The sequence below is a fragment of the Myodes glareolus genome, chromosome 17 (assembly GCF_982192425.1).
Source record: "Myodes glareolus chromosome 17, mMyoGla1.1, whole genome shotgun sequence".
In the NCBI taxonomy this organism is placed as follows: domain Eukaryota; kingdom Metazoa; phylum Chordata; class Mammalia; order Rodentia; family Cricetidae; genus Myodes; species Myodes glareolus.
This window is the reverse complement of record NC_142042.1, coordinates 63,370,215-63,442,131: the sequence shown is the minus strand read 5'-3', so window position 1 is coordinate 63,442,131 and position 71,917 is coordinate 63,370,215. Positions and strand designations below refer to the sequence as shown.

Genomic DNA, 71,917 nt, shown 5'->3' with positions numbered 1-71,917 from the left:
TCTGGTTGACCTGCCTCTACTTCCTGCCTGTCCAATCAGCGTTTTATTAAAATACATGATTGACAGAATACAGACAATTCTCCCGCACCATTTCCCTCTTTAAAAAAAAAATCAAAGGAAAATACCCATAGTCCATTTGTTGGGTTTGTGGGCATAGTATTTCAGGCTACTTCCTGCTGGTTGGGGGCACTGATGATCTTATGGGGACCTAAAGAAAATTTAGAGTTATAATCAAGTCCTGACTGGAGTATCCTGTGAGTCTTGATCATCTCAGGCAGCAGTCTTGAATCTGTTCTGGATGTAGAACTCTGTCATCTTGGCCATCTGTTCCTATCAGAGATTTCTCAGGTGGTCTTCCTTTTTCAAACCTGATTTTTCTTAACTTAGAATGAATCCACAGCCTCTCATTTTCTGTGGAAACAAAAGCAAAATCTCTTCTCCAAAGTGACATACCTTTTGACTTCAGTTTTGAAGCCAAGGTATTTTCAAAATACCTATCTTAGGTTAGTTCAGCAGCATTTATAAACAAAAGTCCATTAGCAGCTGTTCCTCCTTCCTCAGCATCAAACAATTCAAAGAGAACATAATAGCGTACAGTATCAAGATTCTCTGTGTATTTTCCATCTTTATGTGGCTTTATTTTAACCTCTATTTCTTATATTTTTACTTTTACTTTTAGAGACAAGTTCTCTGTTTATCTTTGTCCTGGAATAACTCTGTAGACTAGGCTGTCCTTGAACTCACAAAGATTCATCTCTCTCTGCCTCCCCAGTGCTGGGATTAAAGGTGTATGCTACCACACCTTGAATTCACAGAGATCTGTCTCTCTCTGCCTCCCAGGCATTGGTATTAAAGGCGTGTGCTACCACACCTTGAAGTCACAGAGGTCAATCTACCTCTGCCCCTTGAAGTCACAGAGGTCAATGTACCTCCACTTCCCAAGTGTTGGGATTAAAGGTGTGTACCACCACACCCAACTACTTTCTTTCTTTTTTCACTTTAAGAACTTTTAACTTTTATCCTGCATATATTTCTAACATATTGTAAACCATTTAGAGGTTTTCTTCCTCTCTGAATCTATCTTTACTGTATATCTCTCTTTTTCTGACTACATGAGTCTTTAAGGAAAGGATTAAAGTTGTGGCTTTGATGGCTAGATCCAGCCCATTCCTTAGCTTTCCAGCCTCATGGCAGTGGTACTGCTGGAGCCATTTTTATTGCTTTAGATCAGGTCATGGTGGGCCAAGAGCTGGGGCAGGCAAGCCACAGTCCCTCTGAACTTCCTCAGATTGCTGTGGTCCCAGAGCCATGGAGTCACACCCCCTCACATCTTGTGACTGGTGTTTCCTGCCACTGTGTACAAACAAAGCTCCATTGGAGGAAGGTGTTTTGTCAGGTCGCAGGAGCATCACCATCCCCCAGCTGTACTGTGCTCAGGTTATCAGGAGCATTCCCATGCAGTCTCTGTTCCTGGTGGATAAGGCCCCTCCCCAGCCGGATGGCCCCGGGAAGGTCACCTGCCACCCTCAGAAAGCAAGGATGCAAGGGGAGTGTTCTCTTTGGGGAATGAGACATCACATGTGAAATCCACAGTTGAGTGGGAGCTACACTGGAGGCCTGGGACTGAGCTGTGGCAGGCTGGGCTGGGTTCCCAGGCAGCCAGCATCCCCTAGTAGCAGTCCCTGCTAGAACCTTGGGTCCACACTCTAGTTCTGAGCCACATGGATGGGAGGTTACCGCTGTCCCCAGAGCTCAATCTTTGGCAAGACAGAGCTGCTGTCCGACAGTCCCAGCTCAGCTGAGGTTCTGCTCTGCTGGATAGAAGGCACAGGAGTGAAAGGGGCTGTGGGGGCAACTGGCGAGGCTTCCTGAGAGAAGCCTGTGCAGCAGAGTGGGAGGGCGCGCTGGGTGGAGCAGAGCAGAGCAGGCCTAGATGGGCTCCTTTCCTGTCACCTGGACAGACCCAATCCCAGGGTCCTTGAGGAGTGTGAGGTGAGGCTGGGGAAGGCTGCCAGTAAGGGACTTTCATGTGACCTTGGGACCCACGACTCACTGGTTCCAGAGCCAGGAAAGGCAGGTGGGCACATGCAGTGGGTTGGCAGCCTTGGCAGGGCAGGGCGGTACCCACCAGAGATAGTTTGGGTTGGATATGGAGGCGGAGGACTGTGGCAGGTAGAGCTGGCAGCTGGGGCAGGGTGGACACTGGGAGTGGCAGGGTGATTGGAGGAATGTGAGCAGACCGTGGGAGGGGTGAGCTCTGGGCTAGGGAGACCCAAGGGTGTTGGCCAGAGAGCCTCCAAGGTGGGCTCTCTGTCCTTCAGCCCATTAGCGATCCAGTCAAGGTGGGGGAGGGCCTCTATCTAACCAAGGGTTCAGTTAGCAAGACACCTGAGATTTAAGGAGGTCCCTGGACCCCTGGCAGTGGGACCAGGATCTTTCTCTGGGGCATGAGCTGGCTTTTTGGAGTCGGTTCCATATGGTGGGATGCCTTGCTCAGCCTTGATGCAGGAGAAGTGTCTTGGTCCTGCCTCAACTAAATGTGCCAGGCTTTGTTGACTCCCCATGGGAGGCCTTACCCTTTCTGTCTGAGGAGTAGATGGGGAGTAGGGTGAGGGTAGGGGAAAGAGAGAGGGGGGGAGGGGGAAATGTAGTTGATATATAAAATGAATTAAAAATTAAAAAAAAAGAGGTCCCTAGAACTCAGAACATTTTCTGCTGCCTCCTTCAGGCAGTTTGTAGCTTCCCCTCACACACTGACTCTACTGGTGCCCACCTTTAGTCCCAGCACTCGGGAAGTAGAGGCAGGTGGATCTCTGTGAGTTCGAGGCCAGCCTGGTCTACATAGCAAGTTCCAAGACAGCTGGAACTAAATTGAGAGACCCTATCTCAAAAAACAAAAACAAACAAAAATAAAAAACACAAAACAAAACAAAAAAACAAATGAAAACCAAAAGCCCCACAACAACAACAACAACAACAAATCACCTAAAAACAAAAACAGACTCTAAAAAGATGTAGCTGGAGCTCGGTTTGTAGAGTGCCTGCCTATCACACACAAAGCCCTGGGTTAATCCCTGGGTTCAAGGCCAGCCTAGGCTGTAGACCCTGTCTAAAAAAAATAAAAAATAAAAATAAACCAGACAAGCATGGCTTGGTGGTTGGCCTCAGACTGGAAAGCTTTCTTAGTCTTGGTGGGCTCATCATCTGTTTTATTGGGGTTCTCTTTGTTTGTTTTTGGTGGTATTGAGGATTTAAACAAAACCCTCTACCACTGAGCTATATTCCCAGGTACCTCTCTTCTCTCTCACCCATTTGGTGTCACTCTGGTTAACTTGGAACTGGCTATGTAGCCCAGACTGTCACAGAATTTATAAGGCTCCTCCTCCCTCTGCCATCCGAGTCCTGGAGTCAGTAGTTGTGAGCTACCATAACCGCTTGTACTTTTTTAAAAGTTGTTTAAGATTTATTTATTTATTATGTATACAGTGTTCTGCCTGCGTATATGCCTGTACACCAGAAGAGGGTACCAGATCTCATTATGGATGGTTGTGAGTCACCATGTGGGTGCTGAGAATTGAACTCGGGACCTCTGGAAGAGCATCCAATGCTCTAAACCTCCGAGGCATCTCTCCAATCCACCGCTTGTACTTCTTGAGATAAGGTCTCACTACGCTTCCTAAGCTGGCCTTGCACCCACTCTGGAGCTCTTGCAGCTCTTGAGCTCCTCTGGTTTCAGCCCCCTGGGTAACTGAGATTACAGGCTGGTGTCACCAGTGCTAAGAGGTTCTGTAACTAGCTACTGCCGCAGGTCCGCTTGGTACACAGGGCTTCTGGAGCAGCCCCTCAGGATGAAGGATGCCTGTCCCCTGCTGCGGGCCTTTGCCTCAGCAGAGTTGGGAAGGGTGTGAGTTTGGGTCTGAGCTGCCAGGAGGCTGCTCTTGTGGCCTGTCCCACCCATGGAGACTGCCTCCCTGGACTGCACTCAGATTCTGCCTTAGAGCCAGAGCCAACCGGGTGACACAGCCTTCCCTCTGGCTCATCCTTAGTTAGTTTCTTATACAACCAGAGACCACCTTCCTAGGACTGATACTGCACACAGTGGTCTGGACTCTCCTGTATCAGTTATTAAGACAATCATTCACAGAAATGTATAGCCTGACCTAACTTACTTGAGATTCTGTGTTCTTTTCTTTTGTGCTATTGTTTATTTTGGCACCCTGACCACAGTTTCCCCTCAACACCTCCTCCCTGTTCATCTGCCTACTTCTCCAATCCATTGATCCACCTGTCTATTTTTATAATAATGCAATACAATTTTTATTACTATAGGGCTATAGTAGATCTTGAAATTAGGGGTGGTGTTACCTCATATACTTCCTTTATTATACAGGATTGTTTTAACTTTCTTGGGTTTCTTTGTTTTTCCCAAAGGAGTTGAACATTGTTTTTGAAGCTTTGTAAAGAATTGTGTTAGAATTTTGATGGGAATTACATTGAATCTATAGATTGCTTTTAGTAAGATAGCCATTTTTACAATGTTAACACTATCGATCCATGAGCATAGGAGATCTTTCCATATTCTGATATCTTTCCCAAAGACTTGAGGTTATTGTCATGAAGGTCGTTCATATGCTTGGTGTCTTATGGGTTATATTGCTGTGAAGAGAAACCATAATTATCATTACTCTTATAAAGGAACATATTTATTTGAGGTGACTCACTTAGAGTTTCAGAGGTTCCACTATTGATATCATGGAGGAGAGCATGGCAGTGTGCAGACAGATAAAGGGCTTGAGAATTAACTGAGATTCCTACATCAACCATATAACAGGAAATGATGTCTGTCACAAAGCAAATCTTGAGCAAAAGAAACATCAAGGCCTACTCCCAGAGTAGCACACCTACTTCAATAACATCACAACTCCTAATAGTGCCACTCCCTTTGGAAGACATTATCTTTCAAACACCCATTTTGGGTTAGAGTTATACTAAGATCAATTTTATTGTTTTTGGAAACTGTGAAGGATGTTTTACCTCTGATTTTTTTCCTCAACTCATTACCATTTATATATAGGAAGACTACTGATTTTTTAAATTAATTTTACAACCAGTCAACTCATGGAGGGTGTTTATCAGTGTTAGGAATTCCCTGGTCCAATTTTTGGGCTCAGTTATATAGACAATCATATAACCTGCAAATTGTAATACTTTGAGTTCATCCATTCCAAGTTTTATCCCTTTGATCTCCCTCAGTTGTCTTATTTAGTTATCTTAAAAGTTCATGGACTCTAATACATCTTGTAAGAGTGGACAGACTTGTCTCTTCTCTGATTTTAGTTTAATTGTTTTGAATTTTTCTATATTTAATGTGATGTTCACTACTGGTTTGCTATATGCTGCCTTTATTATATTTAGATATGACCCTTGTAGCCCTCTTTTCTTAAAAGCATTTCTCATGAAAGAATGGTGGATTTTTTTCAAAGACTTTTTCAGCATCACATGAGAGATGATTACATAGAGTTTTTTCTTTTAGTTTGTTTATATGGTGGGTTACATTGATAGAATTTATTTGTTGAACAATTCCAACTTCTCTTGGATGAACCCACTAGATCATGGTGGAGGATTATTTTTGATGTGTCCTTGTATATGATTTGGAAGTTTTATTGAATATTTTGCACCCATGTTCCTGAAGGAAACTGGTCTGCAAGTCTCTAACCTTTTTGAGGTTCTGTATAGTTTGTGCATCAGGGTGACTGTGGCCTCTTAAAAAGAATTTGGAAATGTTCCTTCTGTTTCTATTCTGTGTAGAAATTTGAGAAGTATTGGTATTAACTCTTTGAAAGTCTGATAAAATTTTATGCTAAAATCATCTTGCCCTGGGCTTCCTTGTTTGGGAGAATTTTAATGACTGCTTCTATTTCCTTTGAGTTATAGGCCTATTTAAATTGTTCATCTGATCTTGATTCACCTTTGGTAAGTGGTACCTATTGAAAACATTGTCCATTTCTTTTATATTTTCTAATTTCATGGTAAACAATTTTTTGATGTATGACCTAATGATTCTTTGGATTTCTTCATTGTCTGTTGTTATGTACCCTTTGCATAATGGTTTGTCTCTCTTGTTGATTTAACTAACTCCTGGTTTCATTGAATCTATGTATTGTTCTCTCATTGGTATTTTATTTATTTAACCTTCAGTTTGATTATTTCATGCTTTCATATACTCCTCCTGAGTGTGTTTGCTTCTTTTTGTTCTAGAGCCTTCAGGTGTGCTGTTAAGTCACTATTATGAGATCTCCCTATGTTCTTTATGAAGCCTCTTATTCCTAGCACCACTTTTATTGGGCCACATAACTTTGGATATGACCTGTATTCTTTTATATTGAAATCTAGGAAGTCCTTAATTTCCTTCTTTATTTCTTCCTTAACTAAGTCATAATTCCATAGAGATTTGTTCAGTTTCCATTAATTTGTGGGGTTTCTGCTGTTTCTGTTGTTGTTGGTATGATAATCCAACAACATGGTGGTATGATAAGACCCAGGGGATTCTTTCAATTTTCTTGTATCAGAAAAGACTTGCATTGGTGACCAAATATATAGTCAATTTTGGATAATGTTGCATGAGTTACTTAGAAAAGGTATATTCTTTTGTGTTTGGGTGAAATGTTCTGCAGAGAGCAGTTAGGTCCATTTCAGTCATAATATCTGTTGGTTCTTTATTTCTCTGTTTATTTTCTGTCTGGACAATATGCCCATTGATAAAATTGAGGTGTTGCTATCTTCCACTATTAATGCAAGGGGTTTAATGATTAATTTGAGCTCTAGTAATATGGCTTTTATAAATGTGGATGCTCTTGTACTGGCACATAGACGTTCAGAATTGAATTATCATGTTACTAGGCTTGTTTTTTGAAAAATATATGAAATTTCTATCTCCATCTCTTTTAATGAATTTTTGTTTGAAGTCATTTTGTCATATTAGGACACCTTCACCAACTTGCTTCTTATGTGGATTAATTGCAAAAATTATTTTCCAACTCTTTACTCTGATCTGGACATGAGTCACTGTTGAGGTTAGGAACTAGTGTTTAGAAAATTAGCTTTGCATTTTGTGCAGCACGAGGACTCTCTTCTTACTGCTGTGGCCTGCAACTCTTCTGATAGACGTCAACTAAGCCTAAGCATCAAAAATTAGCCAGAAACAGGGACAATGCCAAAGAGCAGTGCAGTTGATCTGGGATAGAATACTTAGTGGGAGAGTCCTTTGAAATAGAACCTAGGGAGTATTGTATTTCAATTGGCAGCGAGATAACTCACCAGGTTTTCTAACTAGTGTGACCTGTGCCTCAAGACTGTTTTCACATAAGGTGATTTGGAACAATCTCAAGATGCCAGCTATTGCTAACTAGGACAATGTTTCAAACTGTTAAGTCCTCCTCCTCCATAGGGAGATTCCAGAAGATGTTCCTCATTCTCCAAGTGACTACCCCTCTTTAATTGCCATGGTAATCACATGTGCTGGTCCAACCTGAGCCGGAATAGTCCTCAAAGACATACCCTGAGTGTCACTTTTCTCATCTCCCTGGGATGAGAATACCAGGGATGCTATGATGTCCACAAGAGATATAGTCTAGAGTTAAGGAAACAGCATCATCATAACATGTTTCATCCTGACTTATGACAGTCCTATAAGGTACATCCATCACCTGCCTCTTCTGACTCCTTTGGAATCAGAGCAAAAGCTAATTATCAGCTGAAACAAGACAAGAAATGGAAACACCTTTGGTAAAGGAAAATAAGCATGGGTTAAAGTTCTAAGTATTTCTTCTAGGTCATAGAGACCATGATAGCAGATGGAAGGGGTAATGCATGAGTTAGTGACAGAAAGAAAAATCTACTTTACGTTAAGTAAAGTTTTCTACTTGGGATGTTCCTCCATCCTGGGAGAAACTCCCCCCCCCACTTCATATCCCAATACCAGTCCAAGGTGTGCTAAGAGAAAGCAGAGAAGAAAGAAGCATAGCTGAAATTTCATAAGAGGATTGGTATTCATTTGTGTCCATGACACAGGCTGGGAAGTAATTTCTGTATCTATCCATCAAACTAAGGTCGATGCTGTCATTTCAGTGATCTGCTACCCAAGACCTGTAATTTTCTTCACTTGGGTCCTATGGACACTAATGACTGAGTTCTAGTCAAGGGAGATATAGGATTTACAAATGTTAGTAATAAAGTTTTGGATAAATAACTCCTGTCAGGATATCTGGGGCTCTCCACTGTTAAGCCAACGGTATTATGCAGTGGGTAAGAAGCAACTTTGTGGAAGAGCTTGAGGTTTGACCCTGGATACATGTGATTATATGAGATGGATATTATCCCATCACCTGAATAATATTGAACATACTGAATAAAGACACATGTGATGTCTGCAAAGAAATGGAAAAATCCTCATGTATAGCAGGCTCTAATATCTGGTTGTTGGTTTTTTTTCACCTCAGTTGGACAGATCCCAACCAGAACTGGGGTTTAGATTAGTAGAAGAGTACTCATGTTGCATACACAAGCCCTAATAAATCACGGGCGTAACAAACAAATATTGCCAGTGGACTAGCATGTGTGAACTAAGCCTGAGTCTGAGATGTTCCCTGACTTCATCACCCTTAGCTTTTATGGAAGGAGAAGTCCCCCCTCCACCCATTCTAACTCAATGCTTGACTTTGCTGCCTGTGCTTGTGCTAGAGCAGGGTTCCCTTACCAGCCTAGTTATCTGTGGGGGTTCTTTATCAATACCCAAGGGTGGATGAGTGGAGCTCTATATTTCTGTATGTAAGTAGTTATAGCCATGAGGGAACAGAAATTATTCACAGTTAACATTCAAGTTGAATGGTGTGGGAGAATTGTCTGTATTCTGTCAATCATATTTTAATAAAACGCTGATTTGTCAGGCAGGCAGTATAGGCGGGAAAACCAGACAGGAAGTAGAGGTGATGCAATGAGAACAGGAGAATTCTGGGAAGCAGGGAGGTTCCTCTGCCATTCCTGGGCAGACCACCGAAGAGGTAGCCTGTAAGCTAACAGCTGGAAAAGGTACCAAGCCAAATGGCTAACACAGATCAGAATAATGGGTTAAGATAAGTCATAAGAACTAATAAGTAGCCTGACCTAATGGGCCAATCAGCTTTATAACTAATAGAGATCTCTGTGTGATTGATTTTCCTTTGGGGCTTGCCGCCGGGGTACTGGGCTGGACAGATACCCCAAGAAGCCGGCCCTCATACTACAGTTGAATGGGTCACTTTGGGTGTAAGTCACTCGTTTCTAGATTATACACTCACAGGATCCCGTGTCAGTTGTCCCACTGAATAAGAGAAAGCCCAGTTGCCAGTTTCAGCCTAGAATCTTCTGAGAGTCTCTGACCATTTATCCTCCACAGGTAGGTTGTATTCTGACACTAACATATAGGCTTCCAGGCTACTGTTGTCAGCTTCAATGAGATTAGAATTGTTTCTTCCGATAGTGGCCTTGTGTAGTAACAGTGCTGCAAAGATAACAGACAGAGATGACTTGCTGTGGGACCTTTTGACCCTTGCAAAGGCCTCATTCAATCATTGTTTGTCTTTCTAATATTTGACTTCGATCCCATATTACACAGTGCCAGTCCAAATTGTCTTCTCAGAGAAAAAGTTATCTTTTAAATAAGTGTTCACAAACTTTAAACAATATATTCCATTTTTTTTAATTTTGGCAGTGGTTTCTCGCATTACTGTGAGAAAGTCAATGTCAATGACCAGTTTTCATTAAAACCATAAGCCATGTCCTAAAGTCAATGATAAAATAAGTTATTGACATGGGAACTCCCTGGGCTTTGTCCATTCTTTGACTGAGAAGCATCTAGGTAGTTTCCAGGTTCTGGCAATTATAAATAATGCATTGTTGAGCAAGTGTCCTTGTGGTATACATGAGCATCCTTTGAATATGTGCCCAACAGTGATATCTCTGGGTCTTGAAGTAGATTGATTCCAATTTTTTTGAGAAACTGCCAAACTGATTTGCAAATTGGTGTATAACTTTTCACTCCCACCAGCAATGGAGGAATGTTCCCCTTACTCCATATCCTCTCCAGCATAAGCAGTCATGAATGTTTTTAATCTTTACTATTCTGGCAAGTGTAAGATGGTATCTCAGAGTCATTTTGATTTGCATCTCCCTGATGGCTAAGGATGTTGAGCAATTCCTTAAATATCTTTCAGCCATTTGAGATTCTTCTGTTGAGAATTTTTAAATTGGATTATTTTTGTATTTTGATGTCTAGTTTCTTAATTTCTTTATATATTTTGAAGGTCAGTCCTCTGTCTGATGTGGGTTAATAAAGATCTTATCCCATCTTGTATGCAGCAGTTTTGTCTTATTGACCATATACTGTGCCTAACATAACCTTCTCTATTTCAGGATGTCCCATTTATTAATTGTTGCTCTCCAGTGTCTGTGCTCCTTGTGTTATATTTAGGAAGTAGTCACTGTCACAATTCATTCAAGGTTACTTCCCACTTTCTCTTGGGCTCCTTCGTGGAGTCCTGATGGGCATCCAGAACGTGACTCTGCCAGCTTGGAGTGCCAGGAGGCAGCGGGGTCCCAGCGTCCTGGAGGCACAGGGTTCATAACATTTGCATGAGATCGGAAGCAGCATTGGGGCCTGCAGGGCACCCAGCAGGTTGGCTTCGAGGTCTCCTGTTCTAGATGCTCTGCAGTGACATGGTGGGCATCCCAGGTGTGGCTGCCATGGTGACTCCTGACTCACCAAGGAGATGCTGTTTGATCTTTTTAACGACTCTGGCACAATCGGTTAGTGCGTTATGCTGTTAACCAAGAGATTGGTCATTCATGCCCACCCAGTGACCACAATCTTTAGGCTTTTAACAAACAGCTTTCTAAATTTGCAGTCATTTGTGTGCTGACTTGTCAAATGGAAACACTCCTACTTACTTCTCTGAAATACCAGAAGTCCACTAAAAAAAATGAGAAAAAAAAACCCTATGGATTTAAGGTACTTAAGGCCTTACCTTTCTGCCACATGCTATTTATGGCCTGTCATGTGGCAGGGTAAACAATAAAGGCAATTTTTATTTTGGAGGGTAGGGTGGGAAGGGGAACACCTGTGGACAACCCCCACCTGCTGTCTCTGGTTTATTTGGGGAGGGCAAGAGTGGGAATCCCTTCTTCTTCTATTTTTTCTTTTGGATTTTTGAGACAGGGTTTCTCTGTGGCTTTGAAGCATACATTGAAACTAGGTCTAGTAGACCAGGCTGCTCTCGAATTCACAGAGATTTGCCTGCCTCTGCCTCTCAAGTGCTGGGATTAAAGGTGTGCACCACCTCTGCCTAGCGGCAATCCTTTAATAATAAAAGAAAATTATGGAAAACAAGTCACCAAAGTACAGGAACGGACCAGATTTTAATAAAACGGGTAAACTTTACACCATCAGCTAAAGATACAGATATGACACAAGCTACAACAACGTAATTTGCAATCAAAAATCCTAGAACCGATTTATTTTAAAAACCATGTGGTGTGGAAACACCAAAATAAATCACAGAAATGGGCAGGCCCAGCCGTGTTTAGTAAGGAGTTTAAGGACTGGCAGCTTTGAACACTGTAGGTGGGTGGCATCTAGAGAAGTCTCTGGACCACTGGTTTGTTCTTGAGCTCTTCAGAAGGACCCCAGAGCAGCTCATCCCCTCCCCAGGTGCCCCAGCTACCTAGGACTGGAGGGAGATGGAGGCCTATCAGGTGCTGGAGGGAAATACTGCTCCTGCAAGACTGGCATCAACCCACCAACTTCACACTTAGGGACTGCCCTCACCACCCAAACAAGGCACAGACGCGTGAAGCATGGAGAAATGCTTCTGCAGGATAGGCCAGTTGAAGGAAGACTCAGAAACCGGTCCTCACTGGGCTTGGGTGAGCAACCACTTTAGAGCGCATTGCTTGGCAGGTTATTGTGACCAACACAACAACACAACTCTTTGTTGTGACCAGTGCAACCAGGGTTCAAATCTAAGTCACGACAATTATCATCCTTCCCATCTGGTCTGAAATGCTGCTTTCTTGCCCCCATGCATTGCACGCTTAGCTAAGTCTTGACACAGACTCCAGTCTCCCTAGTTCAAGTCCCGCGGACATGGAGTAACTCAAACATTATTATTACAGTTTCCAACTTGAAGTTTTTGCTGTCAATCACCCTGTGTCAGTTGACTCACAAAATCACCTTTACTGTCAATCACCCTAGACCCAGGGCATAGTAAGCACCATCTTTGAGTAAAACCCCTACCCCTGGTTTTGGTCATGTCAGCATGATGCAGGGTCTGAATGTTCCTATCTGGTATTTGTCTTAGTAATAACACATTAAGAGGGAAATCTTGTTTTCTATGTCCTGCACTCCCCTTTATGTGCCCCCCCATTACTAGTGATGGCTCCTAGAAATGGAGTCTCAACTAGCCATCTCCTTCACCAGGCAGGGATTTCAGTGGTAGGACTGGGCTGCATTCAATTCAGTTGTCGGCCAAGGGTGCCCCATGGAAATCTCCACACCACCCAGGCTGCTGCTAAGATACAGGGCTGCTCTCCAGAAACTGCCAGGGGGTCCCATAGCTGAGGTAACATCCACACATGGAACATGGGGAAGTCAAGCTGGGTCATACAGGAAGCCTGGATCCCTACCTTCTAGTCTCTTGTCTGAGGGAAGGTACTCTGAGAGCTATTGAAAGAGAAAAGCAGACATCAACTAACCCCGTCACAAAACCCTTGACCTACATAATGTCCTGCCTACAAAATATGAAGGACAATGGTGGCACAGAACTTGTGGGAATAACCAACTGGTGTCTGAAATGACTTACGGCCCACTCCACCAGAAGGAACTCACATTCAACACTTGCTTGGGAAACTAAGAATCAGAGTAAATAGTTAGATAGACAGACAGACAGATGTTGGAGGAAGGAGGCTGCTTGTTTGTCCCGGCCGCATAGAACCAAAATAACCATACAGAAATTATATTAATTTAAGCACTGCTTGGCCCATTAGATCTAGCTTCTTATTGGCTAGCTTTTGCATTAATTTTATCCATTTCTATTAATCTGTATATCAGCACGAGGTTGTGGCCTACCAACAAAGTTTCAAAATTTCTCTCTCCAGCAGTGTATCGATGGTGTCTCTCTGATTCTGCTTTTCTTTTTGTCTGCATTCAGCCTAGTTTTCCCTGCCTACCTAAGTTCTGCTTTGCTATAGGTTCAAAGCAGTTTCATTATTCATTAATGGTAATCACAATACACAAAGGGGATTCCCACATCAGATAGAGAGAGAGAGAGAGAGAGAGAGAGAGAGAGAGAGAGAGAGAGAGAGAGAGGAGATAGATAGATAGATAGATAGATAGATAGATAGATAGATAGATAGATAGATAGATAGTAGCCCAGTAGTGGATAGCCCAGAATTCAAGGGTAAAAGTACTGTTTGGTTTTATCTTAAGTAACTGGACTATCTACTATTATCTATCTATATCTATCTGAACACTGAACTTAAGTCTTCAGTCTTAATGGAAGCACCTTTACCATTTGTTTCTGGCAAAATGTGAACACACACACACATCACATATCATATATATATGGGCCTCATGGTTGTTTGGTGCCTGTGAGATCAGAAAAGAAAGTAGGATCCCCAGCACCTGGAGTTAGACAGATGTGAGTCTCCATGTAGGTGATTGGAATCAAACCTGAATCATCTGCAAGAGCAGTCAGTGCTCTTAACCAAAACCTATCTCTTTAGCTGTTTAATGGAAAGACTCTTTTCCCTCTCTGTAGCCCTGGCTGTCCTGTAACTCACTATGTACACCAAGCTGGCCTAGAACTTAGAGATCTGCCTCCCTCTGCTTCCTGAGTGCTAGGATGAGATGTTCATCACCATCATTCCGATGAATATAAATGTTTTTATGGTAGTGAAGGGCGCCTCTAAAAACAGATGATAGTTTAATTGTGTAGTTATCACAATTGAAATAATTGTGTGTAGGACAGGGTCTTGCTATGTAGCCCAGGCTAGTATCAATTTCCTGTCCCTGTAGTCATCACATTTTGAATGCTGGACTGACCTGCCCGACCTCCACAATCAGACTCATTCTCAAGGACCACCTGGGTGTATGGTGAAGCAAAGATCACACAAGACAGACTTGACACTCATGGGGCCTGTGAGAACCCCATTTCTCCTGCAGGGTCTTAACACCACTGAAAGGAAAAGTTTCAACTCTGGACACCCAAGACCAAGTTCTTAGCACACAATAGACTTATTTGCCCCAGAGACACAGAGGGCAGGAAATAAGAACAAGATGTAGGAGATAGGGGGAAGGGAAAAGGAACAAGGGAAGCAGACAGGGATATTTTTCTGGAGGCTCAATGAACTGATTCTGGATCGAGAAGAGACAGACATAACACATAGGAAAATGATGACTTATGAAGGTAAAATAGAAACCCCTATGTTAGGATGAGGTCTTTAATTTTAATTGGGCAGTTTGATTTGGTGAGTCAACTGGGGATTTGGATGACTGTACTTTAATAATTGATTGCTGGACCTTGGTGGGTTGTCAGCCTCAGAAGGAGAAAAAGGTCACATAATGGAATAGATCTTTTGGGGTTTTCTCCAGCACTGGGCATGGAAACCAAGACCTCACACACACTGGACTGACATGCTACCTCTGAGCTATAGTCCTAGGACTGACCCTGCACTGGCGAGGCTGAGACAGGTGGTTAGAAGTTCAGACCAGCAGGGCTACTCATCAAGACCATGTCTCAAATAAAGACATAATAAAGAATACAAAAATTCAAAGGAAGACAAAGATGGAGACTGGTGGGATATGACCTGAGACTCAGGCCATCCAAGTCCCAGATCCAGGAAGAGGCAGGAAGGAGCTTCTACTTGGACACTCTGATTAAGGCATTCTCCAGGATTTGGGACTTTTGGTCACCCGAACCAGAAAATTCCATCCCTGCTGCTTTTAGCCATATGGATTGTAGCCACTTATGACAACCTACCACTTTTAGGTGCCTAGGACGGTACACGGTGTGTTCTACATGCAGTGATTCTGGGATACTACCAAAAAGTTCTGGGGGTCACTGTGGCCTTCTGTCTCTCCCAGCTGAACATGGTGAGAAGGTCTCTGTGGAGCCAATCTCCCCTAACTCCAGAACAGGGCTCAGATAATTCTGTTCTTCCTTCCTGAGACCACTCTCGCCATCTGTGGTATAAGGTATCCTGGAGATAGCACCCCTTCAAGACTGTGCTTGGCCACACTAATTACCAACTGCCACAAATTCTGTCACCCATCTCTCCATCTCTCAAGGCATTTCTCCATGCCTGCCGGTGACTAGATGAGACAGTTCTCTCTCTCTCTCTCTCTCTCTCTCTCTCTCTCTCTCTCTCTCTCTCTCTCTCTCAAAACAGTCCTCATGTAGCCCAGTCTGGCCTCCATCTCACCATGTAGCTAAGGCTAACTTTCAAGCTCTGATCTCTCTTTCTTCTTGGATGTCAAGGCATGTTTACATGGTGCTGAAATGGAGCTTGAGGTTTAATGTCTCCTAGGGAAGCCCTCCACCAACTGAGTTCCCATCCTGGTGTGCTGTCTTCTTTGTACCAGAGTTTCTATAGTACAGGTTGGTCTGGAACTCCTGATCTTCCTATGTTGTACCCCCAACACTGGAATGACAGGCTTGTGTCTCACACATCTTCATTTCTGATCAATGAACACCTCTCCAGTATTCCCAGAGTCTGGTATTGGGTCACTATCATGAGAATGTGGCCACGAGGGAGGTGAATGACACTAACCACCTGGGATGCCATGCAAAGGCGCATTCCCACAGTCACACAGTCATTAGGCAGCCTGAACAGGACTGATTTGCTCAGCACCATTTTTGGCTGCAAGTTATTGCATGGAACACTAGTGGCATGGATGAAGCCGGGCCCTCAGCATTGCTCTGGGTCCTCCAGTGTCAGGTTAATCATCTTCTACAGCAAAGAAGAACTTGTCTCAAATATCTGAAGACTGGAGTGAACCATAAATTCGCATGTCATGACGTGTGTTTGAGGTGTGGAGGTGGGGAGGCATTGAAGCCACAAGAAGCAGACACAGTTGGAAGGAGCCAGGAATATGAGGAACATTGTGGTAGGTCCAATGTGAGGGGAATGTGAACCACAAGTCAGCTGGGGCTAGTTTAGCAACAGAGCATCCAGTGTGGACATAAGAGAAGCCAAAGAAACAGGGTCAGATCCTGACACTCCACAAAAGTGGGAAGGATCTGGACAGATGGGGACACTATGTGGAAAGATGGAGGGTCTGAGAGGAGCAAGGTCTCATGCAGTGGTATCTGCAGGTGCCAACGTTGCTTAGAGTGGCAGAGGTCATATCTGGAGATCATGCATTACAGGCCAGCCATGGACTGGCTTCTCTTTACAGGGACTGTGAGAATACGTAGAAAGGTGGTATTGACTGTAAAATACTTGTATGATGTAAGAATTCTGAGTCCCTTCCCTTGCCTGTCCTTCCCATGCTCTTCCAAAGCTAGTAGTACCACCTATTGAAGAGAATGGGAATTGGAACAGGTGGTTCCAGAAAAAGAATTTGGCTTTTGTTTGCTGTTTGACCCAGCATAGCAGTGATCTACAGCATGTTCTGCACTGGAATTGTATGATTGTGTACCGGTTTTTCTACTTCCTTTTATGTGTGTGTGTGTGTGTGTGTGTGTGTGTGTGTGTGTGTGTGTGTGAGTGTGTGTGTGTGTGATTGTGTGCTGGTTTTCCTCTTTACATATATGTGTGTGTGTCTGTGTGTGTGCTTGTGTGTGCTTCACTAATTGTCCGTCTAGATAGTGTACACTGACCTGACTCCTCTTTCCTCAATCTATTGATTCAAGGTTGGGGCCATCACACTCTTTCTACGACTCTTTGTTTTCAATATCTGAAGCTCACCTGGGCTCAGTGGCTCCAGGTAGACCTGCCAAGAACTAGTCACATCTTCAATATCAACCTCATAGCTTGAGTGAGCTCTAGTGATAGTCTGAGTGAAAATTTCATCACTTCCTATGTGTCTTCCCTTTGTTTTGAACACACTGTCTAAATGTCTGAGGATCTGCACCAGGTGCTTGTTCACTTCAGAGATCTCATCTGTTCCACTCCCTTTATCCTGACCTCATTTCTAAGCATCCTTTGTTTCTCACATCACTTGAGTATGGATCTTAAGGATGGAAAAAGCCATCCCTGGGCAGTGGTTGGTGGGTGATCTTTCACCTTCTCATAAAAAAAGTGAGAAGCAGAGGGATAGATCTCTGGCATTAGAAAGACAATGTGTCTAAAGGCTTCCCTGGTGGCCCCAGAGAGGCTCTTGGAAATGGCACCTCAGATTCAGGTCACTTTTGGGTGAAGTAGTTAGCAGGAATTAATAGCTGTATTATATGACATCAGCACTGTATTATATGACATCTGTGATGTCACCAGTGTTGTGGCAACGCCAACTGCCCTTGAGGCATTCATTCAGTGCCTGTGTAGTTCACCCACAGCCATGCTGATGCGACTGAACAGGCTGCTTGGGAGACAGGAGAGGAGTGCAGGGAGACCAGAGAGAGGCACAGGAAAGATGGCCTTCAGTCTCCGAGTCACACATCAAGAAATAAATGGCTCGGGGGAAAGCGCAGTGAGTCCTGGGCAGGGGACAGAGAGATTCCTGAAGGAGGAAGGCTTAAGTTGTTCCTTTCAGGAGTGGGACTCTGGAGGTGGGAGTTTCTGGGAAGCGATGGTCCTCTTCTGCTTTTCTGAGTTACTAAAGAGCAGACCCAGAGTTGAGGATTTCTGATGGTGTGTTTGACAGAGAGCCAGGGATGGTCAAGGCTTAACTGCTGTGCTAAGGGCCCTCTGCTTTCCCTTGACCTCCACATAGAATGAATTTGTGAATTAGAATGATCTATATTATAATGAATCAGGGAGACCTCTGGGTTGACAGAAAACGGTGCTGAAGGACTTCTGCTGTGTCCCAGGTAAGGCTCCTGGAAAGGGTGACTTGATTTTTCCTGAATTGGGAAAGAGCTATCTATCAGATAGTTTGTGATCCTACAAGTCTCTTGTCTTGACATTTTGTTGTATCCTGAAGATCCCTTGGCATCTTCTATGAAATTACCAGTGTGGTTGTGACACCAACTGCCCTTGAGGCATTCATTGTTTATATGGTTCACCGAGAGATGTGTTGACAAGACTAAGCACACCGATTGGCAGAGAGATCTCTGGTTTTCTAAGAAGAAGGTCAGCCTCAAATTGGACCTTCTGGGAATGGGGTTTGGAAGCAGGGAACATCTGAAGCAATGGGCCTATGCTTCTTCTCTGGATTCCAAAAGAGCACACCAAAATTGGAGGATTTCTGACATTTAGTTTGGCAGAGACTTAGGAATGGTCAAGGTTATGCTGGGAGTTCCTTACTATGATTTGAGAAAGAAGAATGCAGCAGGAGACAGTGTCACTGTGAGTTGTCATGGATGGGTGTTCCTGCCTTCATCCCCAGTTGATTTCTGTAGGTTCTCTGGGTATCTAATGTGAATATCTGAAAGGGAAACTCCCATTCCCTGCACTCAACTCTGAGACATTCAGTTGCTTTTAGGCTTCGACACAGGTTAGCAGGTCTGGGAGGTGAAAAGCAGCAGGGCATCAGGACCTTCCTGCTTCTCATCAGACATGAGCTGACATTTCCAAACCAGCATGACTGGGCTAGCCTGTACCTACCAGGGTCAGTGGGGCTGCAGTAGGGACTGAGGTGTTGTGAAAAATTTTACTCCTTTGGGTTTCTTGAGGGGCCCAGCACCAATGTGCCAAATAAATCACACACAGAGGCTCATTTTCATCTATGCCCAGCCTCAGCTTGTCATGTTTCTTGTCAGCTCTTCTTGACTTAAATTATCCTGACTACCTTTTGCCTCTAGGGTTGTATCGTTCTCTTCTGTAAATCTTTCTTTCACTCTTACTCCATGGCTGCTGAGTGAGCTGGTGTCTGATCCCTGGAGTCCTCCATTTTGTTGTTGGGCTCCTCCTTATTCTCCTCCCAGAATTCACGTTTTATTTATACTCTCTGCCTGCAAGTCCCGCCTATCCCTGCTCCTGTCTCACTATTGGCTGTCCATCTCTTTATTAGGATGTTCAGGTGTTATAGACAGGCACAGTAACACACCTTCATAGAGTTAAACAAATGCAGTGACAACAAAGTCACACACCTGAAAATAATATTCCCCAACATTGATGGACATATCTAGAGACAGTGATTGGCAAAAGAGACATGGTTTATGGGTCCCAACTGGAGGATAGTTGTTCTGCTCTTTGGGGTTTTCAGTGAGTTCCATGCATTCCCTCTTCCTCAGGACTTCTTGGGACTCAACACGGTCTGTCATAGCCTTGTACAATCTACATCTACAAAATCACTGATGTCTGTCTACCTACAGGGAGTACTGGAAAGGCACAGACCTCGGCCTCCCTCACTGAGCAGGAGCAGCAGATGAACAAAGTTGATGAACTGACCCTTCAGCTTCAGATGATGATCAATGAAAGGAATGAACTTCGTGCAATCCTGGCCAATTATACCAACAATGATGTGAACAACAGGTAGTCATTATGTCCAGTTCTCTGGTGACTGTCTTGACCCCCCTGTGTCCACCCCAGCATTCCTCATGCCACTTGAGGCTGCAGCTCCAAGGTGTCCTCCTGCCCAAACTACTTTTCCTGAGTGCATCTGAGAGGCAGAACTGAAGCCTGGGTGGGAGAGAGAGGGAGATGCAGGGTGTTCTGCTTCCTCCCAATGAAAAGCAGAACCAGTGGCCTGATTCACATTCTATGGATGGAGTAGTAGTGTGTGAGCTCACAGCATGCATTTCAAAGAGGCCTTGACAGGTGTTGACTTGTGGGAGATGCTGGGTCCTGAGTTCATGGGAGTCTTTGTATTTGACTGGGGGATTTCTTGCTGGTTGCTCTCGGAGCAGGACCTGGTTCTACTTGGTCCATCTCAGTGTGTGACCAGAAGGCCTGAAGCTCATCCCGGCACCTCTCTGCCCTTCTTCCTTGCACTCTGAGATAATGCCACCTGATTGCATGTCTCTGGCATCCTAATTGCATATTGCCCAACATTGCCAACACGGCAGTGCCAGATTTTGCCCTTTTCCCTTCCCACTCTCTTGGTAAAACATTCAATTGAATTCCTAAAATTTCTTCCCAAGGTTCATACCTTTATTTGGCCACTGACTCATTTCTGAAACCAAACACCAAGGTCCAGCAATCAAAATTCATTATTTGGCTATTTTGACTTAGCCGTCCAATCAGGTCTCACCAACTTATCCTAGCACAGACTTCCCCTTATCTCCTTAAAAACCCAGTGCTGAAAAAAACACCAGTTGCTTGCTCTCAGCCTTTGCCTGATTCAGATAAGGCTCCCCTCCACCCAGGACCAATTCCATGATTGCTCTTCTGTGTCAACAAATCTTCTTTATGCTGTGGTGTCTGAGTGTGTTCTGTACTGTCTCTGATCGTTCCCTTATAGTGTGTATTCGTGTGTGTGCCCAACAAGATCCTGTGAGTCAGAGACTGGTAGCAGAGCTGAGGATTTGTCTGTCTCAGAGTCTCTGGTGATATAAGTGCTGAGGTCAGGGAGTCCCACTTTGAGCATCCCTGCCCTCATTCTTGGTGCTCGCCTTGGTGACTGAGTGAATTTCCCTGGAGAGTTTATAAAGTCATTGTGCTGTATGGTCTCCTCAATGGAAATCCTGATAATGAGTTCTGGGATCTCTGTGATAACAAGAACACAGAATAAACAATCCCTATTCTGAAGACAGGAGACATGTCATCAGAGTTTTCAGGTAGGCCCAGACCCATAACACAGACTACTGGGACTTCTTAAAAAGAGCTAGTTTCTTCCTCCAGGACTATTGAGAAAGCTCATGTAGCCCTGTCTGTCTCCCTCTTGATGCTCTGATTTTCTGACACTGGGACAGGGAAGCAAGCCTAATAACATCAACAGCTTCTAGTACCTAGGATTCAGGATGTGACACCCAGTGGACTAGGATAATCCAAGACACAGGCTCAATTCATGTGTTCATGGGGTGCTGATGACTGTGTTCATGGGGTTCTTTGTTCCTGGGTCCATGTTCTGCCACAGGCTGAATTCTGAGCTTGAGGAGCTGAAAAAGGATCATCAAAAGGAGACATCAGAGCTGGAGAAATTCCCTAAGGAAATTAGTGAGACCTCTTCCAAGTGCAAGGAGCTGACTGAGACTACCAACTCCTACAGGTGAGTGTCTGATTGGACAGGACCCCGCACTTCGGAAGGACAGCTGCTGCACTTTTTCTCTTTGAACCAAAGTGAGGGCTGTGCTTCTAGCTTGTTTCTCTTGTACTTGTCCTCCCAGACTGACTTCTCTCGAGTGCAAGGAGTCAGAGAGCCCCTCCCAACAGTGTCCTGTCAGCTTCCAGAGCTTCTAGATAGAATACATGGTTTGCACCATGAATGGTCTCTGGGACTCTGACAGGGGCTTTCAGAGCCTGTTGCTATGGGATAGAGATGTGGAATGTATTCCTCTTGGGTCCTATGTCCTACTTCAGACCATGTTTGCTCTATACCTGATGATGTTCTTCCAATACCATGATCAGGTGTGGGTTGGGGTTGCAGAATCCTGTTCTCAGAGGTACATCACCTGGATGATACCGGCATGGCTAATGTGGGCTGCAGTCTGGGGCTGTCTGAGGACATGGGGCCTTGCAGGGAAGGTGGCATTAGTAGGTAGGAGTGGCAGATGGAGGTGGACTGGAGCCCATCATTGTTTGTGATGGTTAAACACCCTCCACAGCCGGATTCTGAGGGAGAGGACACAGATGAAGGAAAAAGTGGGCATGTTGAGAGAGGACAACAGAAAGCTGCAGCAGGAACAGATTTACCTGCAAGAGTCCTGTGAGGAGACAAAGAGGCTCTGTGAGGAGGCCTATGAGAAGATCTATGACCTCTTAACAAAGCAGCAGCAGGTAAGCTGAGGCAGCACTAGCAAGCTCTCCACCTATCTAACCACACACACACATATGCACACTGTCATGTAACTGTCCACTCAGTTACCCACCTACGTTCCATCTCATAGTTCATTTCTGGGATCCTTCACAAGTCTTTCTGGGGAGTTACCTCTTTGAAAACACAATCTGACTGGCAAACATCCTGCTCTGGTAGAAGCTGCTGTTCTTTGAAGGAGATGGGTCAATCACATATCACACACCTACATATCAGTATGGTAGGAAGAGTTCTATGTTGGGAGCCACGTAGGGAGAATCCCAGAGCTTTGGGTGAGTGTGTGAGTGAAGACAAGGGTGTGTGGATCATTTGCTTGGTCAAATAGAAAATTTTCATTTTGGTTAAGCTACCAGGCCAGGGCTCTTTGGATCTCCTATCTCCTCACAGGGAGAGCTTCCTATCTTTTTCTGTCTCATCTTATTGTTAAATGGTTCGTTTGGTAAGAAAAAGAAAGGACTTGGTGTTTTCTCTAAATTTTTACATATTTTTACTACTTTGGAATTAATGAGTTTTGTAATAAAACATTCATGCCACAGAGCTATTTTGAAAAGAAACAGTAGACTTCTTTCCTTTCACCAAACTGAGGTAACCTCCCAGGAAATATCTGGTTTGTCTCATTGGCCTCACAACACAGAACAGGGCAGTCTGTCTCAGTGCCGACATTTTGATGCTCACTCTATCATGTGCATGGTTATATCTTAGTACAGATTCCCCTCATAGTTGTACACAGTGATGCATTTCAGAACAACACTCGGTGACCTCTCTAGGCTCCTACTGACTGATCTGGGGGCTATTTTCACATTATATGCCCTGTGTTATGGTCCAAAGTTGTTGGGTCATGACCATGGGTGTCTTCATTCTCTGGTGCTATCAAGGTCTATTCTGGAGGAGCCTGGGTAAGATTTCTTAGGAGACTTAATGGGTCAGCTTAGATCTATCAGGAGGCTTCATGTGCAGCCTCTTCCTTTGGGACTTGGTCTTTTGTGGTCAAGTTCAGGTGTGCAGAGGTTTTCACTTACTGTATGATCAGCGAGTCTTGAGATGAATGAATTTCCTGGAAGGGAAAAGAAGTTCAGACTAGGAAAGGAGCCTGACTGAGTCGAAGAGTACTGAGAGACAGCACCGAGGACCCACTACCTCCCCCTGCAGCTGAAAATGTACTGCAACACTGTAGTCCTCTTCTCAAAAAGGGTGTGTGTGCTTGTGTGTGTGTGTTGTGTTCATATGTAATTTTGTGGGTTTGAGAATGAGTTTGATCCTCTATATATATGCTCACTTATGGAATGATGGACATCCTTAAGGATGATGGAGACCAGTGTTAATAGAAAGTACTGTTCCTGCTCTGGTTAGCCTCAGTTCGCATCTGTCATAGAGCACATGGAGCTGCCCATCTTTTGGCATGTCCGCACAGCTAACCTGCACAAAGAACCACAAACCGATGCAGTCTAAAGTTTCTCAGGTGCTTGTAGAAACATAAATATTCATCTGCAAAGAGATCCTTGGTGAAAACCAAGCTAATATAGGACATTAAGGTGAGAACAAGGTTTATGAGGGAAATCAAGGGGCCTGAGAGCAAGAAAGACCGGATAAGGATGTGTGTCCTCTGCTCTGGGTGAAAGGTGACTGCCCACTAATGACTTTTCTGCATCCTGTTTTGTTCTCCTCATCATTGCCTGCTGCCATTTTCCTTTTACCTTTGTCTAATCTTGGCTCATTTGGATCTTGGATCTTGGCCTGGATTTTATCGTTTAAGAGATTCTGAACTGCAGAGGTGTCTTCCCCAGCAGAAGTCCCATAGCCATGCTGAGCTGTGAGAACAGCTGTCTTAGTGTAGCTCACTTAGGCTCATCCTAGTCTAAAGCACTCACTGCATGTTGTGTCTGCAGCACTCAGAAGCTGCTTTCATTCCAAGCTTCTATACACTGAGTTAATGTTGATCTGATGGGGGTTGGGAGAAATGAGGACCCTCAGATATTGCGAGTGTTGAAAAATAAGTAGCCCAGTGAGAAGCTATGTATAATTTTTCAGAAGCTTTGTTTGTAGTCACAAGATGACCCTGTGATCCCAGAAAAAGAAGTAGGGTCCACAGAGAATCTAGAGGACATCTGGGTTACAGAAGCATTTTTCAGAGCAATTGCCAAACCAGTAAATATTCAAATACCCATCACTGATGAATAGAAATTCAGTGAAGTCAAGCCCTTCCATGAAATATTGTTAAGCATGAAGTAATAGATGTACCCATTTTGGCCGTGAATCAACCAGCCTTCTGTTACTTAGAGAAATCCATGACTTAACCATCTTACTGCAAGAATAGGGTTTCTTTAACTCCTGATCGTAGAGTTTTCCTGATTTTCTGAGCTCATTTCTTAAATTCATTGGGATGAAATTGAGGTAACATGTGGTTTAGAAAGCTCCTTTTGGAGGAAGCTGCCCTCCTTGGAGCCACAGGGAAGCACTGAGTGAGAGGAAGGGGCTGTTCCACCATAAGGCAGGGGCCCTGTACCATGGAACTAAGCTTTTTGAGGAGAGGACTAGAGTGTTGCAGTACATTTTCTGCTGCAGGGTGAGGCAGTGGGTCCTCAGTGCTGTCTCTCAGTGCTCTTCGATGCAGTCAGGCTCCTGCCCTAGTCTGCATTTCTTTCCCTTTCCAGGAAAGTACAGTCTTGTGTTTTTAATCCTGACCATTCTTACAGGTGTAAGATGGAATCTCGCAGTTGTTTTGACTTGCATTTCTCTGATGGCTAAGGATGTTGAGGATTTCCTTAAGTGTCTTTCAGCCATTTTAGATTCCTCTGTTCAAAGTTCTCTGGTTAGGTCTGTACTCCATTTTTTTAAAACTGGATTATGTGTTCTTTCGGTATCCAATTTCTTGAGTTCTTTGTATATTTTGGAGATAAAACCTCTGTTTGATGTGGGGGTTAGTGAAGATCTTTTCCCATTCTGTAGGCTGTCATTTTGTCTTGTTGACTGTGTTCTTTGCTTTACAGAAGCTTCTCAGTTTCAGGAGGTCCCATTTATTAATTGTTTCTCCCAGTGTCTGTGCTCCTGGGGTTATATTTAGGAAGTGATCTTCTGTGCCAATATGTTCATGTGATCTCCGACTTTCTCTTCTATAAGGCTCATTGTGACTGACTTTAGGTTGAGGTCTTTGATCCAACTGGACTTGAGTTTTAGACATGGTGACAGATATGGGTCTATTTTCATCCTTCTACGTTATGGTTTCCAGTTATGCCAGGACCACTTGTTAAATATGCATTCCTTTTTCCATTTGATATTTTTGGCCTCCTTGTCAAAAATAAGGTTCGACGATGTGTGTATTGATATCTGGGTCTTCTATTCAGTTCCATTGTTCCTCCTTTCTGTTCTTATGCCAATTTAAGGCTGTTTTCAGTATTGTAACTCTGTAGTAGAATTTGAAGTCAGGGATTGTGATACCTCCAGAAGTTCTTTTATTGTACAGGATTTTTTTGACTATCCTAGGTTTTTTGCTTTCCCATACGAAGTTGAGTACGTTTCTTTTGAGATTTTTGTAGAATTTTGCTGGGATTTTTATAGGCATTGTGCTTAATCTGTAGGAACTCCTCTTGATAGCCTAACTTAGCAATATTATGAGAAGCCTTATGACTAGCTGGAGTAAAAGGAGCCTGTATCAGGGGCCTCATACCTCCTGTGGAGAGTGTTTCTGTGCAAGACTATAAAAAAGGAGAAAGAAGATAGATAGATAGATAGATAGATAGATAGATAGATAGATAGATAGATAGATAGATAGATAGATAGATATCTCAAAAGTAGATAGCTCAGAGACCCAGGGCAAAAATTTTTTTTATTATAAATCAGTAATGTTTGGTTTTATCTTAGGTCTTGGGGCTATCTACTACTGGCCTATCAACTATCTGTCAGTCTATCTGTTTATCTATCTATCTATCTATCTATCTATCATCTATCTATATATCTATCTTTCATCTATATATCTATTTATCTATCTATCTACTCTGATTCTTAGTTTCTGAAGCAAGTTTTTGGTGTGGGTTCCTTCTTGTGGAGTGGGCCTTAAGTCAGTTCAGACACCAGTTGGCTATTACCACAAGTTCTGTGCCTCCATTGTCCTTCACATGTTGTAGGCAGGATATTTTGTAAGTCAAGGGTTTTGTGACTGAGTTGGTTGGCATCTGCTTTTCTCTTTCAAGAGCCCACAGAATACCTTCCCTCAGACAAGAGACTAGAAGGTAGAGATGCAGGGTTCCTGTATGAACCACTTTGACTTCCCCCATACTCCATGTGTGGATGTTACCTTAGCATTGGGTCTCGCTGGCAGTTTTTGGAGAGCAGCCCTGTGTCTCAGCAGCAGCCTGGATGGTTTGGAGATTTCTGGGTGGTTTCTATGGGGCAGCCTTGGCCAACAACTGAATAGAATGCAGCCCAGTCCTACCAATGGAATCCTGGCCTGGTGATGGAGATGGCCAGTTGAGACTCCATTACTAGGAGCCATCACTAGTGATGTGGGGGACACATAAGGGAGAGGACAGGACATAGAAAATAAACTTTCCCACTTAATGTGGTATTACTTAGACAAATACCAGATAGGAACATTCAGACCCTGTATCATGTTGACATGACCAAAACCAGGGGTAAGGGTGTTGGTCAAAGATGGTGCTTACTATACCCTGGGTCTTAGGGTGACTGATAGTGAAGGCAATTTTGTGAGTCCACCTGAGACAGCATGATTGACAGTGAAAACTCCAAGCTACAAACTGTACTAATAGTGTTTGAGTTCCTCCGTGTCCGCAGGATTTAAACTAGGGAGATTGGAATCTGTGTCAAGACATTAGCTAGGCTTGGGTGCATGGGGCAAGAAAGCAACATTCTATGGAACCCTCACACTTTATTCTCAAAGGGGCGAGAAGAAATTTCCTAGCAGAAAGCTTTCCAAGGAAGATAGTGGTTTTCCCCTCTCCTACCTGGTAGATTCTGAGTACAAGGTCACTTAGCTCAGCCCAGCCAACCCCCTGGTACAGGCTGATAAAGATGGCCTAACTATAAGAAAAAGGAAAAACTGACTTAGCAGAATGGGAGAGAGCAAAAGTCCTTGCCCCCGTGCCAAAGCAGCTTCAAAGATTCTCTTTGTAGTTATGCCTTTAAAAGCTTACCCCACAGAGGAGATACAACTCTTCCCTACCTCATTGTAAGTGGATGGAGATGAGTTCCAAACATGTTTGTATTATGCTGATTAAACTTTGCTTATTACAGTCTGGGCCTCTCTGGGGGTCATATTCTGGGTACAGCACATTCCAGACTACGCGGGAAGGATGATAATTGTTGTGACTCAGATTCGAACTGTGGTTACTCCTGCCACAACACAGACACTACATGCCGAGCAATGAGCCCTAAAATGGGTGCTCACCTAAGCCTCAGTAAAGCTCAGCCCTGCACAGACTGGTTTCTGAGGCTTCCTTCAGTGTATAGGATTTCAGAGACACCTAGGACAGAGAGGGCCTGAGGAAACAAGCTCCAGTGGGAGCAGAAACCAGGAACAAAGCCAGTCATTGGATCCAACCCAGTCCCAGAACACTGGCGGATCAGGACTGAGCCAGAGACCAGATCCAGAGTCAGTGATCTCCACCAGAACAGGTCCAACTCCAAGCCAAGAACTTCTGCAGAAGGGGATCCAGATGAGGATTTACAGAAACAGATCAAAGCAGCAGCCTAGACCAAAGTAGGCCTGAGACAGCAAAGTCCTAGGTTTCAGAGCAAAGCACAGGAGCACTGAACTATCTCCAGGAATGGGAGTAACCAATGGGGTAACCAGAACTGTGACACTGACTGTACCACGAGGAACAACCATCTGTGCTTCGGATTCATTGGCACCTAGAACATTATTCAATAGAATCTCAAACAGTCCCAACCACACCTATTAGAGGAAAAGATGAGTAGAAAAGGTAAGATCATAAGCTACACCACAAAGAGTAACACATTACCAGTAAAAAGACCTTACTGTAGTCGAAGGAATGAGCAAGCAGCATCCTGCCACCCGGCTAGCTTAACCCTGAAATAACCACACAGAAATAGTATTATTTAAATTGCTGCCTGGACCATTAGCGCTAGCCTCTTATTGGCTAACTCTCACATCTTGATTAACCCATTACAATTAAATCTGTGTATCACCACGCGATTGTGGCTTACCAGCAAGAGTCTAACCTACGTCTGTCTCAGGCAGGAGATTCACGGCATCTGCCACACTTCCCTTCTTCCCAGCATTCTGCTCTGTCTTCCCCACCTACCTGAGTTCTGCCCTATCAACTAGGCCAAGGCAGTTTCTTTAATAACCAATGAAAACAACACAAATACAGAAAGACCTCCTTCATCACCCTACAAAAGCAAGACCTGAACACCAAATATCGATGAACCAGAAGAAAATAATCTAAAAAATAATCTCAAGAGAATTTTGAAATTCTTAAAGATGAAATGAGAAATTCCCTTAAATAAATAAAGATAAAAACAAACAAAAAATTGGAAGATATTAACAAGACACTAATGAAAACCAAGAAAAAGAAATCAAACATATAAAAGAAACTATCCAGGACTTGAAAAACTGAAATGAAAACAATAAAGAAAACACAAGCCGAAGGAATTATAGAAACAGAAATCATGAGAAAAAGATCAGGAACCACAAATGCAAGCATGAACAGCAGAATACAAGAAACAGAAGAGAGGATCTCAAGTGCTGAAGACAAAATAGAGTCCTAGAAATGGAGAATCAACTGGTCATCTCCTGTCATCAGGCAAGACTTCATCTCTTTGTTGAGGGAAGGTTCTCTGCAGGCTATCAAAAGAGAAATGTGGACATCAAACCAGTTACAAAACCTTTGACCTACAAAATGTCCTGCCTACAAAATTTACAAGGACAATAGTGGCACAGAACTTGTGGGAAAAGCGAACTGGTGTCTTCATTAACTTAAGGCATGTTCCATCAGAAGGAAACCACACCCAACATTTGCTTGGGTAACCAAGAACCAGAGTAGATGATAGATAGATGATAGATAGATAGATAGATAGATAGATAGATAGATAGATAGATAGATAGATAGACAGACGATAAGACAGCATTAGATAGCCAAGAGACCTAGGCTAAAACCAAACATTATTGTTTTTTAAAAAAGTATCAATAAATTAACCCCTAATGATATTCTGTTGTACTCATAAATAAGTGCCTTATGCTGTCACCATCATAGAGGCTTCCTCTAGCATGAGAGAGGAACAATGTAGACTCAAAACCAGAAATTATTTGGAGAGTTTCTAAATGGGAAGTCTCTATCAAATCTCTGCTCTCAAAACTCAGGGAAGCCCATGGAAGAGGAGGCTGAGCCATTGTAAGAGTTAATGAGGATGGGGGACACCAGGAGAACAAGGCCCTCTGAACCAACTAAGGAAAGTGCATATGAGCTCACAGGGATGGACACAGCAAGCACGGGCCTACATGGGTCTGCACCAGGTGTGTGCTGGAACCTCGGCAGGACACGTGTGGGAAAGGAGGCGAGTGCGGTGCCAGTGCTCAGGGAGTCCGGACAGGCAAGAGAGGGATGGACTTGACCCAGACTGGAGAGGGACCAATGGGGGCAAGGTTGGCCTGGGGTGGGATTGGAGGCTGTGCCTGAGGGGACCAGAGGAGGCAGAGCCCAGCAGAGCCCAAGGGCATATCCCAGAGAAAGGTGTTTTGAACTGAGCTGATGCAGTTTGAAGCCAATTTTTGTTAGGAAGATAATTATAATCACAAGGGGTGTTTTATTTTGAATTAACCAGAATTTTTGCTTCCTAGCAATGGATGGTTCCTGTCTTTCAGCTAGAGATGTACTTGTTCCAGACCAGGGTCGGTCTGGTGCATATTAAGTGCAGGAAAGAAGGAAGGTCTGGAGTAGTAACCAAAATTTGAGACAGAGAGCTCCTGGACTTCAAGGCAAAATCTCCAGACCTGAAGGGAGTTTACTAATATCCCTAAAAATGTCACTAATAAGGAAGAGGTCTATAATTGTCACGACAGGATTGACAGCTAATGTAGACATAAAAAAGACAAAAAAGACAAACCTAAACAAAATAGAAAAGGAAATCCACAAAGACATGGAAAGTAAGAGAAGAGTTTCCTGTTGTTTTATAACAGAAAATATCAGGGGAAAGCACAAACGCAGTCCCCCACTAACAAAAATTATCCAGTCTTTTCTACAGAGTGAGCTCCAGGACAGCCAGAGCTGTGACACAGAGAGACCTTGTCTTGAAAAATCAAATTAAATTAATAAGTAAAATATTTAATTAACTAATGTACCTGTCTCTATTGTCTGCAGCCTTTATGTTAAAATGTAGGGGTTAAGGTATCGACTATTTTCTTCAGGAGGTTTCTGACTTCCCTAGGTGATGGACTGCTACCTGGGAGTGGAGGCCAAATACATTCTACCAAGTTGTTTTTGCTCACTGTCCTTGTTGCAGCTGCAGAATGAAGCTAGACAACATGGTTGAACTTAGTGTAGTCTTATCTAGTCAGGTGGCTACATATCAGATACCTCCCGTACCCAGGTCTCTCGCTAATGCATGTCTTCCAGTCCCTGATATTCATGGGAACTCGCATAGACAACAACCAAGTGACTCCACTGGCTTCTACAAGGGGCTGCTGCTGTGGAATATTATTTTAACTAGGCAAAGATGTATTACATTAGTTTATGATGAAGAATACTTTAACGGTGTAACAGTGTGCCCACTGCTGCCACTTGGGGACCTATAGCATTTCTGCTGCTACAGCCACTTGAAACTCCATAGCATTTTTCTTAATCCATTACAGACTAGGCTAACCTTCCACTCATAGAAATCCCCTTTCCTCTGCTTTCCAAATTCACTTTTACCCAATTTCCCTATCACTTCAGAAGCTAAAGTAGAGGAAATGTGTCCCTTTCTCATTGCAATACCTCCCATGAGCAAGCATATTCTGGAAAGACAACTGGGTAATGAAGGGAAGCCCTGGCCTGCACCCAATCATGCCCCAGGTCTGCCATGTTAAGGGATTCATTCTTTCAGCTATCAGCTGTCTGGGGACACCTCTGTCCTCACTAGGTGGGTCCCATCCATTGAAGAGACTTACATCCCCACACAAACAGAAGAAAAAGCTCACTTTGGGATTTCTCTCCTAGACATTCCACATCCCTGAGTTACATGTTTCACAACCCATAGCAAGACCCACATAACCACAGCCATAGCAAGGAAGCATACCAACACCCCCACAAAGGCAATTTTGGCCATGCCATATCCAGATTTCCCCTCAGACTGTAAGCTTCAGTTGCACACCTTGCCATAATCTACATTCACAGATAAATGGATAAAAGAGAACTTGGAAGGCAGGGTCATAGCCAAGACCATGAAGTCAGTATTCTCAAGCTCATCAGTGGTTCTGGAGATCCCTGCTCAGGCACCAGCTGGGGTGTGTGGGTGTCCTCGGACACTTCTGTGGGGCCTCCGATGTCAGACAAAAGAAATGACTCTTCTAAAGTTGGACTTGGGGAGCCAATAAGTTTATTGGCATTATAGACATGAGAATTGGTAAGGGATTACTCACAGGAGAAGAGAGGGTGCTATGGGAGCACTTGGGGCTGGGACAAACAAGCAGCTCTCCACCAACAAGAGGGCTCAAAGGCCTACCTCTACTACAAATGATGAGTCATGAAAGCTGCATTCCTGGGACTCTGTATGGGCAGCTTGACAGGCCAGAGAATCTCCTCTCATCAATTCTTGCTGTTCATATAAACTCAGGGAAAGTGGGTCCTTGCTAATCTTTTAAATTTCAGGAACTTCCTGAAACTTGTGAGTTGTTTACTCCTAATTTTTAATTCAGAGACTGTTGCTAATATGTTAAGTTCTAGGTTTAGAGAAGTGATTTGCTTGTGTGAATGGTCTGGCTTCTATTGTTTGAAATTGCTATCCATGTTAAATGTGCAGATAAGTGGGTTCCTCCTCTTTGGGACCAGTGTTCAAGCCATGGCCTTTCTATCTGGGGAATTGTCTTGGTGATCAGATTTTTCATAATGAATGGACAGGGAGGATTCAAGAACAGCAAAGGTGCATCAAAGGAAGCTAAACAAGGCCTAGTGGCAAAAAATGGGTAGCAAAGGAGTCCTACAAGGGAAATACCATTAAGGGCTCAGGCACTGAGCCTCTGGACACAGGCTGTGAAGCTGCAAGAGTCTTTTAACTTTTAGGCCCCTCATGATGGGGTCCTGATGAACCAGCCTGCCTCCATCTTCTGCTTGAAACTGGAATCTGTGTGAAACAGGAGGGTCCCTGAAGGAATGTAGCTAAAAGACCGAAAATATCTCCAGAGACGTCTGGAGGACTCTAGAGCAGCGAGAGAAAGAAGTAGACTGGACATAATCAGTGTTGTCTGTGAGAGAAAGGAGGATAACCAGAGATGGAAAGTAGAGAGAAAGCCAGGCAGGGGTGGTGCTGCACGCCTTTAACACCAGCACTTGGGAGGCAGAGGCAGATGGATCTCAATGAGTTCAAGGCCAGTTCATTTTGACATTAGAATGTCAAAATGTTTATTTTACTCGTTGCTCTTTTGGGGACCCACCACCCAGGTCCCAAATATTTCACACAGAGGCTTTATCCTTGTTATGAATGTCAGGCTTTAGCTTGGGTTGTTTCTAGCCAGCTTTTCTTATCTTGATTTATTCTGTCAACCTTTGCCTCTGGGCTTTGGATTGCCTGGTATATGAGTTAGGCTGACTATTGCTGGGTTAAAACACTGTCACCAAAGCATCCTGGGGAGGAAAATTCTCTTTGGCTTATACTTCTACATCACTATCATCAAGGAAGTCAGGACAGGAACCTACAGGCAGGAACTGATGAGGAGGCTGTGTAGGAATGCTGCTTACTGGCCTGCTGCTCATGGCTTGTTCAGCCTGCTGAACATAGAATCCAGGAGTGGCCCCGTGATGAACATAATCAAAGGATTACTTTATTGGATATTGCAAAGAAAAATCCATGTGCAGCAAACATAAGGAAGAATGGAGAATCCAAAATGGGCTACAACTGCTCCACTGCTGCCTGATACCTCTTTCCTCATTCAAATGGCTTTCCTTCCCTTGGCTCCACCTTATCCTTGGGTCGCATATTTCCCAATAAAAACTTCTGCTTATGGACCAAACTACTCCGTTCCTGTCTCTAGGCATGGTGACAGAATTCCCATATTTCCCCCTTGTTGGCTAATTAAGAAGGAAAGGTTCTAATCCAAACAGAAGAAAGCTATAGGGGCTGGAGAGATGGCTCAGTGCTTAAGACCACTAACTGCTTTTCCAGAGGTCCTGGGTTCAAGTCCTAACACCTATATGGCAGCTCATAATTGTCTGTAACTCAAGATCTGACATCCTCACAAAACATACATAGAGTAAAACAATGCAAATAAAAAATAAATAAATTATACTAAAAACTATATACAATAAGAATTATTATCAAGAATTATCCAGAAGAAAAGAGGTAATAACCTAAATAAAAATAAAACTACATACAACTAGCACAATTATTAAGAAAGAAACACATTCAAAATGTCCAGACTATAAATCATAGGCACATTTATGGAGATTACTCCATTAGCCAACATTCATATTGCATAATTAAAGAAGATGTATGGTCACAGGCTCTATAGGTGATACCTTAAGGAAAATAGAAACAGATGTTCAGTAAAAGAACAATAACCTTAATTTTGTATCAATATACAAAATATCTTAAACAGAAGTAGAAACATATATGAATATAACAAAAACCTTAAATTTATAACAATATACCAAAATATCTTAAACAAAATTGAACATATATACAGTATAACAATAATGACACTAAGTTAGTATCATTATACAAAAATCCAATAATGTAAATTATTTAATACTAGTAGTTGCTTTAGTTTGTAAGTAGATTCAATAACCTACCTTTTTAATCCTGTCATATCTATCCCCCTATTTCTTCTTTGAACTAGATTCCTGAATCTACTCTTTCGTTCAGTCCCTATATATTTTTAAAATAGTAACAACTTGGAACCAACCCACTACATGAGGACAAATATCCATAACTCTGAGAATGACCCCCAAACCACCAACCCCACCTCTTGGGAAAGTGGGCACGTGTTCTTGAAATAATTTCCTGCTGTCTGGGGAGGGTGAGTTGTAGTGATATTCCGTTTGCATTTTAATAAATATAGCTTGTCTGAAGATCAGAAGGCAGAACAATCACACTAGTCAGCCACACAGGCCAGGCAGTGTTGGCACACACCTTTAATCCCAGCACCCACACTAGACAGCCATACAGGCATGGCAGTAGTGGTGCCTGCCTTTAATCCCAGCACTAGAGAGAAGTATAAGGCAGGATGAGATGGGAACTTGTGCTCTTCCAGTCTGAGGATTCACAGAGGTAAGAGCTCTCTAGTGGGTTGACTGCTTTGCTTCTCTAGTGTTCAAGTTGAACCCCAATATCTGTCTCTGGGTTTTCATTATTCATGCTAATGAATAATAAAACAACAGCATCTCTAGGGAACCCTGTAAAACCTGAAACAATGGTTAGGTCTATGAAGAACTAGCTGCATCATTTGTTGCCAGTCTCTGAGTAACGGGAAAGTGTAAAGCTTTTCTGAGGTCCCTGCAGGAGCGAGTGCAAGAGGGTGGACCATCTCAGCTATCCACCTTGGAATTATCCTGAGTAGTTTGTAGTACAAAGTCGATCTTTGGGTGGTGTTTATGGATTTAATGGCATTATCACATTCCAGGTAGAATCATCACTGTGGGGACCCATCATCCTTTTGGAGACCAGAGATGGCTGTTAGGAAAGTTTATCATTCACTGTAGAAAACTTAAAGATACTGTCAGATGCTGCAAGTCTTAGGGTTGTAAAACAATCATGACTTATTAAAAACATCTAGGATATCCAGGCTTAATTCCTAAATATCTATTTAAACTTAAACCTGAAATCATGTACAGGAAGCTACATGAAACCCAAAGTTAGACTTAGTTAGTACTTTATGATATCATTATTATCAAAACAGAAAGTTTACATTTTGAGATAGTTCTTATACCTTCAGAAAATTTCTAAAGAGTCAAAATAAGTTTGAAGGTAAGAGGTTTGTGACAATAATAGTCCCTAGATTTTTATTTTCTTCTGTCCCATACCAGGTGGCTATTCTGGTAGGAGAGGGAGACATTGAATTTTCTTTTAACAACATGCTTAGGTTTAGAGAAGAAGAGAGCCACACTCCAACTCCAAAGCCAACTTTAGTTTTTAACTGAGTTAGGGCTACATAAAGACCACTTGTTTATATGTCTATAGAGACGAGCAGAAAAAGACATTTTGAAGGTTTATGAAATTTACCCTGTAGGAAATATTCTACACCATTAAGCTGGATTACTCTTTTTCTTAGTAAGTTTTTCACTCGGTTGTCTTTCTTTATTCGATGTTTCATTTGTTCAAATCTCTTTACATTTCTTAGCTGGATGCATTTATTTTCCTAGAAAGGCAGAAACAAAACCCTGCCTGACCATAATTTGATGATATTTCCCTTTCGTCCACTTGAATAGCCACATTGGTTGAAGAAGTATCACCTCTCCTGATCATGAGGTCTCTCCTCTTTGAATCAAATCTTTATCAATTTTGATGATATCCATGGCTTTTCTTCTTCTGTGGAAACCAAAGCAAAACCTCCCCAACATAACACATATCATGGTTTGCATTCTGAGGTCAACAGACCTTTAATGTATATTGGCTAATTTATTTCATTGTTTTATTCTATTGTCCAATGTCCCTCTGCAGCTGCTGTTACATTTTCATTTAGCATTTAAAAAATTTAAAGTCAATAAAGCACTGTGCAGTCTATCTCAGGAGGTCTTTATTACCCTTTGTGTTTATTAAGCGTTTCTTTTATAGTGCAATTAGATCTTCCTATAATGCTTGTTCTGTAGGATTGTGTGGTACACTTGTAATATACTTGATGTTATAATGTTTAAAAAACTGTTTCATTTTACAAGAATTATATGCTGGAGCATTGTCCATCTTAATTTGTACAGGTTTTCTTATGATGGCCATAACTTCTAATAGAGGTGTAATTATAGATGTGTAATCATATCAGCCCTTTTGGAACTCAAAGCAGTTGCACATTGAAAACCTGAGTGTGGTGCAGCGCATGGTGGCTTATATCTTTAAGGTGGATCTCTATGAGTTCAAGGCCAGGCTGGTCTACAAAATGAGTTTCAGGACAGCCAGGGCTACACAGAAATATCCTGTTTCAAACAAAACAAAAATAAATGCACCAAATAAAAAAGAAAACCCTGAATATGCATCAATGGGGGATGTACAGATTTTAATTTTCCAAACTCTGCAAAATGAAACAATTCCACTTGCCAAATTCCATTTAATTGAGTACCCTTTGTGTTTATCCCTGCAGGTAGTGCAGTCTGGTTATACAGAGAACAAGTAGGGCATTCCTTCTCATTTCTGTGGCTGATTCCCAAGTGACCGAAAATTCCTTTTTCAAACCCCTACTATTAGCATGGTATTTCTTATGCAATTCTGGGGTTTCTAGCACAGGTCCTACTAATTGTTTTGCACAGAGTTCAGACTCCCAAAGACCACCAGAGACTAATTCCTGATGCAAAAGCAAAGAATCTTTATTGCGAGTCCAAACTCAAGTCCTGTGCTTGTTGGACACAGTAGTGGAACAGGAGAGACCTTGAGCCGCAGTGGGGCTTGGTATTTGTTGTGGTTACAGCACAATAAAAAAGAGCTAAGATATCTTGAAATCTGCACAATTACAGACCCAGGACTGGTGTTTTCCCAGGCTCAGCTAAGGCTACAAGGAAATTGCCACAACAGGAGTGGGTGAGGTCTGGTCTAGAGGCATTTAGGACTCATTAGGAAGTGTGCAATAGTCCCAGGAGTGGATCTGGGTCACAGCTCCTCATCTGGTGGTGAGCTGGACCATGGAGTAGGAGGGGAGTGGTAGTGGACTTTGGAATAACTGGAGGAACCATAACCTGGTTAAGTCCTATAGGAATTCGTGGATTCTGTGGGGTCAGAAGGAGCTGGAAAGAATAAGGGATTCTGCTGTGGTCCTTGGCTGGTTGATATAGCCTTACACTCCATTTGCTAATGGACCTTGAGGGATTGGGGTTGCTGGAACGCTATCGTGATGTCAGACTCCCCTTGGATAGTTCTACCCAAACCTATCAAACTCCCCCTTTAGCTTTCTAGTTGCAGGCTCTAGTCTCACATCCCCAGATGCAGGGTAAGAACTCTCAGGTCCCCCACAACTTTTAGTTCTTTTTCCCTCTGTGCAGACATACCAGCTGCTATAGTGACAGGTGGGCTATGGATCTTAGAGGTTCCTCTCAGTCTCTCGAGGATCCCATGAATCCTTCACCAAGGAACAGAGATCAAAGGTCAAATCTGGGTACCAGGTATTGCCTGGTTCCATCTTAGAAGCAAGGCTCAGTGTCTTACCTGTTTGAGCGTTGGAGATTACTCAGGATTGACTCCAAAGTGTATGTGGGGAACCTTGGGTGGGGCATGGCAGCAATAGGAGAAGGAATAGACTTGTCATGGCTTCACCCATTGTAGTCTTAGTTTGAGGGGTTAACAGGGTCTGGTCTCCTGGTTCAATCTCAGAGGAGTTTGACGTTGTCTGGCTGCAGTTCTGGAGGCCCAGTCAATTCTGAATCTGCTTCTTGAGTGTGTGAATGGTCAATCTTGATAGCTGTGGTGGTGATCAGGTTCACAGTAGAAGGTCCCTTCTGGCGGGGCGAAAGATTTTTCTTTTGTGTCTCTGGATACAGACCCAGTCTCCTGGCTGGAACTGATGTGGTGGGGACATCGGTGCTACATATGCACTTTTGTAGTCTTGGCAAGAAGTCTTTGTGCACCAGGGCTGCTGCCTCTAGGGAAGCAAACAAGTCAACATCATTAACTTTAGTAAGCAAATTTTACCTCAAGTTTGGTAGTCTGGGTGGGGTTTGCAAAACAAATTCCAAGGGGATGTGTCTGAGAGCATAAGGGGAATTTTGGACTCAGAATAAGGCAAAGGGAAAGAGAACAACTGAATTTCCGACAGTTCAATGTTAATTTGGCAAGGGTGTCATTTGGGTTTGATTCATACACTCTACCTGCCCAGAACTTGAGGGACTATATGCACAATGTAATTTCCAATCTGCCCCCAAACACATTGGCCAAGTTTTGAGTTACTGGGTAGCAAATGTGGGTTCATTATCTGAACCTAGGGAAACATGAGTTCCAGACCATGGGATGGTGTCTTCCAGCAGCTTCTAGACTACCACCTGGGCCTTCTCATGTTTTGTAGAAAACTTTGGAGTTGGTGAAGGTAATTTTGGTGATGGTGGCAACTTTGGTGGAAGAGGAGGCTATGGTGGTGCAGGTGGTGGCAGCAGATCTGGTGATGGAGGTGGTGATGGTGAATACAGTGGATTTGGAGGTGATGGTGACACCTATAGTGCTGGTACTTGTTACAGCAGTGGAGGAGGCTGTGATGGTGGAGAACCAGGCTGTGGAAACCAAGGTGGTGGATATGGTGGTGGTGGAGGAATATGATGGTTACAATGAAGGGAGTAATTTTGGTGGAGGTAACTATGGTGATGGTGGGAACTATAATGACTTTGGAAATTATAGTGGAGAATAGCAATCAAATTATGGACCCATGAAAGGTGGCAGTTTTGGTGGAAGAAGCTCAGGCAGTCCCTGTGGTGGGGGCTAAGGATCTGGTGGTGGAAGTGGTGGATATGGTAGCAGATGGTTTTCAAAAAGCAGCAGAAAATGGCTGTGGTTCTTAGTAGGAGAGAGTGAGGAGTTACCGGGAAAGCTGCAGCTTACTTTGAGACAGTCGCCCTAAATGCAGTGGAGGACCTGTAAAAATCTGCTGCAGAAGGAGTGGTGATCCACATTCAGAAAAGCCGCTGCAGCATAACCAGGAAACCCCTCCTGTTCAGGACTGTCACAGCCACAGTTTGCAAAAGTGCTGTTCCTGATTAATGCATCACATTGTCAATTAGATGTACGTTTCTGAGGACGTTTATTGGTTTTACCTTTGTCTTTTTCTTTTCATTGCATCAGGTATATTGCCCTGTAAATTGTGGTAGTGGTGCCAGGAATAAAAAAATTAAGGAATTTTTAACTTTTCAATATTTGTGTAGTTCAGTTTTTCTACATTTTAGTACAGAAACTTTAACAAAAATATGCAGTTTTGAAGGTGGTTCCTTGTGAGTTAACAAGAAGATCATTCTTAATTATTATTTTGTATGAAATTTCTTAAGATAGTGGCTTGTAATTTAAGGGGAATTTATTCTCTCCACTTTCAAAACCATAATCAATGGGCACTGACATTTTGAAGAGAATAGATATTTCTATGTTTGCCACGTGTATTTTAGATAATTACGATTGGGTAATAAAAACTAGCATATTTGTGAATTTCATAGCATTAAGATTACTTTCAAATGAAAAAGGTCTCAAAAGTGCCTATTTGGATTTTGTGCTTTTTCTTTCAAAATGTAATCATGATTTTCATATGTTAGATTTATTGTTTCCTAGCCGTGTTAAGAACACCTCTGCTTTTCATTTACCTTGTTCACGTTGAGAAGGATGCAGGAGTGTGCCCTTTCCAGTTGCCATGTCAGCTCACAGTCTGTAAATTTGGAAAGTCATTTGCTAAAAGCCCAAAAGTCTAAGTCCCCGGGTGGGCTGGAACGACCAACCTTCCAGTTGGCCAAAGGTGACAGTCTATTCCGCCACAGAGAAGGTGCACAAGACCTCCACGGGTCACCTTGGTGAGCCAGACATCACCGCAGCGGCCACACCTGAATGCCCACCATGCCCATGGCTGAGTATCCAGAGCAGGAGGCCTCGAAGCCAACCTGCCTGGCTCCTGCCGGCTCAGTGGCTGCATCCCTAGCTCTAGGGAATGTTATGAACCCAGCGCCTCTGGGATGCTGGGACCCCGCCCCCACCTGGAATTCGGTTGCTGAGGGGACTCCATGCTGGCGAACTTGCAGTCCGGGCGCCCATCAAGACTCTGCTAAGGAGCCCAAGTGCACTTTAGGGTCCGGTCCTTTACAAACCACGAGCACAGACGCACGAGGAAGCTGGTCACCCCAGGTGTGTGCTAGAGCCTAGGAGAGGCCCGCGTGGGAAAGGCGAAAAGTGCGGGTGACAGTGCTCAGGAAGTCCAGATGGGCAGGAGACAGAGGAACTTGACCTGGATTGAATAGGGACCAACCGGGGCCTAGGGGAGGGATTGGGGGCTAAGCATGGCAGGGACCAGAGGAGTTATCTTCATAGGCCACGCCCCCAAACTAGGACTGCTCACTGCCAAGGCCTATCAACGTTGTTGCTGGTTTGTGTAGTAGTAGAACCCTATCTTCTGCCAATAGGAAGTCAGAGAAGTCAGGCAGCAAGAGAACCAGCCCTACAGCAGAGGTCTCCAGCTTCACTGGAACCTGCCTACCTCATGTCTCCACCACTGCATTTTACAAGGCTCTTGATGTATGGATTTCTCTGTTCTCTTCTACAGAAACACCATGAAACTGACACTACATTGGGACACGGTATTTGGGGTGTCCCGAGTGTGTGTTCCTGGTCCAGGGGATCCACTCCGCCCTCTCTTAGCCTCCTCAGATTCCTACTGGTGCTGAGAAGAAAACATAGAGTGGGCATGTCCAGATTTTAAAGACTGCCTGGTGCATGCACATAGGGACTTGGCTTGCAAAGCTGTGGCTTCTGCAGGGTGGATCAAGATCACAAGGGTTTGAGAGCCCTTGGTGGCTATGTAAGACGCAAGAGTGCTTGATGGCACATGTATGACCTGGAACCTAGAAGTGCCAGTGTTTGAGGTGGCTAGACATTTGCCAGAACACTGAGTGATGAAAATGATAACATTTCATCCTTTTGTTTATTAGAAAAGTTGTGGGGGGGATAAGGGTGACAATGGTTGGGAATGTGGCGTTCCGTCTCTCAGGACTGCTTCCTGCTGATTTGTGGGCATTGGAAAGTTGGGATGCTTGGCCACATCCTGAGGTAGATGGTTACTTCAGTGTTTTCTGGGCTTTGTGGAACTGGCTGGCTGTTAGCTTGGACCCAAGAAGGTGCTGGCAAAGCAGAAGATTACATTTAGAAAGATTTTGATTCTGGTGATAAACTTTGAGATCCTGGTGATTGAGGAAGGAAGGTCCCAAGATGGAAGATAGAGTGGTCTCTACAGAGTTCCCAAGAATGAGAAGGAAGTTTCCCAGGGGTCCCATGACCAGGGAAGAGTTGCCATGTCCTGTAGCAAATAGCTTGGAGAGTCAGAGTTTCACAAGAAATCGAGGCCCCCATTGAGATTGGGAACTTGGGATTCCTGAGAGAGTGCTCTTGGCAATTGTGAGGTTGAATTGAAGATGGGTATGTGACTATATGTTTTTTCATTTCCAGACTATACCCAATAGCAATTCCAGGTGGTACAGGCACCACGGTAGGTACAGCTGAGACCAGGAACTAGAGACTCTCTGAGAAATGCCATCTGGAAGACTGGCCAGCAGGAAAGTAATAAAGAGGATGCAGGAGGGTGAATAGAATGTCTCTAAAAGATGGCATGTGCACAGAGAAGATGGATTATGTATATTATTGTATATATATATATATGTATATTATTGTATTTTCTTTTAATTATTTGACTGTGAAGGAGCTAAGTACAGAGAGACATTTCATTGTATGTGCTGCTAATAAAATCAGCATGTATATTATAATGGTATCTTGACTTCAGAATTTGAGTCTAAGGATATGCTGCTTTGGAAAAGAGGTTCTTATTTTGTTTCCATAGAGGATGAGAACCTTTGGAAACATTCTTGGCTAATGTGGTTTGTTGAATCAAGACCCCGTGAAAGGTTGCTGGGAATATTCCCCCCAAAATTACTTCAGCCAACTACAACAGGAAGTAGTTTAGAGATAATGACATCCAAATTTCCTAAATGATTGTTTACTGAAGGTTGTGGGGTCTAGGGTGACTCATTAGGTGGTGGCAGTGAGGGAAACCAGAGCCATCTAAACTCCACCAGGCTGCCCATCTGCATAGAGGCAGCAGAAATCCCTGGCTCTGTGTGCCCAAGGGTTTGCAGTGTGAACAGTGGGCTAGGGACCTGCACAGCAGTCACCGCCAAAGGTCCCAGAGAATACCTAACACCCCAGCTCCCAGTGACAGCAGGAGGTACATCACCCCAGCAGGTTTGATGCCTGGCCTGGTACAGTCACCCTGGCTGGTTTTGGTGGTGCACACCTGTAGGATTTGCTGAAGGAAGAAGAAGCAGGAGGATCTGAAGTTCGAGGACAACTTCTAAGCTGTCCAGACTGAGACTTCGGGATCTACCCAAAGTCAGACTGAGACTGCAGTGGCCACTGTTGTCATCACTGTGGCCTCCTTGGCATCTGGAATTGTCATCTGCCACACAGCTGATATGATGTCAGTCCAAAACCTTATTCCAATTTTATAGAAAAGGGGAGATGTTGTGGAGTGTAGACCCTGAACCCCTGCTTGCCAGAGTAAACAGTTTGCTTTCTTATGCTTGCAATTGCTCTGAGCAAACAACTTGTTTTCTTGTGTTCAGAATGAGACCCACAGGTGTTCCTGATGGTAGGGGGAATGGTTTCTGGTGGGCTTTCAACTGAGAGCTAGAGCATGGCCATTACTCAAGGAGACCCTATATAAGCTGCCATGGAACAAAATAAAGAGAAGCATTCTTGATTTCTGTCTCTCTGTCTCTGTCTCTGTCTCTGTCTCTCTCTCTCTCTCTCTCTCTCTCTCTGTGTGTGTGTGTGTGTGTGTGTGTGTGTGTGTGTGTGTGTGTCTTTGGTTGGAGGTGATCCCATCTACTAATAGAACACATATGACTATGAGGACAAAGTCAAGAGCAGGGACTGGAGAGATGGCTCATGCATTAAGAGCATTTTTTGTTGTATCAGAAGACCCACATGTCAGCAAACAACCATATTAAATATGTTTTCCATGTGGCATCTACTGCTCTCATCTGGCCTCAGTGGGAAATGCATGTATGTGGTGGCAAAACACGCACAAGTAGAAATAAAAGCACCGCAAAATGACCCAACATGTCTTGGAGGACATTATTTCTGCTGTGTGGTTATCATTTCTGCATATCACTCGCATTTCAAGAAAACCAGAGGCAGATTACTTTGCATTTACCAATTTCTTTTGTACATTCCTGTATTGAATGTTCTCATTTCCTGAGAGGCCAGGAACAATGTAGTTTTGTGATGTTGGATGCCTCTCTGTATGCTGTGAATATGTTTTACTACCGTTGTAAATAAAGAAGCTGATTTAGCCAGTGGTAAAACAGATTATAGCTACACAGGAAATCCAAACAGAGATACAAACAAATGGACGGCGAGATTAGGAGATGTCATGTAGCCACTGGAGGAGTGGGATGTCAGAGTATTATTGATAAATCATAGCCATGTGGCCATAAACAGATTAATAGAAATTGGTTCATTTAAATGTAATAACTATCTAGTAATAAGCCTGAGTCATTGGCCAAACAATTATAATTCATATTAAGCCTCAGAGTATTTATTTATAAGAATCCACAGGACTGGACAGAACATATAAAAGCTTCCAGTTAGTTGTGTTTCCCTTTAGTTTGGTCTGCATGATGATTTCACTAACATGTTGTACAGTGTGTGTCCACATTCTACTGGAAGCTAAATATATGACCATGAAGATTCAATATGCCTAGTCTTTCTGTACACTAGTGGGTATACACGGAGTAGGCCATGCCATCTGTATCCATATCCAAGGGGCCTTCTGCCTGTGTAGACCATGGCTGGGATATCATTGTGCAGCCCAACCTACCTGGAACTTGCTGATACAGATCCATGCCTGTGAGTTGTGGGTTTACAGGAGTGTGACAGCTCACCTGACTAAAGGAGAATCTTAAGAGTGAAAAGTTGGAAATTTTATTCATAAAACATTAATTTTATTCAGTGGGAGCTTCAAATAGGCAGTCAATAAAGACAGTGTATAGCCTTATCAAACTATGAAAACAATAGAAAGAATAACAAAAATAGCAAAACCTTACACTAAAATGAAGAAAACCAAAAAACTAATGCGCAGATATCCCGAGATATAAACCAAACCAACCAAAACAATCTAAAACATAAGAAAAACAACCAACCAAATAAAATTAAGCAAAATTCCCACTTCCTTTGAAATTTTCTTTAAGGAAAAGCAAATCAATAACATGAGTCAAAAGGAAGTGGATTAGTCTCTGTAGTGAATTATCATCAAAGCTGTGCATGATATGGGGTCAGCGTCAGCTATGCACTAGAGAGAGAATCTTGGGCTTTTGGATGTGGTCTGGATAGCAGTGTGACAGAGTCTTCCTTGTCAGATTCCATGTCACATACAGAGTCAGTTTGCCAAAGCCATAGACAGTAGCCGACAGAATAACTCTTGCTCACCCTCATATCTCCCTCCATGTTGTTTTGACCACTTGCTGATGGATGTTAGGCTTCTGAGTAGTTTGTGTGGTGTCCTCTGAATCACAAGCTTATTTCTGATACAGTCGTTTCTCTGGAAACCGTGAACCAAGAGAGGAGGATCAGATTGGGGCTTTGTTAATAGGTTGATATTTTCTTCAATGCTGTGCTCACAGGAGAAAGGATGTGGCTTTTTCAGAGGAGGCCTGGATCCTGGAGTGTAGAATGTAATTCCTTCAAGGTGTCTCTGGTTTCCTCTAGCCTTGTCATTTCTTTTAAGAGGTGCTGTCAAGAATAAATGGAAATCAGACATAGGAACAGTCTCTCTGGGGACACTGGCAAGAAAAAAATCAGGACCTATTCACACATAGTAATGAAAAAAATCAAAGAAAAAAACCCACATTGTGAATCCCGTGGTTGGTGGGAATGGAGTTCAGTGGTGGCTCTCTTGCTTGGCACATACGCTCCTGCTTGCCGCAGCTCCATCTGCAGGAGGCTCTCCTCCTGGGCTGTGGTCAGTTCCAGTTCATGCTGGAGATGTTCAACCTAGAGGAGGAAGGCAGCTGGGACACAGGCCTGGTGTGGCCCTGGCTTATCAGCTTTTGAGCCCCCACCAGCTGAACAACCCAGCATTACCTTTGAGCTGAGCTCATTCCCTCCTTCCCCAAGAGATAAGGGTCAGAGGCCCCTGGGCTGGATAATTCCTCATGTTTAAAAACTCTTATGAGTTGAACTGGAAAATACACTGTGCTGGACTTGAAAAAACAGCATTTTTTCTAATAGTCCAAAAACAATATTTTGGAGTTATATCAATGTCAGCCAAAGACTAGAAACTTATCTGTAAATGTAATGTTCCTGAAGGGAAATAACATGGCAGAGGACACACTGTCCTTCAAAACTGACATCCCGCTTCTCACAGGAGAAGAAAGAGACACAACCCCCATAAAACCAAAACCAAACATATTGTTTCCTGGACACAAGATCCCGGTGATTAGCCAACTCGATACTCTGAGGTATCCTTTCCCTGGATGGGTGGGAACCTTGCCAAATACTCTAAATCCCAAAGAGGTCAAAGATCCTGAAACAGAGGATCCACTAGACTACAACTGCTTCTCTCAGTCTGTGCTCCTACCTCATCTGGGACTCAGTGAAGTGATGCTGCAGCTTTACTGCCAAGTTCTTTTGCTGGGTAACCAGTTCCTTCTGCTTCAGCAGGGATTGAAGGTGTTCCTCCAGTCTTTGATGTTCCTATTCATTAGAGGATTGTGTTCTTAGGGCAGGGTTGTCTGCACCCATGTACACATGTGTGCATGTATGTACACAAATACAAACACACTCCTGATCATCACAAGTACATGGATGCACACATACAAGCACGCTGCATTTTATCCACATGTGTAGTTCCTAGCTAACAATAATGGAAGAAGAGATCACCTGGGATCTTCTAGAGAAGAGAGTTAAATTTTAATAGCCCACACCCTCTCCTGCCCGTATTCCAACCCAGGCACAGGGATGCGGTGATGTGATGAGGATTGTGTACTTTGTCTCTCTTTTGATAATTTTTCATTTTATTTTTACTTTATATATGTGGGTGTTTTGCCTGCCTGTGTGTCTATGCACCACATGCATGCATGGTTCCTGGGAGAAGAACACAGGGGACAGAGCAGTCAATGTAGTGCTTGTCTTATAAACTGAGGCCAGAAAATGATGGATGCCAGGGTTCCTTGACCAGTTATCTAAGTTTGCACAACAAGGTTTCCTGACTGTACATTAAAGGCTTAGTTCCATGGTACAGGACCCCTGCCTGATGGTGGAACAGCCCCTTGCTCACACTCAGTGCTTCTCAGTGGCTCCAAAGAGTGCAGGTTCATGCAAAAGGAACTCTCTAAACCACAGGTTACCTCAATTTCAGCCCAATGAGTGTAAACAGTAAGCTCAGAAAACCAGGCAAACTCTACAACCAGAAGTAAAAGAAACCCTAGCCTTCCAGTAAAATGATTATGTTAGGGATTTCTGTAAGTAACAGAAGGCAGACTGACTCATGGCCAAAAGGGTACATGGATTATTTTATGCTTTACAATATTTCATGGAAGGGGTAGACTTCATTGAATTTTTATTCATCACTGGGGGGCATTTGAAAATTTAATAATATGGCGGAGCTCTGAGGAATGTTTCTATAACTGGGTGTCCCCTAGATTCTCTGTGAACCATTAATTCTCTTCTGTGATCACAGGGTAATCTTAGGACTGCAATCCAAGCTTCTGAATAATTATACATAGCTTCTCGCTGGGCTACAAAATTTTCCACCCTAGCAATATCTGAGGATCCTCATTTCTCCCAACCCCCATCAAGCCAAGTTTATCTCAGTGTAAAGAAGCTTGGAATGAAAGCAGCTTCTGAGTGCTGCAGACACAACATGCAGTGAGTGCTTTAGACTAGGATGAGACTAAGTGGGCTGCACTAAGACAGCTGTTCTCACAGCTCAGCATGGCTATGGGACTTCTGCTGGGGAGACAGCTCTGCAGTTCAGAATCTCTTACATGATAAAATCCAGGCCAAGATTCAAGATCCAAATGAACCAAGATTGGACAAACATGAAAGGAAAGTGGCAACAGGTAATATGATGAGAATAAAATAGGATGCAGAAAAATTGTTAGTGGGCAGTCACCTTTCACGCAGAGTAGAGAAGGACACACAACCTATGCTAGGTTTTCTTGCTCTCAGGCACCTTGATTTGCCTCAGCAGCTTCTTTCTCACCATCATGTCCTGCATTACCTTCATTTTCTACAAAGGACTTTTTGCAGATGAACATTTATGCCTCTACGACACCTGAAAAACTTCGAGCTTGCATCAGTTTTGTGGGGTTTTTTGTGCTAGTTAGCAGTGTGGACAAGTCAAAAGTTGGGCAGCTCCATGTGCTCTGTGACTGATGCAAACTGATGCTAACCAGAGCAGGAATAGTACTTTCCATTAACACGAAATATGTCCATCATTCCATGAGTGAACATGAATATAGAGGCTCAGTCACATATTCTCAAACCCACAAAGATACATATAAACACAACACACACACACACACACACTTCCTGAACCCAGAAAAGTAAAGAGGACTAGAGTGTTGCTGCACCTTTTCTACTGCAGGGGGAGGTAGCGGGTTCTCAGTTCTGTCTCTCAGTGCTCTTAGACTCAGCCAGGCTTCTGCCCTAGTCTGAACTTCTTTCCCCCTTCAGTAAAGTTCTTCATCTCAAGACTCACTGATCATACAGGTGTGTGAAAACCTCTGCACACCTGAGCTTGACCACAAAAGACCAAGTCCCAAAGGAAGAGGCTGCACATGAAGCCTCCTGATAGCTCTAAGCTGACCCATTATAGTCTCCTAAGAAACCTTACCCAGGCTCCTCCAGAGAAGACCTTGATAGCACCAGAGAATGAAGACACCCATGGTCATGATCCAACAACTTTAGACCATAACAAAGGGCATATAATATGAAAATATCCCCAGATCAGTCAGTAGGAGCTTAGTGAGGTCACCAGAGCATTGTTCTGAAATGCATCACTCTTTACAACTATGAAGGGAATCTGTACTAAGATATAACCATGCACATGATAGAGTGCACATAAAATGTCAGCAAAGAGACAGACTGCCCGGTTGTGTGTTGCGAAGCGAATGAGACAAACCAGACATTTCCTGGGAGGTTACTTCAGTTCACTGAAAGGAAAGATCTACTTTTTATTTTCAAAATAGCTCTGGGGTTTGAATTTTCTATTACAAAACTCATTAATTCCAAAGTAATAAAAATGTGTAAAAATTGAGAGAAAACATCAAGACCTTTCTTTTTCTTACCAAACGAACCATTTAGCAAAAAGATGAGACAGGAAAAGATAGGAAGCTCTCCCTGTGAGAAGACAGGAGATCCAAAGAGCTCTGGCCTGGTAGCTTAAGCAGAATAAAAATACTCTGTTATATCAAGCAAATAATCCACACGCCCTTTTCCTCACTCACACACTCACTTAAAGCTCTGTGATTCTCCCTAAGTGGTTCCCAGCATAGAATCCTTCCTACCATACTGACATGTAGGTGTGTGATTTGTGATTTACCTACCCATCTCCCACAAAGAACTACATCTTCTACCAGAACATGATGGTTTCTTTTCACTCAGGTTGTGTCTTCCAAGAGTTAACTCCCCAGAAAGACTTGTGAATGATCCCAGGAATGAACTATGAGATGGAACGTAGGTGGTCAGCTGTGTAGCTGAGTGGATGGTCACATGATGGTGTACATATGTGTGTGTGTGAATAGATAGGTGGGCAGCTTGCTCCTGCTGCCTCAGCTTACCTGCTGCTGCTTTGTTAAGAGATCAAAGATCTTCTGAAGGTCCTCCTCACAGAGCCTTTTTGTCTCCTCACAGGACTCTTGCAGGTAAATCTGCTCCTGCTGCAGCTTTCTGTTGTCCTCTCTCAACATGCCCACTTTTTCCTTCATCTGTGTCCTTTCCCTCAGAAGCCAGCTGTGGAGGGAATTTAACCCTCACAAACAATGATGAGCTCCAGTCCACCTCCATCTGCCACTCCAACCTACTAGTACTACCTTCACTGCAAGGTCCCATGTCCTCAGACAGCCCCAGACTGCAGCTCATATTAGCCATGCCGGTATCACCCAGGTGATGTAGCTCTGAGAACAGGATTCTGTACGCCCAACACGCACTGATCTTACACTCTTCATGGTATTGGGAGACCATCATCAGGTATAGAGCAAACATGGTCTGAGGGAGGTCAGAGTACCCAAGAGGAATACATTCCACATCTGTGTCCATAGCAACAGGCTCTGCAAGCCCCTCTCAGAGTCCCAGAGACCATTCAGGGTGCAAACCCTGTTTTCTATCTAGAAGCTCTGGAAGCTGACAGGACACGGTTGGGAGGGGCTCTCTGACTCCTTGCACTTGGGAGAAATCAGACTGGGAGGACAAGTACAAGGTAAACAAGCTAGAAGCACAGCCCTCACTTTGGTTCAAAGAGAAATAAGTGCAGCAGCTGTCCTTCTGAAGGGCGGGTCCCATCCAATCAGACACTCACCTGTAGGAGTTGGTCTTCTCAGTCAGCTCCTTGCACTTGGAAGAGGCCTCACTAATTTCCTTTGGGAATTTCTCCAGCTTTGACGTCTCCTTCTGGTGATCCATTTTCAGCTCTTCACGCTCAGAATTTTTCCTGTGGTAGAGCATGGACCCAGGAACAAAGAACCCCATGAACACAGTCATCAGCACCCCATGAACATATGAATTGAGCCTATGTCTTGGATTATCCTTGTCTATTGAGTGTCACATCCTGAATCCTAGGTACTAGGACCTGTTGATGTTATTAGACTTGCTACACTGCCTCAGTGTCAGAAAGTCAGAGCATCAAGAGGGAGACAGACAGGCTACTTGAGCTTCTTCAATAGTCCTGGAGGGACAAACTAGCTCTTTTTAATAGTTCCAGGAGTCTGTGTTATGGGTCTGGGCCTATCTGAAACCTGTGATATCATATCTCAGGGTCTGAACCTACCTGACACCTGTGATATCATATCTCAAAGACATGCAGTAGGTGACATTTTCTAAGAGTTCAAGGAGCAAGAGTAGAGAGGTGACCAGATGAGCTTCAGGCCTTCCAGTCACACACTGAGATGGATCACTAGGACCAGGCCCAACTCCCACAGCAATCAGCAAGTAATCCCCCAGTCACATACAAGGACTCTCCCTAAACTCAGCACCAAGCATCTCTCACAAGCCAACACCTGTCCAGGCCTCTTTGAAATGTGTGCTGTCAGCTCATACACTACTTCCTCATCCATAGAATGTGACTCAGGCCACAGGCTCTGCTTTTCATTGAAAGGAAGCAGAACAGCCTGCGTCCCCATCTCACTCCCACCCAGGCGTCAGTTCTGCCTCTCAGATGCACTCAGGAAAAGTAGTTTGGGCAGGAGGACACCTTGGAGGTGCAGCCTCAAGTGACATGAGGAATGCTGGGGTTGACACGGGGGAGGGGGGTCAAGACAGTCACCAGAGAACTGGACATAATGACTATCTGTTGTTCACATCATTGTTGGTATAATTGGCCAGGATTGCACGAAGTTCATTCCTTTCGTTGGTCATCATCTGAAGCTGAAGGGTCAGTTCGTGGACCTTGTTCATCTGCTTCTCCTGCTCAGTGAGGGAGGCTGAAGTCTGTGCCTTTCCAGTACTCCCTGTAGGCAGATAAACATCAGTGAATTTGTACAGTTGGATGGTACAGGGCCATGAGAGACCATGTTGAGTCCTCAGAAGAGGCCTGACGACGAGGGAATGCATGGAACTCACTGAAGACCTCAGAGAGCAGAACAACTATCCACAAATCGAACCCATAAGCCATGTCTCTTTTGCATATCACTGTCTCTAGATATGTCCATCATGTTGGGGAATATTATTTTCAGGTGTTGACTTTGTTTATGCTGCACTTGTTTAACTCTGTGAAATTATGTTACTGTGCCTGTCTGTAACACCTGAACATCCTAATAAAGAGATAGATAGCCAATAGTGACACAGGAGCAGGGATGGGTGGGACTAGCAGGCAGAGAGTATAAATAGAAGGTGAACTCTGAGAGGAGAATAAGGAGGAGCCTAAGAACAAGAGGGGAGAACTCCAGGAATGAGACACCAGCTCACTCAGCAGCCATGGAGTAAGAATGAAAGGAAGATTTACAGAAGAGAACGATCAAAGCCCAGAGGCAAAAGGCAGTCGAGATAATTTAAATCAAGAAGAGCTCACAGGAAACACACCAAGATAAGGGTGGGCATTCATAAGAAAGGAGGAACTACTGTGTGTGCTTTATTTGGGATCTTGTCTTGGAGGCATAACTCTCCCTCTTTTTAGAAACACACAAGCAAAAGAAATCCAGTGCCAGTAAATGGCAGGGTGGAACTGGAACCACTGTGGTCCCTCTGTGCTTCCCACGCAGAGGCTAAGGGAAAGCAGAGGGCCCTCAGCATGGCAGTTAAAGACTTGGCCATCCCTGGCTTTCTGCCAAACACACCATCAGAAATCCTCAACTCTGGGTCTGCTCTTTAGTAACTCAGAGAAGCAGAAGAGGACCATCGCTTCCCAGAAACTCCCACCTCCTGAATTCCACTCCTGAAAGGATCAACTTAAGCCTTCCTCCTTCAGGAATCTCTCTGTCCCCTCCCCAGGACTCACTGCACTTTCCCCAGAACCATTTATTTCTTTTTTTCTCAAAGCTTATTAAAATACAAAAGTCTCCATTTCCGCCCCTCCTCCCAACCCCCTCCCACTCCTCCCACTTCCTCCCCTCCTCCCTCTCCACCCCCAAGAGCAGTCAGGGTCTCCAGCCCTGTGGGTAGTTCAAGCTCCTCCCCCCCTCCCTCCAGGTCCAGGAAGGTGAGCATCCAAACAGACTGAATCCCAGAAATCCAGTACATGCAGAGGAAACAAGTCCCAGTGTCATTATCAATGACTTTTCAGAAAGACTCTGGGCCCATTTATTTCTTGATTTTTGACTCGGAGACTGAAGGCCATCTTCCCTATGCCTCTCTCTGGTCTCACTGCGCTCTCCATCCTGTCTCCCAAGCAGCCTGTTCAGTCGTGTCAGCATAGCTGTGGGTGAACCACACAGGCACTGAACAAATGCCTCAAGGGCAGTTGGCGTTGCCACAACACTGGTGACATCACAGAATTCCAGGCTCTCCAGGATACAGTAGAATGTCCAGGTGGGAGACTGTTGATGACATATGAAACAGATATTAATTCCTGCTAAGTACTTCACCCAAAAGTGACCTGAAACTAAGGTGCCATTTTCAAGAGCCTCTCAGGGCCACCGGGGAAGCCTTTATGCACATTGTTTTCCTAACAATCCTAGATATCCTTCAGATATCTAGCCTTCTGCTTCTCAAGTTTTATGTGAGAAGTTGAAAGCTCCCTCCCCTACCATATCCCAGGGATGGCTTTTTCCCTTCTTAAGATCCATACTCAAATAACATGAGAAACACAGGATGCTTAGAATTGAGGTCAGGATAAAAGGAATAGAACAGATGAGATCTCTGAATTTGAACAAGCACCTGATGAAGATTCTCAGACTTTTAGTGATTGGAGGGTTCAAAACAAAGAGAAGACACATAGGAAGGGATGAAAATTTCACTCAGAGTGTCACTAGAGCTCTCTCAAGCTCTGACGTTGATAATGAAAATGTGAGTAGCTCTTGGCAGGTCTACCTGGAGCCACTGAGCCCAGGTGAGCTTCAGATATTGAAAGCAAACAGTCTTAGAAAGGGTATGATGGCCCCAACCTTGAACCGATAGACTGAGGAAAGAGTAGTGGTGACCAGATATCAGTGTGCACCAGGTAGAGGAATCGTTAGTGAAGCACACACAAGCACACACACACACACACACACACACACACACACACATGTAAATAGGGTTTAGGGTTACTGGCATACAATCACACACATTCACACACAGACAGAAAGAAGAGCAGAAATAATCGCATTGAGATTCATGACCTGGAACCTGAAGTCTTCAAGGCAATGATGGGCTTCATTTACACAGGAAAGGAACCAGATCTCCACAGCATGGCAGATGCTGTGCTTGCAGCTGCTGACATGTATGACCTGGAGCGTTTGAAGGTTATGTGCGAGAGGGCCCTCTGCAGGGATCTCTCTGTGGAGAATGCTGCCCACACTCTCTTCCTGGCTGACCTCCACAGCGCAGTGCAGTTGAAAACTCAGGCAATGGATTTTATTACAGCTCGTGCTTCCAAGGTTTTTCAGACCTTGAGTTGGAAGACAGTGGTTGACTCCTATCCCCACTTGGTGGCTGAAGTATGTGTCTCCCTGGCTTCTGCACATTGTCCTTTTCTGGAAACCCCTCCCAAATGCTGGAAGCAATCTTAGGACCCTGTTGTGGCGACCTACATGTGTCTTCTGGTAGCAGCAGTCAGAATTGTTACTAATGACACCTGTTTAGACTATGGGCTCTGGGGTGAATTTACAGTGAATTTGGGGAATTACAGCTGTCTGGCCTGGCTTTAACACATCTGTAAATGAGTTGAAGGGCAGATAGGGGGAGGAGCAGCCCTGGACTCTAGTATACTCTATGCAACTTCTACCCTGTTGTTAGACTGCTTTGATTTTTGTCCCATCAGATGGAAACTGGGATTCAGGGTTCTGCTGAGCCCAAGCTCATCCCAGTAAGGTTTCTTGGCAGAAAACTGTCTGCATTGGACTGAGCAGACCAAATGATCAAGGGCTCAGAACAAAGGAAAGAAAAAACAGGAATGTTTATTTACAAGAGAAGGGGAACAGAAAGAAGACATTTTCCCTCCAAACTCAGCATGTGTGAGCTGGAGAGATGATGACTCTGTTAACAAATGCAATAGTTATTCCTGCAGGGGACACTTGATCACTTCCTGGCACACATGGGGGTTTTTCAACCATCTCTAACTGGGACTACAGAGGATCTGAGTTTCTACTCCATGGGCATAGCCATCACTGTAGACAAAATTCTACTCAAATAAAATATAAAATGAGTAAAATATTTAAATCAGTTTGTGGGTTCCGGTAGTGTTCTGTTTGGTGAAGCCCATTTTAGTCCCTCCAACTCTGCTGAGCTGTGGAGGCTTGTCTCAGTCCTCCCTGCCACATAGGACCACAAGCCCTCAGTCCTCTCTTGGCATTGACAGTGGCACAGTGGATAACAACCCATCATGCTCTTGTGGAAAGTGAGACATGGAGGCCTAAGAAGAAAAAGACAACTGCACCTGGCAGTGTATTGATTGACTCAGCTTAGAAAAATAACATTTATTGGTTCTGAAAAAGGAGAAGGGGATTGATTCATTAAGAATTCAAACTTTCTTTTCCTGACCTGTGGTTCTGTCATTAGATATTGAGAATACGATTCATTGTTCTCCTCTGATTTCTCTCACCTATGGTGGTATATTATTTGTGTTTTAATAAATAAAGTTTGTCTGAAGTTCAGAGGGCAAAGCAGCCATACTATTCCATTATACAGTCCAGGGAGTAGTGGTACATACCTTTTAGTCCTAGGACTCGAGAGACAGAGCCAGACAGATCTCTGAATTCAAAGTCATCCTGGGCTACTTGAGATTGAATCTATCTTAAAAGGAGAAACAAAGCTCACTCAAAGGTGATCCCGATGCCTGGGAAACTTATATTTTGTCAGAATTCTATATATGATCAAAGACCAAAGCTAAGAGTGCATATAAATAGCATTTTAATTGAGGGATTACTAGACATGGGTACAGACATGAGTATCATTATTCCAGCATCATGGCATTCAGATTTGCCTCTTCAAGAGGCAGATGCTAAATTTTAGGAATTGAAACCCTTTCTTAAGTGAACCAAAGCATGGCATGGGTTGAATGCATAGGGTCAGAGGTAGAGAAAGGAAGGCTGAGTCCATATGTAGCTAATATTGCAGTGAATTTATGGGATTATGACCTATTGCAGCAATGTAATACCCAGGTTACCCTTCTTGCAGTTTCCAAAACTCATGTTTTTGTGAAGGAACACATCCTTGAAATACACTGGCTGATTTAATTCAGAAGTTTTTTTTTCTATTATCCAATGTCTCTCTGATGCTGTTGTTCCTTTCCCATTAGCGTTAAGACAATTCAATTTTAATCAAGAATTATGCAATCAGTTTCTAGGGGTAGTTTCCATACTGGAAATTGGAAAAGGACAGGATTGACTGGCAGGGTTGGGAGATTGTGATGGGGGAAGAAGGGAGGGTAAGAGAAAAGGAGGAGGGAAGAGGGGGAGGGGAGAGGAGAATTTGAAGGAATGGGATGGTTGAGATGGAGAAAGAACAGAGATGAGAGCAAGGAGAGAGTTATTTTGATTGAGGGAGCCATTATAAAGTTAGCAGAAACCTGGCTCTAGAGAATTTCCCAGGAATCCAAATCCCAACCCTGCTAGTATTTTGAGGATGTGTTGACCTCACAAAGAAAATGAGGAGATGTGCAATGTTGGGGAAGGGGTTTTGCTTTGTTTCCACAGGAGGAGAACTGCCATGGATACCATCAAAACTAATAAAGAATCAGTTTGGAAAAGGAAAACTTCTTGAGAAAGAGAAATGACAGCTTATCCATACAGGTGACAATCACACAGGTGGTAAGGAAGCCTCATAAAAGTTGGGGCAGGGTTTTCTCCTGGAAGTGTTCCTCCACCACTAATCATCAGTGTATATAGTCTCAATTAATCAATTGTTTTTAATCTTTTGATTTTTGTTTCCTCTGATAGGTAGCCTTTGTGCAGGTTGGTAATTAGTAGCATGGGTAACTAACTCTTCAATAGATGTGTTCAGGGTCAGGGTGGTAGGTACCCCTTCCTCAAATCTGTCCTTTGAAGGGTTTGTAGGTGAATACCCATTTTTTCTAAGAAAAGTGCTCCAGATTGTGAGTTCAATGCTCTGATGGGCAAGCTCCTGATGGGCAGGTGTGATTTGTCATGGAGAAACTAAGAACCCCTGGGAAGCAAGCGTTAGCTTTACTCATGAATTTTCACATTAATGGAGAGGCACAGGGGGAGCTTTTCTTTATTCCCATTGGAGGGGGCTTCACAGGGTAACCTGACAGCCCAATAAGAAGTTAGATCCCCATCAGGAAGTGACATTTGTCTTAAACCTGAAGGTCTACTCCTACTTGGGGAAAGCCACTATTCATTAAAGGAAAACAATGAAACACAGAGGCACACACACTAAAGAACACAGGACTGTCCAGCACATATTCAAACACCTGAACAGACAGAGGAATCCAATGAAGTCTTGCACAAATTTAAACCATGGATAGTAGCCCAATGGCACACTTCTTTTATGTGTCCATACAGAAAGGGCCTTAAACAAGACTTTCCTCCAGAACTTAGAGAAGAAATGACTTTCTAGTCTGTTACCTTTTTGTTGTGAAGAGTCAGATTCCTTTGAAGTGTAATACAGCAATTTGTCAATGGAGGTTTGCATGCCTGGAACTCAGGATGAGCATACCCTATGATCTCCTTGTACTCCATACCGGTCTACATACCAAGGGTCTCTGAGTCCCCACTCTATCCATTACTGATCTTTGAAATCTCAGTGGAATCTTCAGAAATGTAGGTTAGGCCCCAGAGAAGACTGCTGGGACATGCATTTAAGAAAATAGAAAGTCTGTATTGGCAGGCTGATTATATTGGGTGTTAGGGAATGCAGTATACCATGGGGCCTTTCTGGGTTGAGTTTAAGCACAGATAACAAATTCTGGTAGTCACAATTCTCTTAACAGGAAGAGTGAGCCAGAAGCAGAAATATGGAGGCCAAACAGTATGGGGCAGAGCATTTAGAGTTTCCCCATCACTATGGATGTTCACGGATTAGGACCTTGTTTTAGTGTTTTCATGTGGTGTTGTGTAGGTGATGAATTCTACAGCATGCGTGGTAATTCCACCATGGAATCTGATAATATGCCACACATCTTCTGTATACTGAAGCCACCGGGCATGGCCAACTTCTCTTTTGTGTCTAAACAGAACAAGTCAATCACTTTCCAAATGCAGAGATGATAGACCAGGTGCAGGTGTCAGATTCCTCCAGAGCATTAGGCAGAGTCTGAACAGATGAAGTTTGGTGACTAGGAATGCAGGCTGTGCCATTCCTAGAGTTCATTGACTCCCACAGGCTTTTTCTCTGACTTGCTCTGAGAGCCCTGGTATCTCAAGGTCTGGCTTTTGATTTCAATGAAAACTGTAAAACTATCATGGAGAAGTCTGAGAATGTCAGGGGGTGAAGACACATTAAAACAAAAAGAGCCTACAAAAACATGCAGCAGACGAGACCATAGATGCAGACTCAGACTAGTATACCCAACCAAAATTTCAATTATCATAAATTTAAATATTAAGACATTTCAAGAAAAAAGCCAAATTTAAGCAATATGTATGTACAAATCCAGTCTGACAGAAAGTTCTTGCAGAAACACTTCAACCAAGGATATTCATTAAGCATTGAATAATAAAGGGAATAAATACTCTCAGAACAGTAAACTAGGGAAAGACACACACACACACAAGCACAACCATTACCACAACAATGAGAACAAAATATTAGAAGTCCATCCCTATTGGTCATTGATAGCTCTCTTTAGCAGTGGTCTCCATTCCCCATGGAAAATCAAATACTAACAGATTGGATCTGATAATAGGTTCTATCCTTCTGCTGCAGGCAGAAACGGAACCTAACAAAATGGATAGACATTACATCACAGCAAAGCATTAGAAATAGATGTTCCATAGAAATGGACCGAAAAAGTAAGTTGGTGTATTTGCTTTTATGCCTAAGAAAATAGACAGAAGGCAGCCTTTTTGTCCTACTGACAGTGTCCTTTGCTTTACAGAAGCTTCTCAGTTTCAGTAGATCCCATTTATTCATTGTTTCTCTTATTGTCTGTGCTGCTGGGGTCCTACTTAGGAAGAGGCCTCCTGTGCCTATATCTTGTAGACTACTTCCCACTTTCTCTTCTATCAGGTTCAAAGTGGACTGATTAATGTTGATGTCTTTAATCCATTTGGATTTGATTTTTGTGCATGGTGATAGATATGGATCTACTTTCATTTTTTTACAGGTTGACATCCAGTTATGCCAGCACCATTTGTTAAAGATGCTTTCCTTCTTCCATTGTATACCTTTAGCTCCCTTGTCGAAAATTAGGTGTTCATAAGTTTGTGGGTTAATATCTGGGTCTTCTATTCGATTCCATAGGTCGATTTGTCTGTTCTTATGCCAATACCAAGCTGTTTTCAATATTGTAGCTCTATAATAGAGTTTGAAGTCAGGGATGGTAATGCCTCCAGAAGTTCTTTTATTGTATAAGATTGTTTTGGCTATCCTGGGTTTTTTGTTTTGCCATATAAACTTGATTATTGTTCTCTCAAGGTCTGTGAAGAAGTTTGATGGGATTTTGATGGGGATTGCATTGAATCTATAGATTGCTTTTGGTAGAATTGCCATTTTTACTATGTTGATTCTACCAATCCTTCTGACTGGGAGAAGATCTTCACCAACCCCTCATCAGACAAAGGTCTGATCTCCAAAATATACAAAGAACTCAAGAAACTAGGCACTAAAACTCTAATTAACCCAATTAAAAAATGGGGTACTGAACTTAACAGAGAATTCACAACAGATGAACTTCGAATGGCCAGAAGACACTTAAGGTCATGCTCAACCTCCTTAGCGATCAGGGAAATGCAAATCAAAACCACTTTGAGATACCATCTTACACCTGTCAGAATAGCTAAAGTAAAAAACACCAATGATAGCCTATGCTTGAGAGGATGTGGGGTGAGGGGAACACTCATCCATTGTTGGTGGGAATGCAAACTCGTGCAGCCACTGTGGAAATCAGTGTGGCGGTTTCTCAGGAAACTGGGAGTCAACCTCCCTCAGGACCCAGCAATTCCACTCTTGGGAATATACCCTAGAGATTCCCTAACATACTACAAAAGCATTTGTTCTACTATGTTCATAGCAGCACTATTTGTAATAGCCAGAACCTGGAAACAGCCTAGGTGCCCCTCAATAGAAGAATGGTTAAAAAAGGTGTGGAACATATACACATTAGAGTTTTACTCAGCGGTAAAAAACAATGACATCTTGAATTTTGCATGCAAATGGATGGACATAGAAAACGCTTTACTGAGTGAGGTAAGCCAGACCCAAAAAGAGGAACACGGTATGTATTTACTCATAAGTGGATTCTAACCATAATTAAAGGTCTTTGAGCCTATTATTCGTGATCCTAGAGAAGCTAAATAAGAAGATGAACCTGATGAAGATTATTTAGCTATCCACCAGGAGGTAGGAAATAGACAAGAGTCCCAGGTAACCTCGGGTGCATGGGGGAGTGGGAGGGTTGATGGAAGGGGAGAGGGTTAGAGAGAAGGGAGTAGGGGAGGAATGGGGAAAGCTCGGTGGCCTGGGATGGGGGGGAGGGAGGAAGGATGAATATGGGATCAGGGAAGAATATATTTCAACTAAGGGAGTCATTTTAGGGTTTACAGGAGACTTGATTATATATGGGATCCCAGGTCCAAGGAGAGATCCCCCAGATTGTTCTCTGGACAGAGGAGAGGGTGCCTGAATCGGCCGTGGCCCATAACCATACTGATGTATATTTTGCTTATCACCATAGATCCTTCATCTGGCGAAGGACGGCGATAAAGTCTGAGACCCACATTGGAGCACCGGACTGAGCCCCCCGAGGTCCAAATGAGGAGCAGAAGGAGGAAGAACATGAAAAACGAAATCAGTACTGCGAGGGATGCTATCACCCACTGATACAAGGAAACGGATCTAATGAGAGTTTACCAAGGCCAGTTGGACTGGGACTGAACGAGGACGTGATCTAACCAGATTCTCGGAATTTGGCCGGATTCTCTGAATGTGGCTGGCCCGAAGTCTTTCTGAAAAGCCATTGACTATGATACTGGGACCTGTTTCCTCTGCATATTCTGGATTTTGGGGATCCAGTCTGTTTGGATACTCACCTTCCTGGACCTGGAGGGAGGGGGGAGGAACTTGAACTTCCCACAGGGCAGGAAACCCTGACTGCCCTAAGGGACGAAGAGGGAGGAGGAGAGGGAGTGGGGGGAGTGGGAGGGTGTTGGGAAGAGGGGCGGAAATGGAAACTTTTATAATTTAATAAAATTTACTTTCAAAAAAAAAAAAGATCTCAGGAAGAAAAAACTCTGTTTAGGATGTATTATGTGAGAAAATAACCCATTTTCAGTAAGAAAATAACAGTAAAAAGCTTGTATCCTCCAATATACAAATGAGAGACAGACTGGGTAAGAAATAAGAGAAAAAATTTGAGAATAGCCTCTAATAATATAAACAATCTTGGGAGTAACTAACAAAGCAAATGAAAAGTTTGTATCATAAAAATTTCATTTGTTTGAGGAAGAAATTGAAGAAAACATCAGAAAATGGAAAGATCTCCCATGCCCATGGATAAGTAGGATTAACGTCTAAAAATGGGCATTCTACAAGAGCAATCTACAGATTCAATGCACTTTGCTTCAATGTTCAACACAATTCTTTTCATATCTCTTAAAGTCCATTCACATCTTCTTATGGAAATACAAAAGGCATTGGATAGCTAAAACATTCCTGAACACTAAAAGAACCTTTGTAGTGCTATGGAAAGTCTTTCTGTATATGTGTTGCTTTTGTTGGTTAATGAATAAAGCTGCTTTCAGCCAATGGTTTAGCAGAGTAACACCAGGCAGGAAATTCAAACAGAGATGTAGAGAGAGAGAGAGAGTAGGCAGAGTCAGAGAGAAGCCATGGAGCTGCTGCATGAGGCAGATGCCTGTGCCAGAGCCTACCAAAATTTACCAGTAGGCCATAACTTCACGGTGATACAAAGATTAATGGAGATGGGTTAGTTTAGGATATAGGAGCTAGGTAGAAATACACTTAAGCTATTGGCCAAACAGTATTGCAAATACTACATTTTTTCCTGTGTGATTAATTTGGGTCTGAACAGCCGGAAACATAGAAGCAGCTTCCACCAACACTATAGATCTCTCCATTTCTGATTTCAGTTTTTATGTAATAATGTGGGATTCCCTTCTGTATGCTGTGATTACCACTGGTGAATAAATAAACTGCCATGGCCTGTTGATAGGGCAGAACTTAGATAGGTGAGGAAAACTAAACTGAAAGCTGGAAGAAAGGAGACATAGTCAGAGAGAAACCATGTAGTCCTGATAGAGACAGATGCTGGGAACTTTACCTGGTAAGGCCACAGCCACGTGGTGATGCACAGATTACTAGAAATAGAAATGGGTTAAATTAAGATGTATGAGTTAGCCAATAAGGAGCTATAGCTAATGACCAAGCAGTGATTGAATTAATATAATTTCTGTGTGATTATTTCAGGGCTGAGCAGCCAGAAACCAACAAGCAGCCTGCTGCAACAAGTTGGCACCAACCTGAACAACTAAAGTCCACTTCAAACCTGAGAGAGTTTGCAAAGGAATTCTAGACACTAAAATACAAAGTTTAGTCACATTTTTTTTCTGAATGGGCTTTGCTTGCTGGCATCATGCTGCAGTTTGTTTAAGACAGGTTTTCTTGGCTTGGCAGTAGAAGAAAAAAGCGTGGCTTTGAAATGCCGGCTTTCTGGGCCATGCTGCCAGCATGAACAGTGACTCTTTCGGGAGGCTGAGCATTGAAATGGGGTTTGTTAACAGAGTGCTGCAACTTGCTTAATGGCTACATAGACTGGCTGTGTGCCTAAAAGTGAAGCTGTGAGCATGGCTGTCAGAGGCAAAAACAGCTCTGCTATGCCAGACTAGGTGGGGCAAGCAGGCAGTTCTGTATTTTCCCTAGAAATGGCACGACTTACGTTCATAAGAAGGGCTTAGCATTCCAAAAAGCACTTCTGGTCAGAAAATAATTTCAGATACACAATAAAGACAAATTCAGATAAAAAAGACCTCTAGATGAGACACAGTTTGTTTAAAAAATGTATGTAGGCTTGGGATAGAGAAGATAAAGAGGAAAGAGAGTTATAAAAAGAAGTAAATGGTTTAAAAATAATAAAACAATGTCTTTAAAGAAACAGAGTATAGACAGTCATAGATTAAAGGAGGAAAGATAAAATAAATATTAAAAAGTAAGAAAAGCCATGTAAAGATGGAGTTTACACAGAGATTCTGGATTATTTATACTATTGTGTTTTCTTTGAAATTTTTGACTGCAGGAAGACATTTGCTTCTAGGCACTGATAGCTAAGCTAACACAAAAGTATCTTTACTTTAAAATTTCAGTCTAAGGATATGTTACTTTGGAAAAGAGGTTTTTATTTTGTTTCCACAGAGGATGAGAATCTGTGAATTGCTTCTAGACTAATGTGGTTTGATGCAACAAGATCCCCTGAAAGGTTGTTGTGAGCACCCCCCAACATATTTTCCCAACAAAGAGCAGAAGCAGTATGGAGAAAACTATGCCCATATTCCTAAATATTGTTTATAAATGTTTGTTTACATTTAAAGGGGGATATGCTATAGAGATGTATACTTTGGTATAGATCTTGGTCTATTGATACAAATTCAAGGTCAATTTTGTTATATTGTGTCTGTGTGTATATATATATATTTCTGCTCTTCATTAAGGTATTGTGTTTGTATAGCTCATTTAAAGATATAATGTGAAAGTAAGACATATAGGTTAATATATAATCATCTATAATAGTCAGGCCTATAGTCATGCTAGTTAGGTTTCCTAGATGAACTGATATGCATTTCAGGTATTGTCTTTGTGCAGCCCATTTAAAAATGTAATGTATAATTAAGAAACATAAGATAATAGAAAGTCATCTATAATAGGCAGACTTGTAGCCATGTTAGTTAGATTTTCTAGATGTATAGAGTTGTATTCTGTTAGGTAGGCATTCTTCAAACCTTTCAAAGACCACAGAATATGGCACTTAAAATGTTTTAAGATCTTAGGACTTTTCATGACAATGAGCTCCTGTCAACACCAATTACTTCAAGAGGATGATGGGCATCGAAGAGGCATGAAACTGCTTTTGCCTGGACTTCTTGATAAACTGGAAATGCAGAACCCACAGAAAAATGACTGCTGAACTTGCCTAAAGGTAAGCTGGTCCTTCAGGGTTTCTTCTTCATGAAAGAGTCTGCTAGACATTCTGCAGGACATTGAAATACGTGAGTGACAAATTGCCAATATAGGTGGAACTGTCTAAGAAATTTCCTGCTTAATGGAAAAATCTGCTAAATATTTTGGGCCTGCAGACCGAAGATGGATGCTCTAATGGTACAGAAGATCTTTGGGTGACTGTCCAGGCAGCACAATGTCTCTGTCAATTCTAGAATTTTGGAAGTTGCTTAGAGTGCACTTCTTGTTTACTTGGGTAATATTACATCCTTCTAGAGACTTTGATGGTATTGAAGAGTAGATAGTAATAATATAGTTTTCCTTAGTTATGAGAAAAACTAAAGTATAAATATTGTAACTGTAATTACTGCTTGATACCTGTTTTATTATATGTAGTTTTACTATGTCAAAGTTGAAACCTTTTTTATTTAAACAGGAAAGGGAAGATAATATGGAATCCCCCTCTGTATACTGTGAATACCATGAATAAAGAAACTCCCTTGGCCTGTTGATAGGGTAGAATTTAGATACGTGAGGAAAACTAAACTGAATGCTGGGAGAAAGGAGGCAGAGTCAGGGAGAAGCCATGTTGCCCTGATAGAGACAGATGCTGGGAACTTTACCTTGTAAGCCACACCCATGTTGAGATATACAGATTACTTGAAATGGGTTAAATTAAGATAGCAAATAAGAAGCTAGAGTTATTTATTGGGACAAGCTGTGATTTAATAAATATAGTTTCTGAGTGGTTATTTTGGGGCTGGGAACAAACAAGCAGCCTCCTACAACACATGATCTCTTTGTTTATGGAAGATGAGCCCAGTGAGCCAACTCAACTTATAACAGTTATTATTGGTTGCCAACGAGATCACACCTGATCAACTAAAATTCTAAAATGGAAGGCACAACTGTGACAAATGTTTTACTTAAGTTGAAGTAGATAGAGTCACTTCAGGTATGGACTTTGGAGATAGATAGACACAAACATTTAATCCAGACTTTCAGGACTAAAGTCATGCACTTTTAATCCAGATCTTAAGCCTGGTAGACACACTGAAAACTGGGCCACACCTTCTGCTGGAAGCCTAGATAAGAACATGGAAGAAAGAAGGTCTTGCTCTTTGCTGCTTAACCTCATCTTGCAGCAAGTCTGTTCTTGCACTGTCATTAGAGAATTCTCCTTTGGAATCTCTGTCTTTATTGAAGACCAGGCAACAGATTTAACCTCTTGGACTAAGTGTGTACTGGATTGTTGTACTCGACCTTCCCAGCTAGCCATTGTGGGATGTCATGCTGTCAGGACCACAACACTAAATGATTCCAATAAATCCCCTTTATTCAAACAAAGAGAGATGCTCTGTATATGTTTTGTTACTCTAGAGAACCTAGAGCAATATTTTTAGATAAGAGTGTATAAAATGTTCCAAACTTTTAAAAGTAATGTATAATTGCCATAACTAGTTACCTATTCTCAAAACAAGTTACCTAAGGTTCAACCTAGAAAAAAACAATTGAGTGATTTAATAATCCCTAGTAGTAGCCTTGGCTGTCTTCTGTGAAATTAATATTGAAATCTGGAGTGAAAATTTCAAGAAATATAGTTGTTGCTACATAGAAGAGGTAACAGATAAGAAACATAAACTAAAAATCTATACCCTGTTTCTTATTGTGTTTCATGGGGTGAAGAGAAAACAAATCCTAGTTCTTCATTTGGGATTCAGTTTAACCTTTAAACCACCTCCAGGAGAAATGTCAGAGGGCAGCACAGCCAAGAGCTGGGACTACATACAAATAGTGTCCAGAATTTATCCTACAGGTGGACCATTAGCAACTTCCATTTTTTTTCCTGGAGGAGATATGGGACAGCATTAGAAGGCCAACATTCTCAACAGGAGACAATGACAAATGGTCAAGGACTCTTTCAAGATCTCTAACCAGAAAATGAAGCAAAGATTCCAGGTTGTCAGGTCCACATTGGCAGCTGAGCTAGGGGAGCTGTGGGAGAATTCCTGCTTCACAGACTGCCGCTTGAAGGCAGCTGGACAGGAATTCTGGGCTCTCAAGGCCATCTTAACAGCTTCTTCTTCAATTTCACAACTACGTCTGACTAGGACATGGAAGAGAGCAAAAAGAACTTCATTGACATCCTTGACATGGAAGAGCAAATCTTCAATACAATGATGGAGTTCATTTACACCGGGAAAGAAGTAGACCTCCACGGTGTGGCAGACACTGTGCTGGCAGCTGCTGACAATTATGGCCTGGAACATTTGAAGGTCACATGCGAGAGTGCCCTCTGCAAGGACCTCTCTGTGGAGAATTCTGCCCACACTCTTCCTGGCTGACCTCCATAGCATGGGGCAGCTGAAAACACAGGTGCCGAATTTCATTACAGCTCATATTTCCAAGGTATCTGAGACCTCGAGCTGGAGGACAATGATGAATTCATGCCCCCACTTGGGAGCTGAAGAAAACAGCTCGCCAGTTTCTGCACAGAGTCCTATTCTGGAATCTCTTCTCAAATACCTGAAGCAATTCTAATGACCTATTCAGTAGTGACCTACAGGTATCTTCCAGAAGTTGCTGTCAGTGCTGTTACCAATGAAACCTGGGTATACCATGGGTTGTGGAACATTTACAGTGAAGCTGGGGAAAGCTCTGGTTTTAACAGAGTATAAATGTGCTGGAATGGCAGGATATGGCTGGGGAGGGGGTAAGGCTGGAGTCTGGAATACTCTACCCACCCTGTTGCTGTGCTGATTTGAATTTTTTCCAATGAGTCGGAAACTGGGATTCAGGTTAGTTGATACCCCTAACACATACAACAGGACTTTTTTTTGAGTATCCTGCTTGGATTGGACAGAGAAGAACATACAATAAAGGGAAGGCATAGAGCAATGCAGAAAACAACCATGAATATTTGCTTACAGGAAGTAGAAGGGGAAGGAAATAAAGGCAGTTTTCCTCCAAACTCAGTTTGAGGGGACTGGAGAGATGACTTAGCTGACAAAAGCAATTGTTACTCTGGCAGAGAACCCTTGTTCAGGTCCCAGCACACCAGGGGCCTTTCGACTATCTCTAACTGGCGATCAATAGAATCTGTTGTCTTCCTCTGTCTCCACAGGCATATCCAGCTCTGTAGACAAGACTTAAAGCAAACAAAATGTAAAACAAATACAAATTGTAAAATCAGTTTGTGGATACAGTGGTGTTTCTGTTTGAAGAAGCCCATTTTAGTCTATGCAGCTCTGCTTAGCTGTTTGTGCAGAGTCTTCAGCATCACACATACAGAAAGTCAGTGAAGTGAGACCTAATGAAATTCTGTTATCTTCACAGACTGGTGCCTACTCCAGTTGGCATGATGGGGAACACGGAGACGATGGGAACAGACACTGAGATCCACAGCCAAACATTAGGTGGAGCTCAAGGGACCCCGAGAAAGAGGGGAGGAAGGAGTGTAGGAGCCATAGTGATCCAAGACAACTGGAGAACACAGACCACAGAATCAACTGAGCAGGGATTATAGGGGCTCACAGAGACTGAAAAAGCAATCACAGAGCCTGCATGGGTCTATACCATGTCCTCTGTATACATACTGTGGTTGTTTAGCTTGGAGCATTTGTGGGTCTCCTAACAGTGGGTATGTGTGGTATCTCTGACTTGTTACTCTGATCTTGGAAACTTTTCTTTTTTATGGACTGACTCCTCCAGCCTTGATAAGAAGGTTTGTGCTAACTTTACATTGTATTCACTTGATATCCCATAAGGCCTGCTCTTTTCTGAAGGTGGGTGGAGTGGACAGAGGGGAGATTACATTCAGGATGTATTGAATGAGACAAAAATAAATAGAAAGAAGGAAAAAATCAAGAAAAACTGAAAGAACTTTAATGGGACGGATCCACAAAGGGGCAAAGAATGAAGATCCCAGTGTCCCCTGTAAATGCCCATCACAAGATGACTTCAGTAGAGGAGACAATTAATAATCAAGTTGTAACATGAGGGCTGGCTTGATGGGGTATGTGTCCTGCACAGTACCCCACAACCGGCAAGTCCCAGAGAAAATCAACCACACAGAGAACTCTATAAGTTATAAAGCAGATTGGCCCATTAGGTCAGGCTACTTATTAGCTCTTATAACTTATGTTACCCCATTATCCTTATCTACGTTAGCAAACGGCTCAGTACCTTTTCCAGTGGGGCAACTTACATCTTTCCTCTCTGGTGGTCTGGCCAGAACTGGCAGAAGGAGCTTCCTAGAATACTCCCAATCTCTTTGCTCCACCTCTACTTCCTGTCTGGCTTTCCTGCCTATACTGCCTGCCTGGCCAATCAGCGTTTTATTAAAATATGATTGACAGAATACAGATAATTCTCCCAACACCATTTCTCTCTCTCTCTTTTTTTTTTTACAGTGAGAATATAAATTTATTATTACTTTTTGTTTCAACAGTACGTCCTCCACTTGTAGGTAAGTTCAGATCGGGGCGAAGGAAGTAAGATAGTCTGATAATGTTCTCCAGGTAGTGGTGAGGCCTTTGGACCTGCCCCAACCTCTACCCATGTCAAATACCCATAGTCCATTTGTTGGGAATGTGGGCGTACTATTTCAGGCTACTTCCTGCTGATTGAGGGTACTGATAATCTTATGATGACCTAAAGGAAATTTAGAGTTATAATCAAGTCCTGACTGGAATATTCTGGGAGTCTTGATCATCTCAGGCAGCAGTCTTGAACCTGTTCTGAATGAAGAACTCTGTCATCTGGGCCATCTGTTCCTATCGGAGATTTCTCAGGTGGCCTTCCTTCATCGAGCCTTATTTTTCTTTACTCAAAATGAATCCACAGCCTCTCATTTTCTGTGGAAACAAAAGCAAAATCTCTTCTCCAAAGCAACATACCTTTTGACTTCAATTTTGAAGCCAAGGTATTTTCAAAATGCCTATCTTGGGTTAGTTCAACAGCATTTATAAACAAAAGTCTTTTAGCAGCTGTTGCTCCTTCCTCAGCATTCAAACAATTCAAAGAGAGCATAATAGCATACAGTATCAAGATTCTCTGTGTATTTTCCATCTTTATGTGGCTTTATTTTAACCTCTATTTCTTTTATTTTTACTTTTACTTGTTGAGACAGGTTCTCTGTATATCTTTGTCCTGGAATAACTCTGTAGACCAGGCTGTCCTTGAACTCACAGAGATCCTTCTGTCTCTGCCTCCCCAGTGCTGGGCTTAAAGGTGTATGCTACCACACCTTGAACTCAGAGATCTGTCTGTCTCTGCCTCTCAGGCATTGGGATTAAAGGTATGTGCTACCACACCTTAAAGTCACAGAGGTCAATCTACCTCTGCCCCTTGAGGTCACAGAGGTCAACATACCTCTGCCTCCCAGGCATTGGGATTAAAGGTGTGTACCACCACACCCTATTTCTCCCTTTCTTTCTTTTTTATTTTTAATGACTTTAACCTTAGCCTGTATATATTTTAATCACACTGTAAACTATTTAGAGGTTTTCTTCCTCTTTGAATCTCTCTTTACTGTATATCTCTCTTTCTGACCACATGAGCCTTTAATTTACTAAGCAATATCGGTAGGACTAAGCCATGGCTTTGACAGCTAGATCCAGCCCATTCCTTAGCTTTCCACCCTCATGGCTAAGGTACCAGCTGCAGCCATTTCTATTGCCACAGCTCTATGGCGTTTCAAGGTCCCTGCCAGCAAGCAAGCTTCAACATTCGCTCACAGACCACACTCAGTCAGACTGCCTGCCTGAAAGAGTCAGAGTTTGCCCTGGTAGGACAGCCCAGGAAGCCGACATTTTAAAACAGTGCAGCTTTTCTCCTGCTATGGCTGAAAACTGAAAAGCATGCATTCAGCTTTTCATCAACACCATTTAAGTGTTTTGTGGCAGGACCTCTTAATGAGCTGCAAAGTTTTGCAGCTAAAGCTGAGTCAGGAAACCTCTCTTAGATGAGAGCACTTGCTTGCCTCTAGCAAGCAGAGCAGCTGCGAGAAATTGCTGCTACCAAGAAACCACGTGCAATGCTGTCAGTTTGTTCTAGAATTACTTCCCAAGCTTTCTCAAGCTTTCCGTGGATTCAGTTATCCACGTCTGGGCGCTATATGTAAGATGAGGGGCTGGCTTGTTGGGGTTTCTGTCCTGTCCAGTACCCCACAGCCAGCAATTCCCAAAGAAAATAGCACAGAGTCTACATTAGGTTATAAACTGATTGGCCCAGTAGGTCAGGCTTCTTATTAGTCCTTGTAACTTATAATAACCCATTATTCTGATCTATGTTAGCCGTATGGCTTGGTACCTTTTCCAGCTGTCAGCTTCACATGCTGCCTCTTCGGTGGTCTGAACAGGAATCGCAGAGGGAGAGAGGGAGTTTCCTGCTTCCCAGAATACTCCCAGTCTCTTTGCTCCACCTCTACTTCCTGTCTGACTTTCCTGCCTATACTGCCTGCCTGGCCAATCAGCGTTTTATTAAAATATGATTGACAGAATACAGATAATTCTCCCGCACCATCAAGTAGATAAGATGACCCATTCCATGAAGTCAGCCTCTTTCCCTAGCAATACTTGTGATTGTCCTATGGGATCATGATCAAATTAGCCAAGGTAACTGAAAGAGGGCGTGTCCATTTTAACGCCATGGATATCCCCTCCTCAAGACTGACCTGGCTACAGTTGTTGCTGAGTGCCAGATCTGCCAACACTAGAGATGAACACAGAGCTCCAGATACCTCATCATTTCCCCAGGCTGCCCAGTCAGCAACTTGTTGATAGAACGACTATATTGGACCACTTCCTCTGTAGAAGGGACAACATTTTGTCTTTGATTGAGTAGATAATTACTCTAGTTATGCATTTGCCTTTCCAGCATTTAATGATTTTATCAAAACTAACTTGTCTACCATCATGACATTCCACAAGGAAAGGCTTCAGAGCTAGGTACTAAATTCACACATAGAGAGGTACAATGGTGGCCCATATTCATGGAATCCTCTGTTCTTACCATGTTCACCAACTTCCTAAATGAGCTAACATGATAGAATGATGAAATGGCCTTTTGAAGACACAGTTACAAAATCCATGAGAGGGCATCAGCCTGGACTGCTGGAGCAGGAGTCTCCAGAGGTAGTATATACTTTTAATCAGAGTCCAAAACATGGTGTGGTTTCTTCATAGGCCAGATCCATGGGTCCAAGCATCAAATACTTGAAAAGGGAATAGTTCCACTCACTAACACCTTTAGTGATCTCCTGGGGAAAATATTCTTCCTGTTCTCATAGCCTTAAGTTCTGCTGGTCTGGACATCTTCTTCCAGAGTGGTGGAATGTGTGGGGACAGTGATCCTGACTGGAGTCTCAACAAACACTTCATTAAACTGGAAGCTCAGACTTCTCCCAGGTCATTTTGTGTTTCTGATGTCCTTAAGCCTCAGGCCAAGAAGTAACAACAGGATTAGGAGGGGTGACTGATCAAAAAGAAAACTGAGGAAAAAAATGAATTTCAGTTCCACAATGGAGGTAAGAAAGATTAGGGCTGTTGGGCAGGAAGTCCTTTAGGGCTACTCATGGTGCCACATTGTCCAATGATTAAAAACAACAAGAAATTGCAAAAGCCTACTCCACGCAGTTGGTAAAAGATGCAGACACTCCAAGAATGAAGATACATATCACAGCTCCAGGAAAAGAGCCACATTTTATTACAGCTGAAGGAGAGCAAAGACTACCAACCCAAGTATTTGAGTCTAATTAAATAAGATTTATTTTCTGCCTTAAAACTTTTTCTCACTAATCCCAGTTTTGAGAGAACAGCAAGGAACATAGGAGAACTGAAGCTTCTATAACACAAAAAGTGCAAAGCTAAGGGCTTTCCATGGGCTGGGGAGAGGGTGTTCCATAGGAATTTTAGTGATGTAGAAACTTGGCTAAACTTTCTCACCAGGAGCCAGTGACAAACAGAAATACTGCTTCAGAGTATGCATGACTGGGTTGATGAAGAAAGCACAGATTACCTATCAGCTTACTCAGTGATGCTCAACTGTCCAAACAGTTATGTTTGAGCAAAGCCCATGACTGCAGTAGGACCCAGACACAGCCCTCTGCAGCAGTCAGGGCAGGGATATCACCATGGATCCTGGTGACAGCATAGGCCTCCAAATGGCATGACCCCTATATATAGACTTATGTCTGAATCTTCCATTCAATCATGCCCATACCATGCACTTTTATTTTACTTTTATTATAGCTTTGAAGTGTTGGAGGAGGTTGCTCCCTGCTGCTGCTCCTGTGGAGTTTGCTTCCTCAGGCCTGCTCTGGCCTAGGTCACTGACTCCATCCTGTACCTGTGGAGTATTCTTCCTCAGGCCTGGTCTGGCCTATGTTGATGCCTCCATTCTGCCCCTGTGGAGTTTTCTGCCTCAGACCTGTTCCAACCCAGGTTGCTGGCTCAGTCCTGCTCCTGTGGAGTTTGGTGCCTCAGGCCTGCTTTTGCTTTTTCAGATTTTAGGTGGATATAGTCAACCATGGCAACATCTCAATCTGTAGTTTATTTAAACAGAAAATGGAAAATT

At 43.1% G+C, this 71,917-nt stretch overlaps 2 protein-coding genes and 1 pseudogene across 2 annotated transcripts; 2 read left to right on the top strand and 1 right to left on the bottom strand.

The window, feature by feature from the left end:
- The first annotated feature begins 19,561 nt into the window (after positions 1-19,561).
- On the top strand, positions 19,562-38,807 carry LOC148119470 (disks large homolog 5-like). Its single transcript, XM_087897411.1, has 4 exons — positions 19,562-19,668; positions 21,212-21,343; positions 21,888-22,071; positions 38,472-38,807. Exons 1-4 carry the CDS (start codon positions 19,562-19,564, stop codon positions 38,805-38,807), a joined length of 759 nt encoding a protein of 252 aa, XP_087753537.1.
- Positions 38,808-44,099: 5,292 nt separating this feature from the next.
- LOC146894698 (disks large homolog 5-like) lies at positions 44,100-50,692 on the bottom strand. The gene is made up of 5 exons (XM_087897795.1): positions 49,719-50,692; positions 48,982-49,153; positions 45,777-45,892; positions 45,046-45,190; positions 44,100-44,929 (listed from the first exon to the last, which is right to left on the bottom strand). The coding sequence occupies exons 1-4, from the start codon at positions 49,898-49,900 to the stop codon at positions 45,160-45,162; spliced, it is 501 nt and encodes a 166-aa protein (XP_087753921.1). The 5' UTR covers positions 49,901-50,692; the 3' UTR covers positions 44,100-44,929; positions 45,046-45,159.
- A 14,553-nt stretch (positions 50,693-65,245) lies between these two features.
- LOC125396106 (speckle-type POZ protein pseudogene) lies at positions 65,246-65,881 on the top strand (annotated as a pseudogene).
- The last annotated feature ends 6,036 nt before the right edge of the window (positions 65,882-71,917 follow it).

Bases quoted from the DNA above. Each gene is read 5' to 3' on its own strand.
- LOC148119470 (XM_087897411.1), top strand. From the start codon at position 19,562: ATGAACAAAGTTGATGAACTGACCCTTCAGCTTCAGATGATGATCAAT. The intron at 21,344-21,887 runs GTGAGTGTCTGA...GTGATGGTTAAA, and splicing joins GAGACTACCAACTCCTACAG to CACCCTCCACAGCCGGATTC. The intron at 22,072-38,471 runs GTAAGCTGAGGC...CATGTTTTGTAG, and splicing joins TCTTAACAAAGCAGCAGCAG to AAAACTTTGGAGTTGGTGAA.
- LOC146894698 (XM_087897795.1), bottom strand. From the start codon at position 49,900: ATGACTGTGTTCATGGGGTTCTTTGTTCCTGGGTCCATGCTCTACCAC. The intron at 49,154-49,718 runs GTGAGTGTCTGA...TTCCCTCCACAG, and splicing joins GAGAAGACCAACTCCTACAG to CTGGCTTCTGAGGGAAAGGA. The intron at 45,893-48,981 runs GTAAGCTGAGGC...TCTAATGAATAG, and splicing joins TCTTAACAAAGCAGCAGCAG to GAACATCAAAGACTGGAGGA.